Source organism: Ambystoma mexicanum, chromosome 8 (assembly GCF_040938575.1).
Source record: "Ambystoma mexicanum isolate Mex_15411 chromosome 8, UKY_AmexF1_1, whole genome shotgun sequence".
Classification (NCBI taxonomy): domain Eukaryota; kingdom Metazoa; phylum Chordata; class Amphibia; order Caudata; family Ambystomatidae; genus Ambystoma; species Ambystoma mexicanum.
Genome location: NC_090929.1, coordinates 227,316,424 through 227,388,512, shown reverse-complemented (window position 1 = coordinate 227,388,512; position 72,089 = coordinate 227,316,424).

The window sequence follows — 72,089 nt, the reverse complement described above, 5'->3', positions numbered from 1 at the left end:
TAGGGTCGGGTTGGTGCACTTGATAACAGCAGTGCGTCCATGAGTTCTGTGCACTAGGTCTTTTTGAAGGTAGGACACAAGGAGTTTGGACCAATACGTGTAGAGAAGTGGAGGAAATTAGAATGTCACAACTGCACCCTTCGGTGAACTTGTTAGGAGGAGAATGCGAGGTGAACTGGAGCGCTGAGGAGGAATGTGCTGGATGGGAATATTGGAGTAACAGAAGCTGAAATGGCAATTAGTTCAGAGGATTTAGATGAAGTCCAATAAGAATATATGGCTCCCCTGTGGGGTCAACAATGAAGATACGTATGTTAATGTATCGGAAATAATAATGAAAAACAATCCGTTACCAGTCCTGCATTGAAATCAGGCGTTTTCAGTATCACAAGCGTGCAAGCCGTAGTCCAGGAAACAGTTGTAGGAACTTCAGAAAAGGATACAGAGTATTGCGGTGGAACTCGTTTCAAAGGGGTGCTTCAAATGAGATACAATCAGAAACGCCAGTTCCCTGCATAGCGATTGGCTAAATAGATGACACATGACACACAGTGTCCACGTGATCACAGGGGAACGCGTCAATCGTGTTCACCTTGTGACGTGCAATCATACTGCCGCATAGTCGCCATGGCGACCGCACCAACAACCTCCAGCGCGTGTAGAACGTCTTGTACCGTTAGCTTCCGAGGCTCTGAAAGCAGGTAAGACAGGAGGTCAGCGCTTAACACCAGAGGTCCTGGAATTGTTGGCAGACATGACACCCAGGGCTCCAACCTTTCACTCAGGCTGTTTAACATCTATCCTGCTCCACTTGCACACCTAAATTCCACTTTCTCCCCTTTCTTCCAGTATTATGCAGATGACACACACATCTTCTTCAAACTTCCCTCTGATCCTCTCCTTACTTCCTCCATCATTCCTGACTGCTTATCTGCCATCCAGTTCTGGTATGCCTCCAATGATCTCTGCCTCAACGCCAGCAAGACACAGATGCTTCCCATTGGGACTCCTGCTCCCTCTTCCCCCCTTCACCCTGGCCATCCTCTATGGGTTTTCCCCTTCTCCTTCATCTGAAACCAGAAACCTTGGATTCATCTTCGACTCCTCTCTCTCTCCTTCCTTCCTCACATCCAGGGGCTAGCCAAGAAGGCCCACTTTCAACTGCACCTCCTCAAAGGAATCCTTCCTTTCCCCCAGAAGCTCAATGTCTCGAGAGCTCTGTTACTCTCTAAGATGGACTACTACAACAGCCTCTTCCTTAATCTACCCTCTTGCTTTCTATATCCCCTACAGCACATTCAGAATAGGGCTGTGAGACTTATTCTTGGCCTCAAGCCCAGAGAATGCATCGCTCCAGCTCTAAAATCTCTCCACTGGCTCCCGGTTGCTGAAAGAATCAAATTCAAACCCCTCTACATCATCCATAAGGCTGTCTGGGGCCGGGGACCACACTATCTACAGCTGGCTGTCACCAAATACTCTCCCTCCAGATCTTTACGCTCCTCCGGTGCCAACTCTCTGCGTGTCAAGTGCTTCTCTAAACAGCGAGCTGGCGGACGATTTCTTTCCTTCAGCTAGCTCCGCTAACTAGAATAGCCTCCCCCTTCCTCTCCGTCTTGAGCTGAAGCTCCTCAAGACTTTCATTTTCACCTTCTCCTTCCCCCTCTCCCTCCCTTGCTAAACCCCACAGTTGCTGAGATTGCTGACCAGGGCCCTTATGTGTCCCTTTGGATCCTGCCCCCATCACCTTCCCCCTCTCCCTCCCTTGCTAAACCCCACAGTCACTGAGATTGATGACCAGGGCCCTTATATATCCTTCTGGGTCCTCGCCTTCCCCCCAATCGCTGTCAGCCTGCACCCACTCCAGGCGCTTGCCTTCTTGCGCCCACTGGCCTGTGCTGTCTCACAGGCCTTCACATATTGTATTGGCAGTTGGCCACTCTTACCTAGAGATCTCTGTAAGGCACTTGACAGCTGCTTGCAGTCTACTCACTTGCACTTCCCTCTGTGGGACTCTAAGCACTTACCATCTCCCTCGTCCCTTTTCTCTCTGCACTTGCACAATTTGAATGCTCACAAGGCCTAGTAGGACGGCCTCTTTCTTTCTCTTCATTGCTATTAAATATGCTTTTCAATCCCATGTTCCCTCCACTCTGCACTGTGGGCGCTTTGAAACACAATGTACTTGATGTATAAATGCCTTACACATGCACAATAAATAAATTAAATAAACCAAAAGGATACCGGACCGTGGATGCAGCAGATTTCACCTTCTTGTTCTGAGAAGGTCCTTTCCCCCCCAAACTCTGAAGTGCAGAGGCTGCGCAACGGAAGGCATGCAGGATGCCTGCCTTTCCCCATGTGAGCCTCCGTGCAAGAAAAGTGTCGGAGAGCAAATGCTGCACAGGCTGTGCAATAGCACCTGGAGCGTTCCAAGTGACCAATGGGATTACCACAATAAATGATCTCAGGCCCAAATAACCAGACAGACTCAAGGAATATGGCAAGATACTACTTTTTTATCAGTTCAATAACACAGGGAAACCTGGTGAACACATTGAGGTCATACACTCTCAATGCATTTCAGTTACACAAAAGGTTTATACCTCAACATTTGTCAGCTATGACGTCATCCTATGTGGCTAACAGTAAAAACCTACTGGGTGGAGGGTTCGGTTAAGGAAAACATATACATATAGTTTGTATGAATGTTAGTATCATCATTGCGTGCCCCTTATATGATGGCCACGCCTTGAATCACCTTTAACTACGCAAAAAATGGATAATAGCATGACAGCAGCAGTGGATAGGCCTGTGCAACATGATTGGTTGGCACCCTCTTAACAACCTTGGACATTCAGCTCATTAGCAGCTGGTAAGCAACAAAACCCAGGTGCAAGGGTACAATGTCAGACAACTGCCTTTATTACCTAATTAGCCTACCATCTCTCATCAGTTGGGCCCTAAGCCGAGGCATCGTCTTTGCAGTTGACCGTATGGACTGTTCTCTTTCTCTGAACTTTAAAGGTAGTGAAGGTACATTGCTATCTTCGGCTGGAGCTTTATGAATAGGCCTTGTTTTCCGGTCTTGAATCACGTGCGAGGAGACCAGGATTTGGTCAATTTTGCCCTTCTCTTTAGTGCTATTTGATTCACTTAGATTGGGTGTTACTACTCTTCTTGGCCTATGGAGATGTGGTTGCTCCATTCTGCATGTGCTTCCTGCATCTTTAAAAGACTCATACTTCGCACTTGCAAATGTTCACTCCTTTACTTAATCTAAGAGAAATATGTCCTGCATACATAGCTTATCCTCTTCGATTCCTTTTGAGGTATATTGTTGCTCTTGCTGCAGCATCCTTGATTCTGAGCCAAGCAAATTTCCTTTGTTCTTGTACAAATTTGTATTCCAATGCTTGTCAGCATTGCAGCCTTGGTTTCCCTTCTCCAGGCTTCTTGTTTACTATTATACGATGCCGATGTCCATTTTATCAACATGGCTGTTCTACTTGCATTCTATTTCCTACTTTAGCAAGCTTCTATGTTGTCTTATCTACTTTACACTTCTGTGTATGTACATCTACTACATCTCTTGTCACTTTTCTACTTTACTGTATACGTTTTTCTTCATATTTGCATATGTTTACTTTGTAACTTTAATCACATCTTCATTCTTCAGATAGCCATACATCGATTTCATTGCGTCCACTTATCTACTCTCTTTAATTGCATCACTTTACATCTGTCAGACTTTACTTATAGTTCTTCTATGTCCAGTGGTGTGTGCAGGCTCATGTCTACAGCATCAGTTTGAGGATACATTTGATATGGTTGTCTGAGCACATAACGTCTCTCATACCTTCGATGTGGTATTGGAATGATACCAGGTGTCAAACACAGTGCTTTCTAGCTGTTCTTCCAATATGACAGAGGTGAGGTTGTGGGCTCTATAAATGGTGTGTACATCTGCCTCTCTACATTCCCCCTTCTGGTCGAGTCCTCAACCACCTCCTCTATTTTCTTCACCTTTTCTTCACACTGTGGTTTCTTCAGAATCCCTATCTTTGTCATCCCCCTCAGGTCACCTGCATTCTTTATGTGTTCATCCACACTCTAGGTCATATGGGAGCACACCCCAGTCGGTGAACAGAACACCCAACGTCCCACATACTTATTAGGATAGTAACACTTTGTTTCTATGGGTGTAAGATGACTTTCTTTGCGTCATTACATGTTAGCTGGTCTGGATTTAATGGTGCTGGTAAAACCTTACCGCCACTGTTTTCCGGACTGGCTAACTACGACGTCTGTGGCCGTGTGGTGTTACACCCGCCAGGCCTGACCTGGCGGGCATAACCCCACCGGCCGCAGATGGACGTGGAAACACTGGCACCTTTACCGCATGGTGCCAGTGTTTCCACGGCCCCCATTTCCGTGGAGTCCTATCGGACTCCAGGGAAATGGAGAGTAACGGAATGCCGGCTGCGGAATTACCGAACAACCTTGGCTGTAATACCCCGGTAAGTGTGGCAAGTCCAGAGCCGGTAAATCCCTACGGGTCTGGCAGCAGCCTACTGGTTTTACCAGCACGGCTACTGCCGGACTTGTAATGTGGTCCTTTTTCTCTTTTCTGTTGGATGAGGTTAAGCAACCTCTTTTACCTTTGATGTGCATCCATTTCAATGTCTATGCAAAGGTCACTTTGAGGAACCACTAACACCGGAATATATATTACCACCATAGAACATATTCCTCCCCTATTCATGTAAACTCTGGATGGATCCACATACATAACAGTGGTCCATCAGCAGAGCATTTCCTCCTTTCATTCCTGGTATATCGATTATGTGCCTAGATCCTTTATTTTCTCCAACTTTGGTCTGACCACTATTTTGGATAGCGTTTCATTCTTCATTGGCAATATGGATAGGGGTCCTGCTTCATCTTCAACCGATGTTAATAACTTTGAATACTTGGCCCATTCCTTAAGACATTCGTCATTCACTACTTGCACTATCTTCACTGGTGCTGTCATCAATAAATGTTCAATGCATCCAATCATTCCTTCTTCCCATCCTGTACTGGTGGCTGCTTATCCATATACCAATAGCTGAGGTCTCTCCCAGCATCCTAGCACTCCTGGTGTTTCCCATGTATCTGCACAGTCCAGTCTCTTTTGTTCAGCAATCTTCACCTCTCCTCTATTTGGACCATTCACTGTGTACTGTATCATTTTGCTCTTTGAGTTCCGGTTTTTTATCATCTTGTGTGTTTTTATGTAATTATCTTCATATGGGAACGTTCTTTTGGACATCCATCGTAGGGTTGCCCACTTCCCTTCAAAGTGTCCTCTTGTCATACATGCTGATAAATGGCTGAGAAGCTTTGCATCATGTGTAGGTATTTGTCTTGCTAGAAATGGCTTGGCTGTGCTCATGGCATAAGGGATGAGAGAACACACATAGCAGCTCTCATCTGGTGTTCCTCTCCACACCTCATTCATGTACTGCTACGATAGGTTATTTTTTAACCTATCGTAGCAGTACATGTATTTATATCTTGATAATCTTCTCCAACAACCCACTGCTGCGGTTGTTTGGAAATATCAGGGGAAATGTCACCCATGCTTTTGTTAGTGATAGAAACAGATGTCTCATTATTGATAGCAATATTGTAAAACATCATTCTATGGAATGCTATAAGAATAAGGAAATAAAGATAACACATTGTACAAAACGTAGCTACAAGTACTATTGCAAAAGAATTCATGACCCTTACTGCATTTTGCACATTAGGCAGCCTTCTTGTTAACAAGGTTTATCTTACTAAATGGAAGATTCCCATTCTCCTTTATCAATGTTTAGTTCTGGTTACTTTTATAATAACCACACCTTTCTATTGCAGAAATTGTAATAATATTGCAATTCTGATCCTGTGGAAAATAGGGGCTGTCTTAGGATTTTCAAAAAAGGGGACAATATAATATTGTCACCTTTTGACAATATTATATTGTCCAATATTCATCTCACTAGAGCTGGATACGATCAAAGTATTTATGTAAAAAAAGCAACGTTATAGGCAACATAAAGTGGTGTGTGCTCTTCTTTTTTTTTAATTATTTGTTTCCCTTTAAACTTGGGAATGATTCAAAGTCCGAATTGTTTTTATTTTTATGACTTCTGTTGGCTCTTGCTAGCCGATCTGGTCTGCATACGCAGAACATTTTCTCTTCAACAGAGGGGTAGAGGGTCTCTCCTTTGTAGAGCTTTACGTCATTCGGATGCAGCCAAGCTTCCCTTCCATGTACTTTAACAGCTGTGGGGGTGACATCCTCTATCGGGTACGGTCCTTCAAAACAAGGCTTATGCCAAGTGCAGACAAAACATTTGATGAGCACTTGATCTCCAGCATACAAACTAAGTGGCTTCAAAAGTTCAGTATGATTGATCATTTAGCTGTCTTTGTCAATCGTCTTTGACCCTTCCCTCCGATGCTTGATCTGTTAGGAAATACAAGAAACACTAGCAGTCATAATTGTCAAATGATCATGCATCTCATCCCCTAATGAGTTTGCTACACTATGGGCATCATTTTTCATTAGAGTGGAAGGAGCAAGGGGTATTCTTATGCAGCATCCAGTCATCAACTCATGAAGAGTCATGTGGTTATCTGAGCCAGACTGGTTTCTCAATGCAAGTAGAGCAAGGGGTGGAAATATAGCCATCCCTTCTTCAAAGTCATCTTTATCTTCGCTATCCTCCCTTTGAGGAGTCCGTTTCAATGCTCACAAATACCATTCGCATGTGGGTGATAAGCAAATGAAAACCTGCTTTATGGGTAATAGAAGGGTTATTTGTTGAAACATCTCGATTACAAAATGCAGCCCATTATCAGACCGTAGGACCTCACATACACCCCCTCTAGGAAACACCTCACATACGAGAAACTTGGCAACACATGTGGCATCGGGGTGTGTGTATGGACCTGCCTCAAACCATTGGGAAAAGGGACATACTATATCTGTAGCCACTACATGTTTGCAACATATCCACATAATCTATATGCGGAAGCTCAAAGGGACCACTGGGACAGGGTATTGCTTTTCTCACTGTTCGTAAGGTATGCCCTGCTGTGAATTTCTGACAAATAATGCAGTTTACAATAAATTGGGCAACGTGTTCTAACACATGTGGCAACAATCTGTCTTCTGTGATCATGGCTGCAAGACTCTCTCTGGTTATATGCATAGGATGGTGAAGTTGATCCAGCGCAACTTTCAATAATGCTAGGGGCATAACCGGCTTTCCAGTACTATTTTGTCTCCATATAGCCTCTATGGGGATAAAGAACACCCCCGTCTTTTCCATAAATCTTGTTCTTCCTGTGGTTCTCGACCTTGCAGCTGAATTAACTGTACAATGCACAACATATTAAAATCGTCCTTCTGCATCATACATAATTCTGACAATTGCTTAACACTTTCTACTTCAAAATTAGAAATATTAGGAAAATATGCTGCTCTTTTTGCTTCAATGTCTGCAACTTTTTTACAGCGAGAAATCATGTCTGCCCTTCTAGTATGGGCTGCACAGCTCACCACAGCGATAGCATATGGGAGCTTTAATACCTTAATAAGTTTGTCCAATAACAATGCATGTTGCACTTTTGTGCCGTCTGCGCGGAGAAAGCCCCTCCTTTTCCAGCATCACAATCCTGTATTTACAGTTGATGTCACATAGGTGGAGTCAGAGTGCACTGTCACTTCCTCATCCTCATATCTCTGGAGTGCAGTGATAAGCGTCACTAATTCTGCAGCTTGTGCTGAAAAATGTGAAGGCAGTCTTGCACTTATCACTATTTCTAATTCACCATTCTGTTTAAACTTCACTACTGCCGACCCTGTATGTCTTTCTCCTGTCGTTTGATCAATCTTCAAGGAACCATCAATGAATACAATCCCCCCAGAGTGTTTTCTTTACTGTGGGGAATATAGTCATAAACCTCAGTATACGTTGTGCAATCATGTATGCAATCTCCCTTCTCTACTGGTTCTGCTATAAATGTTGCTGGATTTACTACTCTAAATCTGACAACTTTAATCGCTGCATTTGAAATGATCACCTCATATCATGATGCTCTTTGTGTAGTCAACATGCTTTTAGGTTTCTCCAAAATGGTGAATAAGGCATGCTCTACGTATAACGTCCTGGAGCACCCCATTGTAATACTTTAAGCATTTTCAATTGCGAAAATAGCAGCAGCTAATGCTTGTTCACAGGGGTAATGCCCTCTCATTCCTGGGTCTAAAATCCCACTGTAATAAGCTAATGGTTTATGTACATGTACTAATGTTGTCTTCTGTGTAAAGACTGCTGTCATCAATGCAAGAATAAATAAAACTCCTCATTATAGTCTGGAATCCCTAACACAGGAGCTGTACAAATCTCCCTTTTCAACTCTTCAAATCCTTCGGGCATCTTGTCTCTCCATATTATCCAACCTTTACCTGTCTGCGCTTCTTTGAGCCCTTTTAAAAGTGGTCTAATATATGTACTGTATTCAAACACCCATGCCCTACAATAATTAAATAGGTCTAGAAACTGCTGCATTTCCCTCACTGTCTCAGGTCTTAGAGTGTTCATGATTGCTTCTGCTCTCTCAGGTATCACTTTTCTCCCTTCATAGGAAATTAGCTGTCTTATATACAGGACCTCTTCCTGACAATACTGTAGTTTCTCCTTGTCCACTTTGTATCCTTGTTCTGCCAAAACTGTCATTAACTGGACTAAATCTTTGCACTTTTCGTCTGTCCCACTGCATACTAATATGTCATCTACTTACTGAATTATTGTACTCTCAAGTTTTATGCTACCTAGGTCCATCTGAAGGACCTTATTAAAGATTGATGGGGACTCACAGTGCCCCTGTGGTAATCTTGTATGTTTCCACCGCTGATTTCTATATGCAAATGAGGTTAAGTCTTGGGAGTCCTCATGAAGGGGAATTGAAAAGAAGGCATTCTTTAAATCTACTATTGCAAAACATTTGGCTGTAGCTGGGATGTTACATAATGTTGTAGCTGGGTTCAGAACCAATTGAAACTCTGCTTTAACAATATTGTTTAGGGGGTGTAGATCCTGAATACATCTCCTCAACCCCCTGAAGTTGATTTCTTAACTGGACACACAGCCATGTTACATGGGGAATCTGATGGCACCAATATGCCCTGCTGTATCAAAGCGGAAACGGAAATGGTTTCGAAATATACCTTTGTCTGCTTCTCTGGACATGGGGTACTGTTTTGCTAGTGGTAAAATTGCTCCTGCGTTAAGCTTTATTTTAACTGCTCCTGCTCCACTCAATAGACCCCCGTCATATGGACTATTGGTCCATAAAATGCTTGGCACCCTTTCTAGAGCTGTCTGGAAAAATGAAGGCTTCTTTCTTACCAGTGCCATTCTCTGTGGTATTTCCTTGTTCTCTATTTTAATCCAATAAGTAAGACTTATGAAAAATACTAATTCATAGTCTGAATTCTCATTTCTGAGCAACTCCCCGTCTGTCAAGTCTGTTAGTCTATACACTTCATCACGAGCTATCACTGTTCTCCGTGCTCTTCCTTTGTCATCTTTCCCATGAATAATCACCCTTTCCTCTCTCACTATCACTTCCTCCAATTCTATGGCAATAACCTGTCCTCCTTCATCATACATAGGTACTTCAGGTCTAAACAAAAACTCGTCAGGTATCCTCAGCAATGTAACTATCAATCCAGGAAGCCATGTCAACAAAATATTTACTTCATACAAAAATACTTTGGGGTCTAAAGGGACACCTCGTAATGCTTTTTGGACTGAAGATGCTAATATAAATGATCTTACATTCATGTTATGTATCCCTGGAGTGGAACATATTATCCCTTTGTAAGTAAAAGATATTGTCGTGTTAAGTTTTGTCATCAAGTCACGTCCTTATATACTAACTGGTGTCTGTCGAGAATACAACAATGGCATAGACACGTCATGTTCTGCTATTGAAATTGGTAATTCATCAGTAAACAGAACCAAACTCATAGCCCCAGAGAATTGCTGCACATTCATGGCATTCTTCTTCTTCTCCCCATTTTTTCTCTCTCTCCTATACCTACTCTTCGTACCATCTTCAGGCTTCCCCGTCTTTTTCCTTCTCATCTTTGTATGCCCTTTCTCATTCCTTTTCCTTTCTTTCTCCTCTCTTTCTTTAACATCATCAATACCCTTTCCGTCTAATTTAAGTAGTATCTGTCCTCCCATCCACTAATTCTGTACAATTGTCACTTCACTGGCTCTATCGTTCCCTCCTTTTTGTCTCTTCTTATATCTCTATCAATCTATCCCTTCTTTTACTACGTTCTTCATATTTACTACGTCCGGACATATATTTACGTTCTTTAATCTTACTTTCTTCTGTACTATCTTCACTACCATAAGCAGGGGGTGCATATGTCGGATTAATAAACCCCACTGCTGCTTTGAGCTCCTTTAGAGGATACAATCCATGTTTCTCATTGGTCATACTATTGTCCTCAGAAGGAGAAAGAGGAGCTCAGGGCATTGTGCCCTCCACTTCATGCTGATTAAGCATCCACTCCTTCTCGGGCGGGTCTTCTTTCTCGCTCTGATACATTTTCATGTTCTTGATGGGGAACCTTATTGAGGCCATGGCATGCACATTTTATCAGCAGTACCTTTTACTCATTCAGCAACATATTTCCTAATGTTAGGTGTGTACCTTGGTAATGTTTCGCACAAGTGTAGAAGGGGAGTGTCCCCCCCATAGTGACAGGTTGTTTTTAACTGTCAATATCTACCAGATTTTTATTCTGCTACTAGTTTAATCTTACATCTCAACCATTAGTAAGGAAGTTCAACCATTAGAAAAGAAGTTCACTGGCTCCCTATCCGTGACTGAATCAAGTCACGATCACTCGTCATCACACACAAATGCCTCTCCCAGACAGCCCCTCGCTATTTATCTGATAAATTCACCAGACAAAGCTCTTCCAGACCCACCAGATCCCCATATATGCACCAACTTAACATTCCAAAGTTCAACTTGAAAACAGTAGAAGGAACAACCTTCTCAGTGTTAGCAGCGAAATGTTGGAATGCACTGCCCATGGTAATTAGAGCCAACACCTCGTTTTGGTCGTTCAGAGCCAAGGTGAAGGAGTTGCTCACGAATAAGCAATAGCCGGCTATCTGACATCAGCAAATCCACTCAACCTTTAACACTGCGTTATCCATAGTTACAAACCACTTTGTAACTCAGTCCTCAGTGAACTCTCGCACTCTACAACTCTATGTTACCTATAGTGGCGGACCACTCTGTAACCCAGTCCGCTTTGTAACTATTTATGCTCTCTACTCTCGGGACCATCATGTAACACTCATGATATTTATTGTATTATCCTATGCCATCCTTCTTATGTGCAACTGTCTGTAACCTTTACTGCCTCCCAATTCTAATGCGCCCAGTTACCCCAGGGTTTGGCTGCGCTATACAAATAAACAAACTAAACTAAACCAAACTAAACTAATAAATTAGTATTATATACACGTTATTCTTTCCATCTTTCACAATACTTCATATACCACAACAATCAATTTGGGCAAGCACTATCGATAACCACCCATTTCTCAAACAATAGTCTCCAACAACCTTTCCAAGCCTACACAATAATATTCTCTTTGCTTCTTTGTTACAGTTCTATCGATTCTCACTATCCTGTTGTTTTATTATTGACAATCTAAGAACCTTATCTTGCTATTTTCTTTCTAAACTGTTACCCTCCCATGATTGGCACCAATCGCTTTATTTTTTAGGGTCTGGTAAACAATCAAATTATTACTGCCGACCGTCTTGATTTACACGTGTGATTCTTCTGTTCTCCACAGGAAATATATTCCGGCTGATGGTCTAAGACGTAAAAAATCGGAGAGTCTGGATCTGAACCATCCGCACAGCTACCAAATGTGCAATAGCACCTGTAGCGTTCCAAGTGCCGAATGGGATTACCACAATAAATGATCTCGGGCTCAAATAACAGACTCAAGGAAGATGGCAAAATACTCCTTTATCTGTTCAATAAAGTAGGGAGACCTGGTTAACAAACAAATTGCAGCTCAGACACTCTCAGTGTATTTCAGTTACACAAAAGGTTTTATACCTCAACATATATAAGCATCACCACTGTAAACTCACTATAATTGCATTCAGAAACTCAGTCCTTTACATGTGGAAATTACACCCAGTTGCATTTAGAAAGTGTGCCCAATAGACCCTCTATGAATTTAGAAGTGTGCCCAATAGCCTCTCTGTGAAAAATTGAATTTAGAAGTGCATTTAGAAATGTGCCCAATAGCCTCTCTGTAGAAAGTTGAATTTAGAAGCTGCGTTTAGAAATGTGCCCTATTGCCTCTCTGTGACTCTAGAAGTGTGCCCAATTACCTCTCTGTGAAAAGTTGAATTTAGAAGTGCATTTGAAGCTGCTTTTAGAAGTGTGCCCAATTGCCTCTCTGTGACTCTAGAAGTGTGCCCATTTGCCTCTCTGTGAAAAGTTGAATTCAGAAGTGCATTTGAAGCTGCTTTTAGAAGTGTGCCCAATTGCCTCTCTGTGACTCTCGAAGTGTGCCCAATTGCCTCTCTGTGACTCTAGAAGTGTGCCCAATTGCCTCTCTATGAAAAGCTGAATTTAGAAGCTGCATTTAAAAGTGTGCCCAATTGCCTCTCTGTGATTTTAGAACTGTGTTTGAAGCTGCATTTAGAAGTGTGTCCAATGGCCTCTCAGTAAAGTTGAATTTAGAAGTGCATTTAGAAGCTGCATTTAGAAGTGTGCCCAATTGCCTCTCTGTGACTCTAGAAGTGTGCCCAGTTGCCTCTCTGTGAAAAGTGAAATTCAGAAGTGCATTTAGAAGCTGCATTTAAAAGTGTGCCCAATTGCCTCTTTGTGATTTTAGAACTGCATTTGAAGCTGCATTTAGAAGTGTGCCCAATAGCCTCTCTGTAGAAAGTTGAATTCAGAAGTGCATTTAGAAATGTGCCCAATAGCCTCTCTGTAGAAAGTTGAATGTAGAAGCTGCATTTAGAAATGTGCCCAATTGCCTCTCTGTGATTTTAGAACTGCATTTGAAGCTGCATTTAGAAGTGTGCCCAAATTGCCTCTCTGTGACTCTAGAAGTGTGCCCAATTGCCTCTCTGTGAAAAGTTGAATTTAGAAGTGCATTTGAAGCTGCTTTTAGAAGTGTGCCCAATTGCCTCTCTGTGACTCTAGCAGTGTGCCCAATTGTCTCTCTGTGACTCTAGAAGTGTGCCCATTTGCCTCTCTGTGAAAAGTTGAATTCAGAAGTGCATTTGAAGCTGCTTTTAGAAGTGTGCCCAATTGCCTCTCTGCGACTCTAGAAGTGTGCCCAATTGCCTCCCTGTGACTCCAGAAGTGTGCCCAATTGCCTCTCTGTGAAAAGTTGAATTTAGAAGTGCATTTGAAGCTGCTTTTAGAAGTGTGCCCAATTGCCTCTCTGTGACTCTAGCAGTGTGCCCAATTGTCTCTCTGTGACTCTAGAAGTGTGCCCATTTGCCTCTCTGTGAAAAGTTGAATTCAGAAGTGCATTTGAAGCTGCTTTTAGAAGTGTGCCCAATTGCCTCTCTGCGACTCTAGAAGTGTGCCCAATTGCCTCCCTGTGACTCCAGAAGTGTGCCCAATTGCCTCTCTGTGAAAAGTTGAATTTAGAAGTGCATTTAGAAGCTGCATTTAGAAGTGTGCCCAATTGCCTCTCTGTGACTCTAGAAGTGTGCCCAATTGCCTCTCTGTGAAAAGTTGAATTTAGAAGTGCATTTAGAAGCTGCATTTAAAAGTGTGCCCAATTGCCTCTCTGTGATTTTAGAACTACGTTTGAAGCTGCATTTAGAAGTGTGCCCAATAGCCTCTCAGTAAAGTTGAATTTAGAAGTGTATTTAGAAGTGTGCCCAATTGCCTCTCTGTGACTCTAGAAGTGTGCCCAGTTGCCTCTCTGAGAAAAGTTGAATTCATAAGTGCATTTAGAAGCTGCATTTAGAAGTGTGCCCAATTGCCTCTCTGTGATTTTAGAACTACATATGAAGCTGCATTTAGAAGTGTGCCCAATAGCCTCTCTGTTGAAAGTTGAATTCAGAAGTGCATTTAGAAGCTGCATTTAGAAAGTGGACCCAATAGCCCCTCTGTGAATTTAGAAGTGTGCCCAATTGCCTCTCTGTGGTAAGTTGAATCTAGAAGTGCATTTAGAAGTGTGCCCAATAGCCTCTCAGAAAAGTTGAATTTAGAAGTGCATTTAGAAGTGTGCCCAATAACCTCTCAGAAAAGTTCAATTTAGAATTACATTTAGAAGTTGCATTAGAAGTATGCCCAATAGTCTTCCTGTGGAAAATTGAATTAAGAAGTGCATCTAGAAGTTGCATTCAGAAGTGTGCCCAATAGACTCTCGGTGAAAAGTTAAAATTAGAAATGTACCCAATAGGCTAATTGTAAATTTAGAAGTGTGCTCAACAGCCTCTCTGTGAAACTCAGATTTAGAAATAACTAACAGTATGGCTGTGTAATGTAGAACCTAAAACGGTGACTAATAATCTACAAAGTTGATTGCCTAACACCCCCCCTATATAAAGGTGAATTGAAAGAAGTCCACCACTACGTGCCCTATTCAATCCTATTAGTATAACTAACAGTATAGCTGTGTAACATAGAATCTAAAACCGTGACTAATAATTCTAATACCCCCTCTAAGCAAATTGAATCTAGAGGCTGACCGAATATCTTCCCCGTGTACAGGTGAACTTAGAAGTGTACCCAATAAACTAAAATCATCTCTGTCTACAATTCTAACTAGGAAAACACCAATAATCTAGTATCATCTTTGAGCAGTTGGACCTTGAAGTGTGCCTAAAAGCGTGTCACCACCGATCTTAGAACTATAATCAGAAAGCCCTCCTAAATCAACCTAAAAGCTCGCACCAATCATGAGTGCACCCACTCCACCAGAGTCAGTCAGAAACAACCCCTGTGGACCACTCCCACTCTCCGATCTGCCTTCACCCCCGTCCCCCTCCTCCCAAACCTCCCCACCCTCCTTCGCACTCCCTGCCACTCTCCTCTCCAAACACCAAGCCATGGGGGCACGATGGCGAGCCACTCACCCTAAGACCACTCATCCCCTGAACCCCACCCCGACCCACCAGCATTACCCATACCCGCTCCCCTCACTATCATACCTGGCACACCCCACCCTGCAATCACCCCCCTCCCGCCCTCCCCTAATACCCCTTCCACCGCCCCCAACCACACCCTTTCCCCTCCCTAAAAACTGCACGCCTAGCCCTAGCAAGAACCGAAGCTACCTCCCTCTCACCCTCCGACCCCCCTACACTCTCTCACACACCAGTCGCAGCAAAGAAACTAAAGAGGAAACATTCCTGGTCCCCCTCAATCTCTCAGCACTCCTCGCCTCCCCTGTCTCGACCCACCACCTCTATCCCGCAATCCCCTCCTTCCCCCGTAGTTTCTCCCTGCCTGAAACCCCTCTCCCTCGATTTCTCATCAACTGCAACTGAAACTCCTAACCGCCAACACCCCACCTTCAAATCCCCAACCCAAAATCGATCATCCTATCATACGCAGCCTCCCAACCCCACCCGAAGCCTGCCAATCTCTCTGCTCGCCCACTATTCCCTTCTATCATCACCCTCCCTACCCCCCTCCCCCCACTCTCTCCACCACCGCCCCGCTCCAGCACCGAGACCATCCTTGGCTGCCGATGTGAACTGCATCCTATTTAACGCCCGATCTGTAGCAAAAAACAGACATTCCATCTTTGACCTCCTCGCCTCTACCAAACCAGACCTAGTTTTCATCACTGAAACCTGATTCTCTGACGACTTCGGCCCAATCGCTAATGAAGCCTTTCCCCCTGACTACTCCCTCATCCCACTGAACCCTCCGTCCAGGGGAGGAGGGGTAGCACTCGTCTTCAAATCTCTCTTCCGCGCCTCAATCATTGACAACCAACCCTCCATTCCATCCTGCGAATCTCTCCTCGTTAAACTATCCCCATCCCCGTCGCTCTCACATAGCTTCCTAATAATCTACAGGTCCCCTGGCTACGATAGACACTTCGCAAACAACCTTTGCGATTCTATTGCCGCCCTCCAACTAAACCATCCCAACCTCACCCTTCTCGGAGACTTCAACATATGGCTCGACATCCCCACCAACCCTATGACATACTCCCTGGTTGACGGTTTAGATGCAATTAATCTCCAACCCCACATAAACGGCCAGACTCACTATAAAGGACACACTCTTGATGCCATCTTTAGCTCCAACACCCATATTCATCTAATGCCGCCCACCCCTATCATCTGGTCCGATCACTTCATTCTCTCGTTCACCATCCACTCGCCTGAACCTCTTCCCGTACTCGTATTTGAACCTCCGAATATACGCAAATGCTGGAAGAAACTAATAATCACCCCGGACCTAGCCGAGGCACTCCTCCAGTCTCCACCACCTACCTGCCGTCTCAACCACCAACTAACCCCTGAGGCCTTTGATTCATGGCTCAACACATCTCTGATGCGGCTCACCCCCTCGTGCAAACCATCAACCCGCCGTGGCCTTTTCCCCAGATGGTTCACTCCCGAGTTGAAGACCACTAAACGACAATACAAATGCCTAGAACGCAAATGGAATAAAGTGAAAACCCATGAGAGCAGGACCACCTTGGCTCGACACCTGTATCGGTACAAAGCCGAAATCCGGAAAGTTAAAAAAGCCCACTACAACTCCCAAATCCTAAACTGCAAAAACCCAAGCAAAGAACTTCACAAAATTATCCCTGAATTCACCAATCCGGCTTGTAACACAACCATCCCGACCGCGTCGCAATCACTGTGTGACTCACTCTCCCTCCACTTTTACTCCACGGCTATTGAAAGGACAAAAACTCTAACCACCGATCTGGCTCTCCTACAGCCACCAGGCAATCCTCAGCCCGTACCGGCCAGCCCATCAGCTGCGGCCTCTACGCAACCAACATTCGAATCCTTCAGTCCAATATCACCAGAACAATTTCTCAAACTCCTATCTGCCCACAAACCATCGGGATCACCATTAGACCCTTGCCCAGCCACAACCCTTAAAGAAATCTTTGCCTCCACCTGCACAGGAGAACACGCAAGATCTATCATAAATTCCTCCCTTTCTTCCGGTATCTTTCCAGACGCATTCAAATTGGTGCACGTCAAACCTCTAATTAAAAAACCTTCGCTCGACCCTCTCGAGCCCAAAAACTACCGCCCCATCTCAAACACCAGTTTCCTTGCCAAACTCATTGACCGAACCTCCTACTCCCAACTAAATGCCTTTGTTGAAGCCAGCAATCTCCTAGACCCCGCCCAATCAGGATTCAGAACTCGTCATGGAACTGAAACCACCCTAACCTCGATCTGGGATGACCTTAAAATGACTGCTGACTCCGCAGGATGCGCCGCACTAATCCTTCTCGACCTGTCGGCCGCCTTTGACACAATCAATCACTCAACACTCCTTGACCGCCTCCACTCCCTAGGAATACGTGGAACCGCCCTTAAATGGATAGCTTCATTCCTCAAAAACAGGCACCAAATAACGACACTCTCCAACTTTTCCTCCCAAGCCTGACCAGACGACACAGGAGTCCCACAAGGTGCATGTCTATCCGCCCTCCTGTTCAATCTCTACCTGATCACCCTCCCACCAATAATTTGTGCACACAACATCCTGTGTTACAATTACGCCGACGACACTCAACTAATTCTAAAATTCTTGAACGCGAAACCCAACTCCCGACCTGACCTGGCATCCTGCCTTCTTAACATAGAACGCTGGATGACTCAAAGCCACCTCTTGTTAAACCCCTCCAAAACAGAAATCATGGTTTGCGGCAACTCAGATCTTCTTCCACACCCACTACCCTGGCCACCCGTCATGGGCAACTGTCCGACACCCTCCAACACAGTGAAAAATCTTGGATGCACCCTAGACTCTGACCTAACACTCTTGCGCCAAGTCAACAACGTCTCAAAGTCCTGCCACTACCACCTCAAAAACCTTAGGCGCATCTTTCCATATCTCTCATTTCCCTCATTTCCAATCAATCGTCATATCACGACTGGACTACGGTACCCCCTATACCTCGGAATTCATGCCTACCAACTGAATAAACTACAAAGAGCACAAAACACGGCGGCCAAAGTGCTACTTGCGCTCGGTCCAAGAGACCACGTATCCCCAGCCCTCAAGACACTGCACTGGCTTCCAGTAGCCCGTAGGGTGGCTTTCAAAATCTTATGCCTCACCCATCGAGCACTACATAAAACTGGACCGCAATATCTTCAAGAAAAGCTAATACCTTATCACCCCACTCACACCCTTAGATCAAGCTCAGCCAGCCTCCTAGTAATTCCTAAGACAAACTCAGTCAGGTTAGGCAGAGCATCATTCTCAGCCCTTGCCCCAACCCTGTGGAACTCGCTCCCACCCCACATCCGCCTAACTGAGGACTTAACGGCCTTCCGCAAACTACTGAAAACCTGGCTCTTTCCCTAAAACCAACCGGTTCCAAACTAGCATCATCACAATAACACCGACCCAGCAAACCACCTAAAGAAAAAAAAAAAAGTATAAATAAATAAATTTACAATTAAACTAACCAGATTGTAACCTACAATGACAAATAGAACTAAAACGAGTAATGTAGATCTAAACAGTGAAGTGGACAATAGGAATTAATCACTAGATAATAGGAATGTAGAGAGTGTGGAGAGCGGATAAGCGTGAAAAGCGGATGAGCGTGGAGAGCGGATGAGTGTGGAGACCATGACCGGATGAGTGGGAAGAGCGAATGAGTAAGGATGAGTGTGGATGAGTATTGATGAGTGTAGATGTGTGGAGGATGAATGCTGTTTGGCGGATGAGTCTGGAGGACGGTTGAGTGTGGAGAGCGGTTGAATAATAAGAGCAAATGAATGTGGAGGACGGATGAGTGTGGAGAGCAGCTGAATGTAGAGAGCGGTTGAGTATGGAGAGCAGCTGTGTGTAAAGAGCGGAAGAACGTGGAGAATGGAAGAGCGTCCAGAGCGGACGAGCATACAGAGCGGAAGAGCGCTGAGAGCGGAGAAGCGTGGAGAGCAGAGGCGCGTGGAGAGCGGAGAAATGTGAGAGCGTCTGAGTGTGGAGAGCAGATGAATGTGGAGAGAGGACGAATATGGAGAGTGGATGAGTCGAGAGCGGATGAGTCTGGAGAGCGGATGAGTGTAGACCGCGGATGAATGTAGAGAGCGGATGAGTGGAGAGCATATGAGTATGAAGGGCGTATGAGTGTCGAGAGCGGATGAGTGTCGAGAGCGGATGAGTGTCGAGAGCGAATGAGTGTCGAGAGCGGATGAGTGTCGAGAGCGGATGAGTGTCGAGAGCGGATGAGTGTCGAGAGCAGATGAATGAGGAGGGCGGAAGATTGTGGAGGGCGAGAGGGCGGAGGGGGGAGACCGATTGAGTATAGCTGACTGGGGGGGAGCGTGGAGGATGAACGCTGCTGGCGGTTGAGTTTGGAGGGCGGATGGGTGTGGAGGTCGGTTGAGTGTGAAGAGCGTACGAATATGAAGAGCAATTAAACGTAGAAGACGGATGAATGTGGAGAGCACATAAGTGTAGAGAACGGTTGAGTGCAGAGAGGGGAGGAGCGTGGAGAGCGGAAGAGCGTGCAGATCAGAGGATCATGGAGAGTGGAGGAGCGTGACGCGCGGAGGAGTTTGGAGAGCGGAGGAGAGTGGGGAGCGGCTGAGTGAGGAGAGTGGCTGAGTGTGGAGAGCGGACGAGTGTACGCGGACGAGTGCGGGGAAAGGATGATTGCGGAACTGACGAGTGGCAGATGAGCCTGTCGAGCCTGTGGAGCGGTTGAGTGCGTAGCTGATGAGTGGCAGATGAGTCTGTGGAGCGGATGAGCGCATGGAACAAATGAGTGTATGGGCTGGATGGATATATAGAGCGGATGAGTATGCTGTACGGATGAGAACGCTGAGTGGATGAATAGTGCATAGAGCAGATGAGAGACATCTCAGAATTGCGTGACGTGCTTATTTTGCTATGGAATGCAAGCAACCTTTGAAAAGAACATACCTCATATCACACCCCACGCTTACTCTCTCCTTACACCACCATTCAACTAGAACACAGAGATACTATGACACCATTCGGTATAACTGTTCTCATATCAACATCTGCCGCTCTCCCCCATCACTCTAAGTAAACATCGCTGGTTTCACACCCCCAGCCAGGCGTTCTCCTCAGGCGTAACGCCGCCACACTCGGTCTGGATAATTCCGGCCAGACCAAACACATACTCCTGATCCCTCAACCACCACACCTACCGCTAAGAAGCAGCTACCACAGGAATTCCGCACCAGCTGCACACATACCTGGTGCGCACACGCACTTTTGGACTCTCTCTAATCTCTCCACTGACCCGAACTTCGGTTCCCAAGGGCGTTCAACCTACCAGCGCCTTCAGACCATACCAATGGTATATAAGGCGCTATACAAATGCAAAATAACAATAACAATAACAATATATCCACTATGATATTATCCTACGTGGCTAACAGTAAAAACCTACTGGGTGGAGTAATTGGTTAAGGGAAACATATACATATAGAGCCCAAGTCATGGAATCATTTGCGTGGCAAATATGGACTTTGTGCGGCAAACTGCATGCAAAATCCCATTTGTTGATTCATGGAATCGACTGCGCAGCACTTTTTTGTACTTTGCAGGGACTTCTTGCAGGCTCAGCACATCTCTGTGAGCGGTCGCGTGCCTTGCCTGAGACACCACCCAGAGTGTGGCCGTGGCTTCCGCAGAGGGCAGGGAAGGGGGCGCCACTTGTAAAATGAGGAAGAACAAGGGAAAATGTGCGCGTTACAAGGGACAGCCTGCAGGCAGTCCATTGCACAACCACTATTGCATGGAACAACACGTATTCATGGATCCGACCATGCAACCTCTCAGCAGGGAAATGGCCACGTGAAGCCCTCAGTCCATCTGGCACCAAAAGGCAGGCGTGCAGACCCTTACGCATACGATTCACGGTGCAGAGATAAGATCGGGAGTCAGATTTAGGGGTGCGTGTACGCAGCCGGTGTTCCGTTCTAACTTTGGGGTGCATTTACACAGTGTAGCAGGGTGCAGGAACAGTTTACGGGGGTTTGCACACAGATTTTCAGAGTTTTACCCGAGTTACCATAAATCGTACACATGTTGTCAGAGTGCCATGACAGTTACGGGGTACCAAACACAGGATCCCCGAGATGCAGGCATGCTTGCGAGGGACCCCACGCACTGTTTTAAGGTTGCATGTATTCGCGCCCGGTGAGCACGCAAAGGTAGCTGTTTCTGGCTTTTATTCCTTTGAGTGGGGGGTGTGTCGGGGGCGTTCCAGTCGAAATTTGCATATTCGGTTACTTTGCGTGAACAATTACATGAATTTGTGCAGTAAAACTTCGGCACGCATGCTTTGCAGGATCTCTGTGCACTATTCCATGAATCGGGCACATAGTTTGTATAAATGTTAGTATTATCATTGGATGCCCCTTATCTGGTAGGCACACCTTGAATCATCTCTTAACTACGTAAAAAAAATAGCACAACAGCAGCGAATAGGTCGTGCAGCAATGTACGATCCATGATTACGTAGACCCTCACAATTGGTTGCCACTCTCTTACCAACCTTGGACATTCGGCTCCTTTACAACTCGTAAACAATGAAACTGGGGTGCAAGGGAACATCAGACAACTGCCTTTCTTAGCTAATTAGCCTACCACCTCTCATCAGATAAGCCCTAAGCCAAGGCTGCTTCTTTGTAGTAGACCTTGTGGACTGTTCTCTTCCTCTAAACTTTAAAGGGTGTGAAGGTACATTGTATCTTCATCTGGTGCTTTATGAATAAGCCTTGTTTTCCGGTATTGAATCACATGTGAGCAGACCATGATTTTGTACATTTTGCCCTTCTATTTAATGCTATTTGATTCAATTAGATTGGGTGTTATTACTCTCCTTGGCCTCTGGAGACTTGGTTGCTCTGTTCTGCATATGCTTCCTCCATCTTTAATTGACCCATACTTGGCACTCGCAAATGTTCACTTCTTTACTTAATCTAAGAGAAATATGTCCTGCATACATAGTTTATCCTCTTCGACTCCTTTCGTGCCATTAATTGCTCTTGCTGCAGCATCCTTGATTCTGAGCCAAGCAAATACCCTTAGTTCTTGCACAAATTTGTATTCCAGTCCCTGTTAGCATTGCAGCCTTGGTTTACCTTCTCAAGGCTTTTTGCTTAGTATTATACGATGCTGGCATCCATTTTGTGAACATGGCTGCTTTACTTGCGGTCTATTTCCTACTTTAGCAAGCTTCTATTTTTCTTTGTTACTTTTTTTGGCATTTGTAAATTATGCATTACAGAATGTTCAGCAGTAGTTAACATTGCAGTGCTGTTACCTATTTTTGTGGTAAAGTTCAAACATGTAACAAAGAATGAACATTAACTGTCTTCATTCGCTTTAGCAGGTTTTGTAGCCTGCCTTGACAATATGAGGGTATGTTTTTAGTCCATCAATACACAAGTTAAGGGTGGTGGTATGGGCGGGCCATTGCCCTTTAACGTGTTAATTATGTTTTTCCATTGCATCCGCTTATTTAGGGGGGAATGTCTTCAGATAGGAGGAACATGTCTCTGATCAAGGCTTTCCATGCTTCGGATGTGGCATTGACCTCCTCAGCGTTCCCAACAGTTCCTGCACCCCAATCCTCTGTTTCTGTTGCAGCCCATTGCTCCATTCCCACCGTGCATATTGCGGGCCCGCCTTTGATTTCCATGCTATTGCGATTGCTCTTTTCGCTAATATGTAACATGCATACCATGCCCATAAGCTTCCCAATGTGCTTGATTTTACTCAGCCTGGGATATGTGCCTAAGAGACAAATTTTTTCGGGGACCAGTCATATCTATTTACACTAGCTTTATTACACACCTGCTCAATTTTTGCTCAGAAACGTTGTACTTTCAGGCACCCCCAAAACATGTGCATCAAGCCAGCCTCTCCATTGCCACACCACGGGCATGCCGACCATGTCTGTTTATTGAAACTTGCCATCTTCATTGGGGTCATATATGATGTGTATAGGACATTCATCTGTATTAATCTGAACCTAGCGTTCCTTGGCACTGCATTAGGGTGCATCAATGCCCTCTCCCATTCCATCTCTGTGATAGCTTCTCCTAGGTCTTTACCCCATTTAGCTTTCAGTGTGGTGCTACGGGGATTAGGCCTGTCATTTAATTGGACATACAGCCTTGACACTGGCCTCCATCCGTCGCTAAGGTTATAGATTTCTGTCACCAGGGGGTTTATTGTTGGTTCCTCCGGCCACTTGTCCCATTTCACTCTGGCCACATGCCTGATTTTCTGATACCACATAAATTGTCGTCTTGGTAGCCCCTCCTTTTCGTACAGTGATTCCAGTTCTCTAAACGATCCCTCCTCATACATGTCCCCCCAGGTATACACGCCCAGCCTTTCCCAGTGGCTCATGGTGTGGAGGTCAGTGTTTGCCATTCCTATCTCTGCCATTATCGGCATTTCAGGCAAGTAGGGGTGCACCAGGTGTAAGACAGATTATCACTAGAATGGGGGTGTCTCATGTGGTGTTGCGGGATCCATAGCATTTCTTTCAAGTGTGCCAGGGCGGTCAAGTCTTGTAAAAGACTTGTCGCAGTAGTGACATCATCTGACAGCCATCTGGTTATGTGGCTGAGTTGTGCCGCCAATAGTACCTCTCGCAATTGGGGCGTTGTATACCCCCTTATTTGTAAGGTACAGTTAGCATGGTCAGTGCTAATTTGTGGCGTGTCGTCCCCTACAGAAAATCTCTGATCAGGGCCTCTAAGGTTCGGTAGAATGTTGGTCTGACATAGTAGCAGATGTTTTGGAAATAGTATAAAAACCTTGGCAGGATAATCATTTTGGCGATCAATGCCCTGCCCATCATAGATAGTGGTAGTTTGGACCAGATCTTCATTGAGTTACGTAGGCCCTGTATCACAGCCACTGTGTTATGATCATGTGCGAGTTCTGGTGTATGTCTGATCTTAACCCCCAGGTACCTGAACATATCCGGTTGACACTGTATTCCCACCTCCAGTAGGTTCCCAATTTCTGTCTCCCTCAGGCCTGCCAGCGGGAACATACAAGACTTTTGCTTACTAAAGCGTATCCCAGAATAGCGTGCAAAGTTGTCCAGTACTTCCAGGACCACTGGGGCATTGGTTTGTGGATCCCGCAAGTAGAGCAGAACATTGTCAGCGTAGAGTGAAATTATGTGATATTTCCCTCCCATTCTTATCCCAGCATCGCAAAATTGTTCCTGATGTATATCGCAATTGGTTCCAGCCCCAGAATATAAAGCATGGGCAATAGTGGGCATCCCTGTCTAGTACCCCTCTGTATATCCCAGGTCTTTGACACCATTTTTCCTGTTTTTACTCTCTCCGTGGGGTCTTTATATAGTACTTTTTTCCACCTCACAAAGCTTTCCCCAAACCCAAATTCCCTCAGCATCTCTATCATCATTCCCAATATATGGAGTCAAAAGCCTTAATGGCATCTAGCGACAACACTGCCAGGTGTTCCCCTTCCTGCTTTGTTTGTGCCATAATATGCTGTAGCCTGCGTAAGTTGCCAGTCGTGTTACGACCAGGCACAAAGCCTCTTTGGTCTTCATGTATAAGGCTCCCTATCACTCCAGACAGACGTTTGGCCAGTATGGTGGGCAATATTTTGACATTATAATTTAGCATTGCCAATGGGCGATACGAGTCGCAGTCGTCTGTCGGCTTATTCGGTTTGGGTATTGGGACTATTAGTGTTTCCCTCATACTTTTTGGCAGGGTTCCGACTTCATATGCTTCCTGGATTACCTAATGGAGTACCGGGGTCAGTGTTGATTCATATGCTTTTTAAAACTCTGGGGTGGAGTCCATCACTTCCCGGGGATTTGCAGGTGGCCAATGATCTAATTGCTTCTGTCACATCTTCCAGAGTGATTACCTCATCTAAAACCTCCCGTTGCGACTTTCCCAGTTTAGGGAGTTCAATCTCTTCTAGTGTGTCACGAATGTCTGTCAGCGACACTGGGGTGTCATGGGCATACAGCTTGGTGTAGAAGGCTGCAAAAGTGTCATTGATTGATTGATTTTTGTGTCTTATGTAATACCCCGTCCTCACCTCCTAGCGTGGTTGTTGGGTGTCTTGGGTGCTCCCGCTTGCACAACCATGCTAACAATCTACTGGGTTTATCCCCTTCTTTGTGTGTTCTGGCGGAGCATGTTATGTAGTCAAACATAGATAGTCGCCCCCACGCCGCCTGACAATTGGTCCTAGCCTCAGCTAGCTTCGCGTCCTCCGCCCTGGTCCCCAGGCTGGCAGATTCCATCTTTTTTATTTCTTCTTCCCGCTTTTCTAGTTCCCCCTTCAGCATTTTCCTGATACCCCCACACCCGCTATGATCTCTCCTCGCATTACTACTTTCAGGGCTTCCCATACTGTACTCCAGTGATCTACACTGCCTTGGTTAATCGTGATATATTCTTCTAGTTTGTCCCCAAGTTCCCCTTTAAAAACCTGATCAGTGAGTGCTTCCATGGGAATTCGCCATAATGGTATGGGGGGCCTGGGACCTGTCGTCGCCCATTGCATGAGTAAGGGTGAGTGATCGGAGATTGATCTGCCCATGTATTGTATTGAATTCCACTTGTGCTAAATGTGTCTTGTCAATGAAAATATAATCTATTCTTGTATATACGCCATGTGGTGAGGAATAATGCGAGTAAGCTCCATCTGCGGGGTGATGTTCTCTCCAGGCATCCACCATACCCAATTGATCCAGCATAGGCATTCAGCGCCAATGGGGCTAATTCTGCCCGATTTTATGGCAGTTCGAATCTATCCACGTCTAGATCTTTTACGCAATTGAAATCTCTGCCCCAAATGTAGAAGCCTTCTCGGTGTGGAGTTATTTTAGTATAGAGCTTTTTGAGGTGTGCAGATATGCCACTTTGTTCGTGGACCATCCCCAACCGCCTCTTCTCAGCTTGAAGACATTGAAACAGTAGAGAACAATAACAACAACAAACGCGAACCAAACAATTGCACCCAGCGACTGCATTACAACTGCTTTGCTCCTGCACTGTCCTGTCCCTTCCAGGGCATCCAGCGCGAGTGTTCACGTGCCGGCAACAGGCCTGCACTGGTCATTTTGTGGGTTACGGCTCAGTTAGGGCTCAGTGCACAGGCTCGGTGGCCTTGCTTTTCTCCCAGCCGTGTGCGAAAAATGGTCATTTCATTGAAATAACTTGTTTCGCTAATAGTAACTCAGGATAGTCACACTCCCCTGTGACTGTACGTTTCTCGGTGTCAGTGTGCTTCAGGTGACACTTTATTTTCCGTCCGCCAGGTTATTATGTTCCAACCACATGTTGGCTGCCGCTGGTGTCGCCAGGAATATAGCTTGCCCTTTATGGATCACCTACAGTCTGGAGGGGTACAGTAACATGTATTTCAGGTTCAGTTGTCTGAGCCTTGCTTTGATCGGAACATAGGAGTACCTTGCTCTTTGTACAGCTGGCGTGTAATCAGGGTATATGGTTATCTTGGAGTCACCTCGTTCTATCACCCCACCATCTCTCGAGTGTTTAAGTATGATATCTCTGTCTTGGAAATTAAAGATCTTCGCAATCATTGGGCGAGGATGTGAACCAGGTGGTGGTTTCTTTTGGAGGGATCTGTGGGCTCTTTCTGTGGGCTCTTTCCACCGCGAAGCCCTGCGAGAGCCTACCAGCACCGATCTCCTGTTTTAGTAGGGACTCCACATACCCAGTCTGATTTGGGCCCTCCATTCCTTCCGGGATCCCAAGCACCCTAATGTTGCTGCCTCTTCAGCACTGGCTTCCAGTGTCGCAACCTTCCTTTCCAGCTCAGCTACTCTGGATTTCAAGTCCGTCATGGTCTCTGTTGTTTCCAGTAGCCCAGCTTCGGCAGTGGTTACACTCCTCGTTATGTTTCTCGCATCTTGTCTCATTAGTTTTAGGTCCGTTTTGACCCCGTCGATTTTTTGTATCGATGAAGGACCTCAGAGCTTCTATGGCCTCCGGTACTTGCCCATCTTGATTATCTGCTCCTTCTGTTGACCTTTGGGCTTCTAGTGTAGCTTTCCCTTCCTGCGGCAAGGGCTGCGTTTTTGTCGTCGCAAATGAGTCCATTATTGTCTTCTTTGCTTTGTCTTTATCCTTGGTGGGTGGCAAAATTGTTTGGGTGTTGTGCAGTGGGCTGTTCGATTGTACCAAACGGCTTCAAGTGACCAAGCGGAGTCGCTCCTCGGTGGTGCAGGAAGCGGGGCTAGGGGTTTGTGCTTGTCGGGTTCCCTCCGGTTGCAGCAGCTCTGTTCAGCTCAGTTGCGCTTTAGTCACCTACCTCGTATCCCCTTTGTGTGCCCGACTGCCAGGACTTGTCTTGACCCACTGTCAATCACTGCTTCATTGCGCCCAGTCCACTCCTTCGCTGCTCCTGGGCCAAGTTGTCAGGTTGCGCCTTTGTCACTCCCTGTTTGCTTGTGTTACCGGGCAGTCGCGCTGGTTAGCAAGGTTCTCGTGCGTTCCCTATGACCAGGTCCAGGTGCCAGGAGTGCCGTGCGACGCACCTCTCACAGACCCACACCCTATATTTGTTGGTATAGCTACATGTCCCTTCAATGCTTTATTTTGATCTATTGTGGGGCTCAGCTCTGTTCGTTTTTGTTCCGGATGCTGCGTAGCGCTTTGTTGGCCTATAGGGCTACCCAGTACAGCAGGCCTCCTGTCCGGACTTTTCGGGCAGCGTATTGTACCACGCAGTGGTTCAATACCACTTCCTGACTTTATAGACTTCTTGCGCCACACTTAATTTGTTCAGTCACTGCTGTTCGGGTCATGGGCCATTAATCAAGGTTGACCCATGTGCCGCGCTCATACGGGGTCCCCAATTCCCATGGCGCCTCCAGTAATGTTCAGGGAGTGCTATATATTAGGTATCTTCGTGCTTGTTGCCTGCTTCAGCACGTTGTTGCCCACCTATTTATTGAACCTCTCACCTTATGTGTGGCGTAGTTCAGCGTGGGCTCCCTCTGTACAGCGAGTCGGCCCGAATCCTTTCCCTTAACTCTTCTGCCTCAGTCAGCGCATTGCCGTTGTCACAAGGCTCATTAATCTGCCTTAGGCGAGCAATCTGCCCGCAGCCTTCAAGGTCCACTGTGCACTTCACACTGCGCGCCACCTGAGGGCGCTGAGCCAGTCCCACCTTCCACCTACAGATTGTCCGTCACAGGTCCACTGGCTTCCCCTCATTCCACGCCGCTTTGTTTGTGTCCGATTCACCCTAGTTCATCCTCCGTTATCTGTCGCAGCCACTACAGCTCACTTTCCGGCGACTTGTGCCCTTCTTTGCTAGACAGCCCTTCTGCTACTATGGTGTGCGGCGCCCGCTTTGCTGCGTGCCGTGTCTTCGTGGTAGAGCCCCAGCTGCTCAGAGTCGGTCGCCTCCCACTTGTGACGCGTCTCTATCTGCACGCCTCTAGTTCCGTGTCATAGGTCCCCCCGTGCTTCTGCAGGCCCTTTTGTCGCCCGTTACGGGGTTTGCTCTTTTCCACTGCAGATTGCTGCACTGCCAGGGGAGCCGCAGTGTTGCTTGGCCCTTCCCCCACCTCAGCTTTAATGCACGCCCGTGTCCGCCATCTTGGTCCACTTCGGGGGAGTGCTTACGGAGGCTTTTACTTGTGATTCCCAGCAGCGATGTGTTCCGTTTTTATTACCCAGGTGTGGGGGAAGTGTTTCAACCGCCTCTGGGTGTGCTTTGTGTTCCTTATCATGCGATTGTGCCGTCATAGTAGGATCTTCAATGAGGATCTCGGCTGGCGCTCAGCACTGCAGCCACCTCACACCATGCGCGCCAGGCCATGCCCCCTTAGCAAGCTTCTATGTGTGTTATCCACCTTGCGTTTCTGCGTATGTACACCGACTGTCACTTATCTTCTTTAGTGTATATGGTTTTCTTCATATTTGCATATATGTTTACTTCGTCACTTTAATCACATCTTCATTCTTCATATATTGAGTTCAGTGCGTCACATATCTTCTCTCTTTAGTGGCATCACTTTACATCCGTCAGACTTTACTTATAGTTCTTCTATGTCCAGTGGTGTCTGCAGGCTCATGTCTACCGCATCAGTTTGAGGATATATTCAATATGGTTGTCTGAGCCCATAATGTCTCTCATACTTTGGATGTGGTATTGGAATGCTACCAGGTGTCAAATACAGTGCTTTCTTGCTGTTCTTCCAGTATGACATAAGTGAGGGGATGGCTCTATAAATGACGTGTACAGCTGCCTCTCTACAAGGCCTTTGTGTAACCCTTAAAACCTACAAACCTTATGAAGAAGTGGTCGCAGGTCTCTCATTACGCAGAATAAACATTGCGAAAGACATTGTTGAACATATAACCTTTGTAAAACGTATTAAGAAGTGGTTGCGTGTGCCTAATTCGGTTTCTCAAAGGAAGACTGAACTCTCTCTCTTTATTCATGCAAACGTAACTCAAAAAAGAAGCTAAAGTGGTTAAACATTGTACCTGCAGTTGGAGAGAGAGCAAGCCTTGCCCAAGCCAAGAGTATTCTCCTACTAAGACTGAAAGCAGCTTTTCTCAGAGCCAGAAAGCAATCTAATCAATACTGTGAGCCCAATAGAAGTTAAGCCGTGCCCAAGATGCTATTGTGTAAGCATTGGCATCAATGCTTGCCAAGAGAGTGGCACCAAGGCTTCTGGGCAATTACTTTGGCTAAGAGGTGAAGACAAAGTTGGGGAAGGGGAACTTGCTGCTTATAAAGATTATTTAAAGGTTGACACAACCTGTATTGTCAAAGACTGTGAGAGGAAGAGAGAAGTGGGTCATAAAGGCACACTTGGGTTGTTATTGTGGCAGACAGACAAGAGAGGCAAAGAGGCTGCTCCTTTTGAAAAGAGATATTAAGAGGAAGAGTGCCTTGCCTGTTTGAAGATGTTGAAGTACCTTAAAGGGAATCTTGTCAGAACCTGTCTTGAGTGATGAATTACGGAAGCTGTGGTGGTATCACAAAGTACCGAAGCAGTGGTGCTATATCAGATTGTCCGTGGATGGAAGACTTCAGTGGTAGAAGTGAAGTGTTGTTAAAATAGTAGTAGTAGCAGCAATGTGAAGTCTTCCTGACAAATGTACCTATTGTGAAGCCTAATCTGAATAGTAATTATTCTTCTGTTAACCAAAACTTGTGTTCTACTAACATTCTAGAGGTTGCATGTCTTTTGAACCGTATCAAATATTCTTGGAAAACTGGAAGTGGTGAAAAAGCATTGTGGCTGGCAATAACACTGATGCTATTCTGAGTAAGTGGAAATTCCTTATTTTACTAAGAACAACAAGAGTTGTTTGAACTTTGGTTAACAAAACGTTATCTTACAATTGGAACTTCAAGAACTGAATTAAGACTTTGCTACCTATGTCGATTTCCTTCTTTTCTTTGATGAATAGTTTAGTTGAATTAACCTTGAATCCTGGGCAAGGGAGTTCACCCAGGTTACTAAAAAAGGTCATCAAGAAACTGTGAATATCATTGTTTATGTTGATTGAATTGCCATGTATATATTTTTCTTTGTATTAAAGATTTAAAGGATAGTTCCGGGACTTTTTTTTTATTGTCCCTACGGTTCGGCCATGTGTTTTTAAGCATAAATCGGTAGATCGTAGAAAACTTTCCTATGGACCTTACCCGACTTTTCGTCCATTAACGCACTCGAAAACATCCGCCATTTTATGATAATCCTATCATTTCCCCCCATCGCCCTGGCTCACCTGCTTTTGCGGCACTAAATCAATTCCCCCGCCCCTGAAACAGACTTGATCAAAACATTCATATTCCCCGCCTCTATCCGTGACGTGACTGAGCTGCGTAGGCAAACGCGCCCAGGCGTCTTCTACGCGACTCCACACAGAACCAGGAAATCAACACAGATGAGCTCACACAACACAGCGCGCCACAATTGGGAATATGAAACTGTACTTTTAAATTAAACCGCAAGATTGTAAATTTGGTAAAGTACATTTATTTGACATCAAATGTTTTGAGAATATTCAGCGATTTGCATTTTTATTTGCTCACGTTCCAAAAAGTTTGTTTCGAGGCACACGATGTTCCTTTGCTGTACACAGGGTCTTAGATCAATGAATTTTTATTTGCTCTCGATCCAAAATATTTCGTCTTGAGGCAAGCGATGTTCGTGTGCAGTAGACAGGGTGTTGGTTTACGATAAAATAAGCTCTTCGGTCGCACTGATAATCGCATGGCTGTTCCAACAACGAGGCACTAGGCCACCACAACGGTCTGTATGTTGCATCTAGCCGTTAGTACCGCGTAAGGGCATACTTGTACTTGTCGATCGTCCCACAAAATGGTCAGGGTGCTAACGTTGTTCACGCGGAGAAGCAATTGGCGATTATAGAAGCCATCCGCCGGTGTCTGGTACTCGTGACACAGACAATAATGGACGATGTATCTATTTGAAAAACATAAAAAAAGGAAATTAGTCTCACCATCAGATCTTTATTAAAATTATTCATTTTATATATTAGGTCTGGAAATTATTTCATAGCTAGGACAGTGCAACTGGGTTTTATACGTCAAGGGGGGGCTGTAGGATACTGAGACAGTCCCCCAGTGCAGGGGTTGACAGGAAGTGCAGGTGGAGAGTGGAAGGGCCCAGGACCGAGGTCGCAGACAGTGGACCAGTTGTAGCAGGGGAGAGGGAGAGAGAAAGCAGAAGCAAAGAGGAAGGTTTTGAGGTGCTTCCGTAAAAGGAGACGGTTCTCCCCAAGATAGTGCGCGGTACAAAACAATATGCCACATAGAATGAACAAGTACAACTTAACCCGTCTTTAAAGCTACTGTATAGTAATTAAATTGCGGTATAAACTCATCTAAAGAGTTACTTACATTATATTTGCATTTTCCATTGTGTCTGTGCGTAGGGCAGCCCCGAAATACCACTCCTTCTATGCCGACGTTTTATTTCTTCTAATGAACGAACATGAAATGGCTTTCGTTTCTGAAATTATATTCATTATCGTTTCTTACGTGGTCCCGGCCTGTCAAGGTCAAATAACAATAGAACCTTATACTGAGTCGTGGGCCATTCTGGCACCCGAGAAAAAATCAAAGCAGCTGACCTTCACTTTGAACGAACACACATTCCTAGTTAGCTACATTCAGTGTAAGGCCGTCTTACAGGACTTGAAATTTACACTCCATCTTTGCATTTTGTCTGCGTGCTTTGCAGCCCCACAGAACCATAAACACGGAGACATTCTATATTTTTTGAAAAATCATTTATATTACTGTTTGGTTTAATTTAATGCGCAAATGAACAAGGTTGGATAGATAAACATATTCAATGGGCCTGCGACATGAGGAGACTCGAGAGAACAGACAATCAAATTACAATCATTTAAACCGTGATGTGTATTTCTCAATGAGCTCTTCTTTAGGTGGACATGGAACAGAGGCAATGTTGGGTGGCAATGCAGTTGTCACCTGCACAGGTTCGTTCACAACTCCATTTATGTGCCTATCTAGGACGTCAACAATAAGTCTCTCAAACTCATATTTCATATCCTCAAACACTGGTTTGATCACCCATTGTTTACTTCTTTTAGTGAAGGCCTTATTGTAGCGAAGCGTCCCTAAAGTTCCGGTCGTCCTACTTTGTTGACGGCCAACATTATGGTTATGTGCCAAGACCGCTAAAAGAGTCCGATTTATCATGCCCTCCATGCCAAAATGCAATCGTTTTGGCCTGTACTTTAGGCACATATTGTGGAACACCTCCAAATCTCCTGTGTGGCAGAATTCCGTGAGTCCCCTCAAAGCTTTTGTTATAGTTTTATCAAATACAATATTTTCAATGGCTTTGTGAGTGGGTGATGAAGGAATCAACCACTTCTTCTTCCGTGCCTCCTCTGTGGACAAATGGCCATGTTCACAATTGTGGAAATGTTGGTTCGTGTTCCAGCGGTGCACGTTTGTACAGTGTAGCATTACTGACCGCCATTTTTCCAGTAGAATTTCCAACGACCCTCCACATGTTTTTGAGCTCCACCAAAGATGGTTGCTGATTGACTTGGACCACTGTGAAATACCTTGCATATCTTTTTTTTTTACCTGCAGCCGACAATTTTTTATTGATTGTTTTTGCAAGATGCCAAACGTCAAATTGGTGATTTATATTTTTGTACTCTTCTCTCATTGTCTTGGCAATTGAAACGTGTCTGTCCGTGGCTATCAGGTCGATCACCATTCCCCGCGATTGTAGTTCTTGCAATGATGCTACAAAGCCAACTTTCTCCATGGCCACTGAGAATGTACTTTGTGACACCTGCACGACCACCGAACTCACAATTTTCTTACTTTCCATGTCCTGAAAGTGGTAGGTGCAGTACTTGGCTGAAAATCCTGGGCTGTCGTACTGTCCATCACCGGCTAGCCTGAACCGTTTGCCTGCGAATGTACTATCAATAGACATTTTTTCCATTCTCCAAGCTTCGCTAATGGCTGGAAATAGATAATCGGTTTGGTATTTGTAGAACTGAGTTTTCGCAATGAAATGGATTCCCACAAACTGAAAGAAAGACTCTAACTTTTTAAAACTTGAACCACTAAAAAGTGCAGCCGCTGCACAAAGTAGATTGCCTGCTGGCAGTTGTCCCAGCATGGGTTGTGCAGACCATGAGAAAGGATATTTTGTACAGGTGGCATGTATTTTAAGGTTAGTGCCTCGAATTGCACGAGTCACATTAATCAATGGCTCCCCACATACTTCTCCACCAACCGAATGCCCACATTTCATCCGAATAATAATATCAATCAAACAACTATCGAATACAATGAATTTGGCCTCTTTCCTTATACTGTCACTCTGCATCCCAGCTGGTTCGGCCTGTAACGTTGAGGACATGTCACTCACATGAAAGGTAGAATCTCTGATATCGTCTTCCGCTATGTTCAGTGATATTGATGGTGTTTCATTGTCGTCCACTTCATTCTCTTCCATAGCAACATCTGTTCCTTCTCCGGCGATGGGTGAATAAAACAATTTCTTCAACTTTCTCGCGGTCTTAGTTTTTGCGGGTGTGGATTCTGTGAATTGATCTCCGACTGCATCCGAACTACCAGGAGGACATTCACTATCAATGGCTGGTGCTGGTATAGCTCCGTTGTCAATCACTTCATATTCTTCCCATTGGCACGATGCATCTCCAGTCTCAAGTCCCTGCCAAAAGGTTTGACAAGCAACATCTCTCGTTCGCTTCACTGTCTGTGTAGATCTAGTTCGTAGACCCACTCGCAACTAGAGGACAGATTGGAAAAGGGATGTTCAGTTTAAACACAACTTACAGTATTGAACTATTAACAGTGAAAAACAACATAATATAGTGACCAGGACACTAACCTTCTTTTGCTTTCTTTTCTTTGAAACTTTCTTGCCTCGAACTTCAACATCAGGACGCTGTTGCTCCGACTCGTGTGTGCATGTCTCCACTTCCTCTTGCGCTGCAACGACTATATTTTCATGATAAGCACATCCATCATGCACTGACGCTCCATCAACTCCCTGAAACATAGAACTTTCATTAGTATGTATAATAATATCGAAAACACAAAATGTACTTGGGGACCAATACCCACGTACATCTCAATAGCAAAACACGAATGAACGCTTTGTGTAGAACATTCAAACGACAATTATTCACGCTTTGTTGATCTAGTTAGATGGAACTGTCAAGATCCATACCTCGGGCTCCTCATAGACTTCCATTGATGATATTATTGAAGATGATGCTTCAGTGACTCCCTGAAACACAGTAATTGCATTAGTATGGTTTTCTATTTTGATAAAAAGAACAGAAACTTTGTGCAGGCGTGAACGGCTCATCTAAATAGACCTGCACAAATGATCAGTTGTCTAAAATAAATAATGGATATGTAAATATGATTCGATTTGCTTGATCGTTGGAAGTGTCACCACCCAGAGATCTGCATCAACTACTAGGGGTGATGTTCTTGTAGAAGAAGCTCCGTCATCTCCCTGAAACATAGTACTTGCGTTAATAAAGAAGGAAGTATAGCGGATGTAATCACGTCATATGATTTCGCTTGATCGAACTGTCAGTATCCATACCTCGAAATGCATAAGAACATCAAGGGACGATGTAACTGCGGTGCACACTTCTGCAAGCTGTTGCGCCGACCCGTAACTGCATGCTCCCCCTTCTTCTTGGACTAATGCTCCATCGACTCCCTGAAACATAGGACTTTCATTAGTAATGAACACAAAATTGAAAAAAGAAGACACATAGGAGGGCGACGGAACTGTCCTGAAACGTACCTCGAGCATCTGAGTGACATCAACGGTAGTCGTCAATACGTTTGACTCCTCAGCATCTCCCTGAAAGACAGTACTTGCATTATTTTGGATAACAATAATTATAACTGAAAACAAAGACTAGAGGACGAGTACAAGGGTGTACCATTAGGTAACATAATTACACGATAAATTAAAACTATTGATTTACATGCCTAAAACAAGTCAGTGGCAGAATAGCCAAGTAAGATTACCCGATAGGCGCTTGAAGTGGCTGATGACTGCAATAACGACACGGATGGAGAATCTTCCGCCTTCATATTGAGTGGATACATAAATGGGGAAATTATTGTTAGCTAATGCTACACACTACCGCAAGGCCGAGAGATAAATACTTAAACTTGACTCACCAGTGGAGGGATGTGGACGAATAGAGTGGGAATAGCGGTTGAGAGCAATTTTCGCCTCGCTCGCGGTGTGTTCTTCTTTATTAGCAATGATGTGGAGTACATGTCAGAGGTAAAGTGCCTGCTGCAGATGCGGTATCGATCACCCCTCTTGTCCGCAAAGACCTCTAGGACTCTACTTTCAAGCTCAGACGGTGGATATCCGCAATATCGGACCCATTCTCTTATCTGATCTATTGTCTTAGGGAAAACATGCATTATAGTACCTTCAGATTTATTATGGGTCTTCGAAGGGCAACCGCCAATGGAACAGGCAGGCATTGTGGAAAGTTCTGAAAAGTAAAGATCAACAATTCTCTATGAATACCAATGTAAACTCAGAACATGTGACTAGTTCCTTGCATGTACTGTCTTGAACAAAAAGAAATTGGACGCAAAATGATTATGGTACATGGCCTTACCTTGACGAACAAACAGTTAGATGCAGGGATCAGAGTAGTTTCTTGTCGTAGAACAGGGAGCAGTTCACAGGTTGCAAACTGACGAGTTTCCTCGAAGTGGTCACGGAAGTTCACAGAGACGAAGAGCAGATAACCAGCACCTTCACGGGTTGACTAGCAAAGCGCAAAGAAGTGCTCATTAGAAATATGAAGTGGGTTATAAAGAATTCGAAACAGGGGTGTGTTTGTGAATGAATGACGTGTATATGTCGTGGCATTATGTGGATTGCAGGGGGCCGTCCAGCGTGAGGGGGGATGCTTGGCAGGAGACACGGGGTCTGGAGGTAGACATGGGAACAACAACCCATGCTCTATAGACCACTTTGAAGTGTACATGGTCTTTGGCACCTCTTGGCCTTTATCGCTCCCTGACTGCTCCAGTTGCCAGCACAAGTACCCCGGTGCGAACTGCCTTTGATAGGGCGGGGGGTGGATTGGGGCGGTGGTCGTGCAGACAAGACACAGGAAGACTCGTGAATGGAGACACACTTATGTGGATTGCAGGGGGCCGTCCAGCGTGAGGGGGGATGCTTGGCAGGAGACACGGGGTCTGGAGGTAGACATGGGAACAACAACCCATGCTCTATAGACCACTTTGAAGTGTACATGGTCTTTGGCACCTCTTGGCCTTTATCGCTCCCTGACTGCTCCAGTTGCCAGCACAAGTACCCCGGTGCGAACTGCCTTTGATAGGGCGGGGGGTGGATTGGGGCGGTGGTCGTGCAGACAAGACACAGGAAGACTCGTGAATGGAGACACACTTATGTGGATTGCAGGGGGCCGTCCAGCGTGAGGGGGGATGCTTGGCAGGAGACACGGGGTCTGGAGGTAGACATGGGAACAACAACCCATGCTCTATAGACCACTTTGAAGTGTACATGGTCTTTGGCACCTCTTGGCCTTTATCGCTCCCTGACTGCTCCAGTTGCCAGCACAAGTACCCCGGTGCGAACTGCCTTTGATAGGGCGGGGGGTGGATTGGGGCGGTGGTCGTGCAGACAAGACACAGGAAGACTCGTGAATGGAGACACACTTATGTGGATTGCAGGGGGCCGTCCAGCATGAGGGGGGATGCTTGGCAGGAGACACGGGGTCTGGAGGTAGACATGGGAACAACAACCCATGCTCTATAGACCACTTTGAAGTGTACATGGTCTTTGGCACCTCTTGGCCTTTATCGCTCCCTGACTGCTCCAGTTGCCAGCACAAGTACCCCGGTGCGAACTGCCTTTGATAGGGCGGGGGGTGGATTAGGGCGGTGGTCGTGCAGACAAGACTCGTTTGCCGCAGGGCCTCACCAAGGAGAGGCCATCTAACTGCATGTAAGAGGCTGGCTGCATGATCTAGTACATGGAAGGCAGGGGGGTGAGTTTATAAATACCTCACCCTCCCAGGAGAATATATGGGTGCAGTTCACCCTGGAGACCCTGGATGCCTAGGCAGTTAGTCAGCAGCAGGCTGGCCTGTGGTGGCAAGGCGGCACGGGCCAGAGGTGGTCATCTCTGTACCCGGTGCCCAAAAGGATGATTTATTATGATCAACCATATTTACCTATAACCATGTTTTGTATCAATAAAATACAACGGCCTTCCTTTTATTGCCAACGCTTGAACAAATCAAAACCACCATTGTTAAAATATATATGTTGGGTTTTATTTTAGATCTTAATTTCAATTGAACATATATAATAAACATTACACATTGTAAATTTGCGGTTGCAGCACATCCAGGGAAAATCCGTGGTATTGTCCACTGTCGCTGGGGAAATGTTGTCTAATGGCAAGTACCGCACAGGCAGGTATTATTCTCCGAACGCGGTGTCCGAGCCTCCCGTGAAGCCACCAAGTGAAGCAACGATAGGCCACCAGCCTGTACCACCTGTGAAAACGAAAGATGCAAACTGTATTAAAATGACAAAACTTTCTTATCACTGTCGATTCAGGTAAAAAATGTCATTCTGCTTTGAAAAAAATTCTATCTAGAAAATGCACAATATGGAACCAATTTACATGCATTCGAATGATATGTAGATGTAATTTTATATGTGGGAGACGACCATGACATAGTAGTGGCATCACGGACATCACAACCAGAGTATACTTACTCGTTACTCGGATTACGCGGACGAACAGTGCCGCGAAGTTCGTGCATAAGCACCATCATCATCATCCTCAACACGGTCCGTGAGAGGCAGGCTTCCCTGAACTCTGGCAGCTCAGTGATGCATTGCGGACTTGGCTCGCCTTCCGAAATGTAGGCCAGGCATCCCGAGTTTTCTCGGCAGCAGCAGTTCTCCTCCTCAGTTGGCATTAGCTCGCACCGATTGCACGTGCACCAGGTGGAGACGCCGTCCATGCGACATGGTCCAGGCTCTTCATCCGTTGACTGGTCCTCCCAACTGCCGTCCGAATCCCCATCGTTTTCGCGTGCTTGCCTTTCCAGTAGTTCTTCCTCGGTGTACTCGGGCTCGTACATATACGGCATTATTGTAGCCATTGTGTGGTAAAGAAAGTAAAATAATTTATAGCGGTGGTACTGGCATCTGTTCACACGGGCTACAATCAACGAAGGTAGCTGACCAGAGCACAGAAACGAGTCACAGAATACTCAAAGTAACACAGAGAGAGGAATGGATTCGAAAATCTGCTGCTGTGTGTTGTGAAACGGTCTGTTTATACTTATTGAGGAAAGAGGCGTCCTGCCATTTCCATGGCGACACTTCATTAGCTGAGGCGCAGCGATTGTTGACACGAAACGGGAAATGGGCGGTACGCGTCTGCTGATGTCAGGCTCAGGGGCGGGGGATTTGATTTAGTGCCGCAAAAGCAGGTGAGCCAGGGCGATGGGGGGAAATGATAGGATTATCATAAAATGGCGGATGTTTTCGAGTGCGTTAATGGACGAAAAGTCGGGTAAGGTCCATAGGAAAGTTTTCTACGATCTACCGATTTATGCTTAAAAACACATGGCCGAACCGTAGGGACAATCAAAAAAAAGTCCCGGAACTATCCTTTAAGTGAGAGGGCCAGACAACCTGTGTTAGAGTGCTTCCCCTTAGTTTGATTAGGCAGGGAAATCCTCAGTAGAGTAGGGATAGTGAGGCATTTAAATATTATTTGTACATTGATAATTGTTCAAAACATGGCATTTTATTAAACAGTTGTCCGCCTTACATTGCTGACTCCTCACAGTGGGGTAGAGGACAATTTCCTTAAGGTCCATGGAAGTGTTCAGTGTGAAAAGAGTGCTTCGAGTGTGGTTGTCAGCCTGTGACTCAGGGAATTTAAAATCACCAAGCAAGACATTACTAGAATGTGCTAATTTGGCAGAGGAGAGCAAGTTGGAAATGTCTGCAATGAAAGAGTCACTCCTGTGAGGTGGTCTGTAGATGAGCGGGAAGGTGATGGATTTCTTGTGGGAAAGAGGGAACCGGCAAGCAAGTGATTCAAATGAGCTTGTTCTGGGAGAGGGGTTGCTGGAGCATGGCCAATCGCTCCTGTGGATGATTGCCACTCCGCCTCCTGCCCTTCGTAGCCGGTCGGCATGCTGGATGCAGTAACCTTGGGATAGGAGGACATTGAAAACATGTGGGGAGGATGGGGTAAACCATCTTTCAGTGATGAACAGGACATCATGGTTGTTGTACGAGATGAGGTAAATGATCTCTGCAGCCTGAGGGATTGCTGAATGATCAACATGAGAGGGTGTGTGCATGTGTTTCGTGGGTGTTGGATGGGGGCTAGGGCAATATTGATGAGGTTCACTAGGGTAGCTTGCCGGGGCTGCCCAGGGCACTTGGCCTTTTGAATCCTAGTGATAGTGGGGACTGGCTGTGGAGGGAAGAGACACATCGTGATGTCTTTTGGTGAGTAGCAGTAGTAGCGATTAATTTGTAGGTGAAATGCAGTTTAGCAGGCTAAGCCCTTGGACGCATCAGGCGCGAACAGGCACAAAAAGGTGAGGGCTTTGTTGTCGCCCATCCTTTGCTGAGAACGCCTAAAGAGCACTGATTAAATAGGTGCTGGTCAGAGCAACTGAGTGGCAGGACCTGGTCACCTGACAAGCAGCCTACTCAATGCCGTCTGCCTGTAACTGCCCTAGAGTCCTTAGGTAGATGCTTGGAAGGCATGAAAACTGGAGGTGGGGAAAGCAACAGTGTGGCAGGGCCTGGACACATGGCCAGCAGCCTATTCAATGCTGTCTGAGCAAGTCTTAACCATACCTGAATGATTCAGCATTAATAAGCAATTCTAATAGTTTTCCCTTTGTTATATGCTCAGACCAGTTTCTCCTTCTGCTGCGACTAAGGGGACCTTGGTACACTCTTCCACCCAGAACTGTGTATCGGGATGTTTTTGGTTTGGATGATTGGGCATCTGAAGCCAAATTTATTCCAGGTTTGAATTGGTAACTCCCCATGTAGTATGTATAAATATATTTGTGAGCCACGCATTTAAGCAAAGCTGCCTCCTATGGCGGTAACATTAATTGCTGTAAACAAATTAAATTGTTTTCTTGGGGAAAAAAACATAAATTAGCTTATCTCAATTTGATTTTGTGCCCCAAGGGCTGCTCAATATCAGTCATATCAGATGTTTTATCGATTACATTGATTGCCAAATACCCCTTAGGGCAGCTTCCATCAAGCAGCAATGCATATGTCTCATTTGGTACTGCTGTGCAGCTTGTGTCTCTTTTGCTGGCTTTTTACTGTGAGGTCTTAGGGGGTCAGTCATTTTTCTGGATAAACGAAAAGGTCAACCATCTTGGAATGTATTGTTCTTTTACATTACAAAGGAATCGTGGGGAGGTACTACTTTCTCTGTCAATTAAAGTGTAGGCAGCTTAAAGTGGAGACTTGTTTTCAAATGTTTAAAAACACATTTTTGATGTGCAGAATCTGTTCTGATTCCATCATGCTTATTAAACAAGCTTTTGTAAGCTGAATCTAAATTGAAAATTCTGCAGCAAGTGTATAGGATACCCCCCCCCCCCAACCCCAACAGTGTGTATGTGAGCGAGGGTAGCTCATTTACTGGTAGGTAAGGGGAGTCACACTCACTATTCAATTTTCTCACTTAGGCTCTCCAGTTGAGTTCTGATTTTGTAAATCAGTTTTTGTTACCATTGCCCAAGTCTCTGCTTTCCGCTATTGTCCCTCCCGATGTTCATCAAGATGGTCCACATCAAGCTGTTTTCTTCATGCTCCATGGTTTTCAGGGTGTGTCACCAACAGGGCCATATGCGATCTTGTTTACATGCAACTACGATGCTTGATAATGTGTGTCTGTATGGGGCGAGGGATCATCCTTATGAAACGTTTACAATAGGGGCAACCAATCAGGTATACTAGTATTGGTGTATTGCAGCTGGTAAAGTGCATTGGTTGCCATGGAACAGTGAGCCCTATATCCATGTTTTGGTATGAGAGATAACTGGCGCAGTGCAGCACAACACAATCCTCTAATATAGTAAAATTGGGTGTAGTTGGTTGTTTCAGCCATGTTACTTTACTGCTTTTTCCTCAGCATTATTCGGGTCTCAAGCTCGTCACTCTCCCCACTTGGTCCGTTCAAACTGCTGGAATAAGAAAGGCTTGGTAAACGGACATGTTCAGTAGTTTAAGCAGTCCAAGTGTCAATAACAGTTAAAGTACCATGGTTGACTCGATGCAGCTCTATACATTTCGGCAAATTTGGCAGTGGCTACTATCACCAGATGAACAGCTGGAGTCACGCATGCGTACTGGCTGCTCCATTTCCGATCATGTCCACTTCTTCGCTGTAGATGTGGTTTTCACTACACACAGGGCCTCATCACGAGTTTGGCGGTAACCCTTAAATCCGGCAGTAGCGCTATTACCGCCGGATTTAAGGGTCTGCCAAATCAGGGCTTCGGCGGATTTCTCCCCAGCTCTGAGCCGGGGCGGAAATCCGCTGAAAATTCACGCTCATACTGCCGGCGGGAAATCCGGTTGGGACTCCTCACGCTTAGCTCTCGAGCTTTTACTGCGTGTTTCGCGCTTTTTCAGGTGAATTTTCACATTTTTTCGGTTAATCGAGCCTTAAGCTCCACCGTTTCTACTCCCATTAACGGCTACCCGTTGCAGGATTTTCCTACGCCCCTCAAGGGTGAAGATTTCGTCGCATCAACTTCTTGGAGGATTCCAGAAGATTCGCGGCCTACTTCGAGATGGCCCAGGATGCGAGTTCGTCGCCCGGACTCAAGCTGTTTCGCAGCTGCCCCGGATGCGGGCTGCAGAATGTGTTTAAGGAAGACGAACATTCGCGATGCCTCTACTGTCTTCATGGGGACAAGACTCATGTAGAGAAGGACTGTCAGTTCTGCAAGAACTTGTCGGAGCGGACCATGAGGGACCGTGAGGGACCGTCGATCCCGTCTCGCGAGCTGGTTGGAGAAGGGCTTGACGGGTGAGAAGAAGAAGAAAGGGTCCGAGCGGGCTTCTAAGTCCTATGCGGGCGCCCCGGCGACGGGGGCCCCAACACCAGGCCAAGCGCCGCGAGTCCGCTGGCTCCGGGAGCGCCGAAAGGTCGGGCTCTTCGGTCGCCAGGCAGGGCGCACCTTCCCCGGCACCGTTAGGTTTCCATATTGTCTATCCACCCCTTCCTCAGAAGTAGTGTGGGTCAAAGACTTTAGAATTGGAACTGAAATGGTAGAGCATGGTTTGTGCTCCCATTTCCCTAATAGTCTAGATTTTGATTTGCCTTTGTTAGAGGTTGCCCTGCTAACATTAGGACTTACAGTAGGATTCGCTATAGAGGATCCTACTGGTTTAGAGTGGTCTCTTGAAACAGAGACCGTAGCCTTGTCAGAACACCTATCCATCTCTCCTGTAGGAGTAGTTGGAGTCACAGGCTTTTTATTAGAAGGCCTAGTAAGAAAGCTACTCTTAGGTTTCTTATAACTCTTTTTGGTGTTCAGTTTTTCAGGCCTAGAAGTTACATTCTGGGCACTCTGAACTAAAGGAGAAAACTCAATTCCTACCTTGGGGTCAAGGAAACTCCTTGCCCTCTTAGGGTTGTTAAAAACACCTAAGCTTTGTACATCCATCTGGATCACCTCCACTGTAAGTGGGTTTTCAGGTGTATCCATGTTTAGAGTTTTAGGAACCATTTCCACTGTAAGTGGGTTTTCAAATGCTTCAGCCACTACAGGTTTAACTGAAGGGGCCTTTATTCTAAAGGACATACACCACACAGGGTGTGTGACATGAACACTAAGGTTCTTGTCAGGTTCAACAAAGTTTTTACACAGTGTTATAGATTGGACAGGAATATATAAGTTTCTATCCACAGGTTGAACCACTTGCACTCTAGGTGGGTTTTCAAGAGGTTCTTTCAACTCAGTGTTAACTGAAGGTGGGGTCACAGCAGTGACCTGGTTAATGGTATTACACCATATGGGTACTAGGACAGAAGTTTTTAAGTTTCTGGGAACTAGTTGAACCACTTCCACTACATGTGGTTGTTCAAGAGGCTCTATCACCTTAGCAGCAGCTAAAGGTGGGGTCACAGGAGTGACCTCTAGCTTTGTGGGCCTAGGGGCTTTGTCCCTATTTGAAGTTATGGGTGTTACACCCAAGTGCCCTTCAGAGTGGCAGTTAATGCCTTTTATCTCTAAAGAGGGGTCTCCTAAGGGGACCTCTCTTACTTCAAGTTTAAGAGCCTCAGCCTTTTTACAAGGGGGCTCAGCTGAGTCTAAGATCACAGCTTTTCTGCTATACTCAGTATTGACAGATTTCTTAAGGGATGAGGAGACAGCACTTTTTGACCTACATCTATGCTCAGAGTCCCTTAAGGAGTATAGATATGTAGAAGTTTTTTTTCTTATATCTATCTATGAGAGCTGTTTTTACCCTATCCCAGTTACCTATTTCTACTTCAGGTAAATCCAAGAGCACATGGTAGTCCCTCTTGGGAAGTCTAAAAAGAACCCAGGGTATTCTATCACTCTCACACAGACCAAACCTTTTACAAGTGAGGTCAAAAGTTTTTAGCCATACAACAATGTCACACTTCAGATCATACTGACTCACCAATTCTGGAAACCTGGAAGCTGCAGACATAGAAGAACTGGGAAAAGAAGAGGGGTGCAGAAAATGGTCTTCTACAGACCTGTTATACTTTTTCTCATATTCCCACATCTTCATATTGTGTTCCCACAGGAATTGTCTTATATTCAGTGCCTCAGATATCTCAGAGCACATGGTAGGCAGTAAGGTAGAGGCAGGAGAAGGAGAGGGGGGTGAACTAACATCCTCCTCATCAGAACCCTCATATTCCTCCTCTGAGGAGTTTGGACAGCTGTCGGAACCCTCATCATCCTCACTCCCAGCAATATTGTAAGAAGTGGACCCAGGTTCACTGGAACCATACATATGGTCCCATAACCTTTGTTATAATTCAAGCTTACTTCCTTCACAATTGAGGCCCTTCTCTATACACATTGTAACCACAGTTTCTATTGCAACATAAGAGAAGTCCTCAGGCCTAAAGCAGGCCATGGTGTTGGTTCTTGTGTTAAATACAAGAAGTACACTTTACCTTGGCTAAACCAAACCTACTGGATGGTTTCCTTTGGACACAAAGTATATCAATAATCAATGTAATGCAATCCACCTTGATCCCAGCGCATGCCAACAGTGTTAGGACAGTTTTTCTGAAGTCCAGTTAAGGGCCTAGTAAAACCATTCAACTGAGGCAGTACAAGACTCCACTCTTAGTATAAGACTGTACCACCTGAGTACATGGTAGCGTAGGCAGAGCAGCCAGGCTTATCTTAGGAGGGAGAGAGGGCAGTAGATACAGTACAAGTGAAAATTGTAATACAAATGATCCAAAGAAACACTGAAACACTATGTATTATAAAAATAAAGGATTTATTTAAATACAGGTAGGCCCAGATAAATCTAGGGGTTAAGTAAATACTGAAACATTATATGAAATCACAATATAAAACACAACACTATACTTGAAAGTACACAGACCCAAGTATAGACCTTATTTGGAACACCTAACAGTAGTTCTAGGGAAGTCAAAACCTTGTTATACACATTTAGTATAGGCCAAGCCTATTCTTTGGGAGTAAAAGACCAATGGTTACTTTTTAGATTACTTGTGGTAATACAAGGACAGTAGGCCCTTCCAGTTGTACAGTGACTCTTGTAACAAATCACATAAACAGTCAACTGGACAATATACTTTTGGTGAATAGTGAAACACTTATTCTAGGTGCAGTAAAAACCTATAACTACTTTTGTCATAACACACAGTTATACCAGGTAGCTAAACCTAATGGATGTAATATATCATTACAGATGCTTTGGAAATCAGGGAACCCCAGATTGAGGTAAGCAATAACTCTTGTAACTTGTTTTGGATGGCACACAGCTAACACAAGGTAAGTAAAACCCACTTACTTTAACTTCACAATGAGGGGGAAAGTAAAACCCAATGTCGCACTTTACTGAATAGCTAATTCTAGGTAGGCAACAACCTAATGTAGACTTATTAAAGACAGGCTAGCAGCAAGTCAGGGGAAGCAAGACCCAGTTGGGGGACACTCATACAGTTATCCTAACAGGACTAACCTGGTGATACCAACAGTTGGAGGACACTCATACAATTACCCTTCAGGAATAATCTAGTGAAACCAACACATTACTTTTGTAAAGAGGCACAACCTAATCACAGGAGAGTAAAATACCTTCACATCTACTTTCTTTTAGACTGGCAAAACAGTGGCTAAGGAAGGAAAGATGTTAACCATACTTTTAAGAATAGTGCATCATACATCCAAGATCAGTAAGAACTTTTGTAACTGTTCACTCTTAGAATTACAGTTACCAACCAACTCTTTACAAGCAAGTAAAAACACTTGATTTCTTTTCTAGGCAGAAGTCCCAATCCCTTCAAAGTCTTTTCCCTTAGAGCATGAGTGTTCTCAGTGGCAGAAGGGGGGTCACTAGGACTAGTGACCAACAGGCCGTGTTAGAATAAGTTCTTTAGTAGCAAAAGTCAGGGCTTCCTTAGGAAAACTGGCAACCAAGTGAGTACTTTACTTCTAGGGTTAGAAGAGGGTCCATGGGCTTCACAGAAGACACCCCAGCAGGATTCTAGCAGTGGGACTGGGTGTACTGGACGAGGGACCTCCCCATCACAGAAAACACCCCAGGACTACACAGAAATCCCAACAGGCTTAAGGTAAGTATGTACCCAAGCCAACACAGTACCTCAGCAATGAAGAAGAGATTGCAGCAGGAGAACTTCAGGGACTGCAGCCAAATACCCGGTCACTGGATTCCTTGTCCTGGAGACTGAACACAAGACCTCAGAAGGGACTTTGCAGCAGGGATCGATGAAGAAGGCTCTAGGCAAGATTTCTCTCGCGGCTGAATGCGGTTCTGCAGGTTTGGCGCCTTTTCAAGGAGCACAGAAGAAGACAGAAAATCGCGGTTGAATTCTCGTCGTTTAAAAGGTCCAGCACTCTTGTGAGGGGACTTTTTGGACTCGATTCGTGTCTCTGGAGATAGACCAAGATGCCCACGAAGTTTCAGCAAGATTCGGAATTCGGAAGACCGTGCACCGCACAGTGGCTGGAGGTCCCAGGGTATTGGGGTATTGCAAGAACGCAAGGTCGCAGAAACCCGTGGGATGGCTCAAAATGCAGGTCGTCTCGAGTCTAGTGGGTCTCACCAGGCTCTGGGTTCGGGTCGTCGTTTTCGGAGTCCCCAGGTCGATCGGAAGGAAGGGCTGCAGCAGGCTCCGGTTACAAAGCAGGCTCTCCGGCCGCTGGAAATCATTCCCGCCGCTTTTCCTTCGTCATCCTCTTCGGTTTTCTGTTCCAGTGGTCGACATGACTTCAGCCTCCAGGTTTCCAGTATTTATCAGGAACTGCAACACAACCTCTGCATTCTCTCCCCGCATTTTACAAGAAAGGGGCGTTTGGCTGTCCAATCAGGACAGCCAACCCCCCACTGGGATTTGGCCCAGTTGAAGGAAGACCTAAGACAAAGGAGGGGGAAGTTTGGGACCCCTCCCCCACTTCCTGTGCTTACAGACTGACTGGAGCCTGGGCGGGGTGTCCAGGGGACTCCCGCCAAAGGCAAAACTCAAACAAAGGAATTTCCCGCCCTGGATGTCAGGGGAAGGAACAAGAAACGACAAGAAACACTAAAATGGCAGAAAAAGAAGACAGGGGCCATTTTGGTAAAAATGAGCACCCTTAGGTGCCTTTACTGCAGCTGTGATTACAGCACGCGGTAAAGGTGCACCAAATTAGTAAAAGGTATCACTGCCACCAGCCATTAAAGGTAAGCTTGTCACTGTAACAGAATTGTTACAGTTTAAATGTGAAAGGGGATACATTGTATCTCCCCAGCACTCCACATAAGGTGGGGTGTGCTGGTTTCACAGAAGTAAATGTAAAAGGGATCCAAAGATCCTTTCTACCCTTGGGAACTGTAGTTCACTCAAGGTTAGCACAAGAAAGTTAAATGGGGAGCCCCTAGGGCAACCCAGCAACAACAGGCACTTATTGCCAATAAGTTGTTAGACATGATAACTTTAAAAAGACACTATGGAGAGTCTTAAAAATGACACCCATAAAAAGAGTTAAAGACAGGTGAGTGTGGAAAAAGGTTCCCACTCACTGAGGTATTAATGGAAAATATCTCACTAGAAAAGCAAAAAGTTCTGGAGTTGAACCAGGCAAGGAAGATTTACCAGCCCTGTGGAAATCTTACCTAACAGCGACGGAACGGGTCTCCCGTCGCACGGGCCTCGCCGCCCGACGAGATTGGCTCATTCCACGCCATGATCACCAGGGCGTCCGAATTGTTCCAGCTCTGCCCGGAGGAGCAGAAAAAGGAAGGTTTCCTCTATCAGCGCCGGGAGGCCAAGAGGCAGACGAGCATCGCGGTGCCCCTAATCGATGACATCTGGGAGGAGGGCCTGTCGGTTCTCAAAAACCCCTCCACGGCACCAGCCAAACGGGACCGGTACGAGAAGAAGTACCGGGTCCCCGAAACCGCTCCCCTGTGCCTCAGGGCCCAGCCAACGCCAGACTCGGTCGTCTCGGCGGCGGCGAAGAAGAAAGCGGCGGGGTCAGGAGCCTCGATGTCGAATTCCCCGCCGGACGGCGAGGGAAAGAAGTTGGACGCCATGGGGCGGCGGGTCATTTCGTCGGCGGCGACGACGATCAAAGCGGCCAACGCCCTGGCGATCGTGGCCAGTTACGACAGGGAGCACTGGTTTAAACTGGCCCCCATATTGGACTTCCTGCCGGACAAGAGGTCCGAGGCCCTGGAGATACTTCAAGAGGGCGAGGTGGCGTCGGACCATGCCATAACGGTGGCAACCGATATTGCCGATACCGGCAACGGTGTTTGCCTATGACGACGGGGTTGGCTCTGGGCGACCGACTTCCGTCAGGACGTCCAGACCAGGGTGTTGGACATGCCGTTCGACGGCAGCAACTTGTTCGGGAAGGCGGTGGACGAGTCCCTCCAAGCCATAAAAATGGACACGGAGACGGCCCGCGCCCTAGGAGCCCTTCAGCAACGACAGCCCTTTCGGAGCTCCGGAGGCAGACAGGGTGCCTCCAAGGGATCCAGCGGTGGCTCGTCGTCCTACCGCCAGGCGGCACGCTCCTCGTCTCAGGAGGCTTACAGGGGTCGCGGCAAGCAGGGAGTCCCTCGCCGCCATCGGCAAGGTGGCCAGGGCGGCAAGGGCACCACCTCCAAGCAGGACTGAACCGGCCGTGGTCTCGGGCCCCCACCGAAGCACCCCGGTGGGAGGCCGGCTGACGAATTTCGTCGGCGTGTGGAAGTCCATCTCCACCGACCGTAGGGTGCTGGATACCCTGGCAAGAGGACACTATCGAATTCCTGAAGAAGTGCCCTCACGTTCCACCCGTGGCCAGGAAGGAAAATCACGTCCCGCAACTGCTGTTGGAAGTACGGGCGATACTCAGGAAAGGCGCCATCAAGCTTGTCCCGAAGAGGCTCCGGGGTGTACTCAAGATACTTCCTCGTCAGGAAGAAGACGGGCGGCTGGCGCCCCATCCTGGACCTTCGTCGTTTGAACAAATACATCAGATCACAAAAGTTCAGGATGGTCACCCTCCAGCACGTACTGGGACAGCTGGAGGAAGGCGACTTTATATCGTCGTTGGACCTGGAGGATGCTTACTTCCACGTTCCCTTCCTCAAAAGTCACCGAAAGTTCCTCAGGTTCGTCGTCCAGGGATGCCACTACCAATTCAGAGCACTGCCGTTCGGATTTCAGTCGGACCTCAGGGTCTTTATCAAGTGCCTAGCACCAGTGGCGGCGCGGCTGCGCCTGCAGGGGATTCACGTCTACCCCTACCTGGACGACTGGCTCATCCGCTCAAGGACGAGGGAACTCGCCATCGAACACACTGCGAGGACCGTCCAGCTACTCACAGACCTGGGATTCGCCATAAACTACCCAAAGTCCCACCTGGTGCCGTCGCAGGTGGCCCTGTTTCTGGGAGCGGAGCTCGATACAGTGAGGTGCCTGACGGCCCCGTCGGAAGAACGAACGAAGACCATTCTGGGCAAAGTGCAGCACCTGCTGACCACGGACGTGGCCAGGGTGAGGTCCATCAAGTCCCTCCTGGGGATGATGTCCTCGTGCATCTACCTGGTGCGCCTCTGCAGGCTACGGAGGCGCCCCCTTCAAGAATTTCTCGACGCCCGTTGGATACAGGCGACGGGCACCTTCGAAGACAGGGTCCCCCTCAACGATGTGTTCCGGCGGGCGATTCAGTGGTGGGGCGTTCAAGCGCACCTCACGGCGGGCAAGGACTTTCAGACGCCGGCGTACCAGGAGACGGTGACGACGGACGCCTCCCTGGAAGGTTGGGGCGCCCACACCGGAGAGCTCCATGCAAGAGGCCTCTGGCTCCCGGAGGAGAGGCTCATGCACATCAACGTCCTGGAACTCTGAGCCGTGTTCTGGGCTCTCAAATCGTTCCTCCTGTCGCTCAAGGGCAAGGTGGTGCGGATCTTCACGGACAACACCACGACAATGTTTTACATACGGAAGCAGGGAGGCACCAGATCCCCAGCCCTATCCAAGGAGGCACAGGATCTGTGGCACTGGGCGGTCGCCCAGGGGATGTTCCTGGCAGGAGAAAGCAACACCATCGCCGACTCGCTCAGCAGGGAGCTGCGCGCGTGTCACGAGTGGGAACTGCGCCAGGATCAGGTGGATCAACTCTTCCGACGATGGGGCAAACCCCAAATCGACCTGTTCGCAACAGCGACGAACTTGAAGTGCAAGAGGTTCGCCAGCAGGTTTCCCCAGCCGAGAAGCATGGGCGATGCGTTCTCGTTCCCCTGGGACGGCCTATACCTGTATGCGTTCCCTCCGTTGCCGTTGCTGCTTCGACTCATCAGTCAGCTCAAGAGGTCCCGGTGCAGGATGATCCTCGTCGCACCGGCGTGGCCGAGGCAGATCTGGTTCCCGGACCTTCTGGACTTGTCAACGTCCCCTCCCATCAAGCTGTCGGCGGACGCGGACCTTCTCTCCAGAGAAGGAGGCGCCATCTTCCACCACGACCCGGCGTAGCTGAACCTGCAGGCTTGGCTCCTGCAGCGCTAGAGTTTGGAGGCTACGATATACCGGCCGATTGCAGAGAGGTTCTTGCAAAGGCCAGGGCGTCCTCGACTCTCAAATGCTACGGTCATAAGTGGAAGAGGTTCTCTATCTGGTGCCGGGCACAGAAGATCAACCCCCTATGGATTACGGCCCCTCAAGTTCTGCCGTACCTGCTAATCGCTGGCAAAGGCTGGGCTAGCCCATGCCTCCATTAAGATTCATCTGGCGGCGATCTCCAGATATACCAGAACCACAAGACGGACGTCCCTGTGGTCCCATCGACTGGTAAAAGTTTATGAAAGGACTGTTCCGGTCGTTCCCGCCAGCGAAGGCCCCGGCGTGGGAACTTAACGTGGTGCTGACCAGGCTCATGGGGCCCCCATTCAAGCCGATGCACTCCGCACCTATGAAGTTTGTGTCGTGGAAGACGGCGTTCCTGGTGGCCATTACCTCCGCACGACGAGTGGGAGAGATCCAGGCCCTATCCTGCAAAGCACCGTACTTGACTTTCCATGCCTCGAGGGTGGTGCTTAGGACGCACCCCTCCTTTATGCCCAAGGTGCCGTCGGACTTCCATCTTAACCAGCCCTTGGTGTTACCTGTTTTCTTCCCGTCTCCTTCGTCGCCGGCCGAGAGGACTTTGCACTCGCTGGATGTGGCTAGAGCGCTGAAGTTCTACGTGGACCGCACGAAGAGTTTCCGGAGGACATCACAGCTGTTCGTGCACTTTGGACCTGTGAATCAAGGGAAGGCTCTCTCGAAGTCTTCTATTTCCAGATGGCTCCCCGGCTGCATCATGCACTGTCACCGGTTGGCTAACCGACCGCTGCCAGGCCGTCCGAGAGCCCATTCGACCAGAGCGATCGCTGCTACTACGGCGTTCTTATCTGGTGTGCCCCTGCTGGACATCTACAGGGCTGCTACGTGGAGGTCGACGCACACCTTCACGAGATTCTACTGCATCGATCGGGATTCCAGGGAGGAGTCCAGGGTCGGCCAAGCAGTGCTGCGCAACCTGTTCGCTTAAGGTGAGCCTGGTGAGGAGGTAAGAGATGCTTAATGTTGAGTTTTGTATTGCTTAATGTTGAGCCTTTTACCACCCCCCGTGGTTGTGCATGTGTGTACTGCTATTTAATCTTATATTCATGAGCATGTGAATCCATGCCAGACCCCATGCTGGAGACGGAACATGTTACTTACCTGTAACTGTTGTTCTCCAGCATGGGTCTGGCATGGATTCACATGCGAACCCTCCCGCCTACCCCTCTGCGGCTCTTCACTTGGTCATACTGCCACTTCACGTGCTACCAAATCTGAAGATGGCTGCCAGAGGCGGGGCTTAGGTAGAGGGCAGTCATTGGCTGTGGTCAGTATGACGCAGAGATCAGTGATTGGTTACTACTAGGAAAGACAGATCAGAAACGAAACTGATACTGATTTTTTCTTTACCGAGGATTCCCAGCCTGACGACGGGGAATATTCATGAGCATGTGAATCCATGCCAGACCCATGCTGGAGAACAACAGTTACAGGTAAGTAACTTGTTCCTTACTTGCTCCAATTTATGTCAGCTTCTGCTTCAGTATTTGTAAAGTATCAAATGGATTCCTTAAAGAGAGTTGTATAGTGCTTCCACCTAAGCCTTATAAGTATTTTAATAGGGGACGTGGCCAAGCGCCGTAGCAGATGGCCACCTAATTCTTGAGCTCCCGGGCCGGCACAAATACAAAATATTTTCCGTGTGGCAACCTGATGATTTATTTTAAAAATAACTCACAAAGGAGATTGCATGTCACAGCAGAAGGTTTGTGAGGCTCAGTGTTTGTCAATGAACACCGTTTGAGAAGTTCCAGGAAGCTGCCTGGATGAGGAGGTGAGGCCTATCAATCAGTGGAGGTCGCGCTGATAAGAAGCTGTCAAGTCCTGTCAGCTGTTCGGCTAGTGGAACAGCAAGACTGGCGTCGTTGGGAAGCATGTTTGCTTCAAGACACAGTTCAGTTTCCTCACTCAAGTAAAATCCAAGCAAATAACACAAGTTTTAATACATACGCTTGTGACAGCCAATGACTTTACAAATGAATATCCATATTTTTTTAAGGCTCAGAAAGAGAAAAAGAAGAAATGTAATGCTTTAAATTATATTTTTATCAGTGTATGCTTAACAGGACCTCTATGATTATAACGAACTCTTTTTGAGTAAAAGCATTCCCAAAGAATTAACAAGAATATTTAATACTGAGGGATTTTGGCACATGGGCAATATATCTTAGAACAAAACCGTTAATCCTTCTACTTGATAGCTGTAAAAATAATCAAGTCCTACAGTGCATATTATTTGAAATGAGATTAACAAACCCTGAGTGCCTCTGGTTTATCATTATTGGTGCATATAATATAATGCCTCATTCTGCTTGCCTTTGCCAAATTTATGAGAAATTAAAGTGACCGCTAAACTATAAGAGACACCCAGTACTACTAACATGAAAATCTAAAACAACCTTATTTCGTGCACATCATATTAAAACTATAGAGAGGAGCGGCACATTGAAAATAAGCACGCACAACTGGGCACATTGGAAAAGAAGTCCACACAACTGAGCACATTGTAAAATAAATGCGCACAACTGAGCACATTGTAAAATAAATGCGCACAACTGAGCATTTTGGAAAATAAGTGTGTACGACTAGGCTTTTGGCTATAATATCTATTGTGAAGCACTTTCCCATCCAGTGATGCTTAGCCTGTTTTAACAGGTCTTCAAAAAAGGGACAACCCAAAGAAATATCTTCCACACCCATCAGTAACGCCCCCAAGAGACAAAAAAGTGACTCTCCTACACCTAAGGAAGATATGCAAGATCCAGTCATGCATGCTATCCTAATAGAGATTAAGTCTCTTAAACCATTTATGGAAGCCACAACTGCCAAATTGCAGATGCTCGATGATAGGTGGTCCACATTTGAAACTAGGATAACGGAAGTGGAAAGACGGGTGAGTGATGCGGAGGATGTTGTGCGTAGAGTACAATCGTTGGAAAATACAGTCATATGTCTATAGAAGCAGACAGAGAATTTAGAAAACAGCAACAGAAGGAGAATTGTATGTATTGTTGGTTTTCCTAAGAACATTGAAAACGGCATCCCTATTCAATTCCTTTTTCACATGCTCTTCACACTATTGGATCTTACCACACCACCACTATTCAATATTCAAAGGGCCCACCAGACAGGGCTTAGAAATCGCTCCCGTAATGCTCCAAGAACTATGATCTTCGCTCTACTGAATTATACTCACATTATGCTCATTTTCGATAAGGCAAAACAGAAGACAACTCTTGTATGGGAAGGCTCCAGAAGCTTCATAACTCCAGACATCTCCAACATCACAGCAGTAAGAAGTAAAGAACTATTGGCATTTAGACCTGCACTGAGACAGCTTAATGATATATATGGGATCATACATCCAGCATACCTAAAAGGGTTACCAGACATTTGGTCGAATGCATTTGATCGAATTACAATATGGTTGAATCAATTTGGTAGAAAAAATGGTCTATTTTTTTTTTTTGGGGGGCCCCCCCCCCAAACCCCTGTTTTTGGTGTTAAAACACTTTTTTTTTTAACCTATTTTTACCTATACTAGAGCAAAAAAAAAATATATAATTTAAAAAAATATTCGACCTTTTTTTTTCCGACCAAATTGATTCAACCAATTTGTCATTCGATCAAATATATTCACCATTTAACTGGACAGCCCTAAAAGTCGCTCTTAATGGTCATATGTATACTTTTCAAGACCCAAAAGATCTGCGCAGCTTTATTCAAGGTCACAGAAGAGAAGAAATGGACACATCCAAACCGCACATATGAATTAAATATTAGACACCGAAAGTTGGCATTTTATTAGGATAGTTAGGCAGGTATGGAGCACAGAATAGCCCATCTGCACCGGGCCCTCCACCCCCTACCTATTATTGACTGTACAAGCACATGGTTTGGAGTGGCTGTATCCAGTTAGCCACTACTCCTTTACATACAAGTCTAGTGTTACGTTAACTGCAAAATTCCATGTTCTTTCTGTTTGTACTCCCACCCCCCTTTGTCTCCATACCTTATGTGTACATTACGCTATCAATTTAAACCTTATGAGTACTTATATCTTCTGAATGTCCTCCACGTCATTTAAAATAAATTCGAGGAATGTCAAAGGCCTTCACAATCCGGTTAAGCGGCAAAATATTTTTCCCCATCTTAATAGGACTAAACCAGCCATAGCATGCTTATAAGAACCACATCTCTCTCAATTGGAAGCTGCCAAACTGAAACGGTTATGGGTAGGGAACGTTTTTGCTAGCGCAGCTTGTGGAAAGAGAAACGGAGTAATCAGCCTTATTAGTAAACATCTTCAATGCAAAGTTATATCGAGAGTCTGATGACATAGGCAGATGGGTGTTAAGCTTCTCATTCAATCTGTCGACTATTCCATTGTAAATGTTTAAGGTCTTATAGTATGTGGAGATTGTAGACTCTCTTCTTGATAAAAAAATCTAATGTACGTTTTAAAAACACAAATTTCCATGTACATTCCATCAATTTTGTATCTGAACTATGGCTTATTGATGCCTGGCGTTTAGTTCATCATACAGACCTAGAAGATACTTTCTACTCTCCACCACACAACTCTTTTTCAAGAATTGACTGTTTTTATCTCCAAATCAATGACCAATCGACTGTTAAATGCTACAATAGAACCCATAATTCTGTCTGACCCTGCCCTTGTCCATGTTCAATTATATAATTCACATTACATGCACCAACAAAACAGGTGGAGATTTAACTCAACCCTTTTAAAAGATAGTTTATTCACTGAATTCATCCAACACCACAAACTTCTTTACAGAAAATCTAAATGATGATACCTCCATCCATAACAATTGGGACTGTCATAAAGCTGCATTAAGAGGCCAAATCATATCTTATGTAGCTCAAAAAAAGAAAAGACTTTAACAGGAATCAAATTATATCTTCAAAACTATTAAAGACTTAGAAGCAGAGTATATTCGCACTAATACTAATTCTATTCTCACGCAAATAACCAAGTAAAAAATCCAATATAACAATCTGATTACGCAATACTCCTGTGCCAACCTCCTAAAGTATAAATCAAAAATGTACCAATTCTCCAACAAATCAAGTAAATCATTAGCTTTATACTTTAAATTTAAAAAGGATAGAGCCAAAAGTACGGTCATAAAAGATCAAAATGGAAATAGAGTTTTTAAAGATGAGGACATTCTACAACCCTTCTCCAAATTTGATCAGAAATTATATTCTTTAGAATTATTACCTCATGCTGCTGACTTTCTCAGAAATATGCATTGTGATTCATACACCACCATTAATTTCAAACCTTAAATGAACCGATACAAGTTAATGAAATTTATTAAGCTATAAAAGATCTTAAAAATGGAAAAGCCCCAGGACCAGATGGACTGCCGATAGACTTTTTTGATCACTTCAAAGATCTCCTGACTCCGAAACTCCATGAACTCTATTCCTCCTTCATCTCTAATGAAAAAGCTATGGGCTCTTTTTCTGAAGCAATGTTAATTGTCTTTCCCAAACCAAATAAATACCCTGAATCAGTTCAAAATTATAGACCAATTCCCCTGATCAATACCGATTGTAAAATCCTAGCCAAAATCCTAGCTAATAAATTAAATCCCTTTCTGCCGAACGTAATCAAAAATGACCAGGTAGGATTTGTCAAGGGAAGATTATCTTCCGCGAATATTAGACTTTTCACAAATGTCATCAACATAAATAAGACTTCCACTAATCCTTATGCAGCTATACAATTTGATGCTGAGAACGCTTTTGACAGGGAAGAGTGGGATTTTATGTTCAAAGCTCTTCAATGGCATAATATTCCTGATTCCTTTATTTCAATAGTCAAAAGGTTATATTCCAACCCCAAAACAGCAGTTTTTGTAAATGGAAATATATCCTCCTTTTTTCCTCTTAGCAGAGGAATCCGCCAAGGCTGCCCAATATCCCCTCGTCTCTTCATCCTGGCTATAGAACCATTCCTAGAGGCAATCGGACAAAACAAAAACACCATTGGAATCCAACAGGATCACATCCATGTAAAAACGGCCGCGTACACAGATGTGTTTTACTTTTATTACAGATAACAAACTCTTGTCTTGATCATTTGCTCACTACCATCTCGCCAATTTTCCTTAGCATCTGGCTACAAATTTAATATTGAAAAATCAGAAATCCTACCACTGAACATATATAATGTACCAGACACCACTGCTCCAATCTAGAAATAAAATTGTGTCCCACAGGGATTAAATATTTGGTAATCATAATAAGCTCCTCAATTAAAGATACTATAAAACAAAACACCATGAACATTCTTAATAGAGTCAAAGATCGCACCAACTCACAGTCTACTTTTTAGGTCAAGTGTAGGTGGAATGTATGCTAGGTTAGGTACTTTTTAAAAAACGACTGTAGAAACTTAAAAAATATAATGAAAACATATTAATGTAAAATCCACTAGATGGCACTGTGAGACCATGGATATAAGGCACAGTAAAAAGGGTATATTGATATTATTTCCACCTTTATATGCGTCTTGTAAAAAAGGGATCTCTGGGTTTTCTCACTGAGAAAATCACATTTTTGTAAACTTATTTTTTATTGGCATTTCTTTTTCACATCCAAAGTCCCCCCTCAGCCCTTCCCCTACCGTCCCTACTCTCCTTATCCGCTGTGAATACAGAGCAGAGCAAGTCCAGTTCAAAATACTAGCCATTACGAGACATTCAAGCAATTCCCAATATATGCAATTTTTGGAGATAGTTGATAACATTATAGACTTTTTGTAGAAAGCTCAAAAGTATCTTCCAGCCTTTAGAGAATGTCGATTGATTTCCCTGTATAGCGTACGTTACCCATTCTAATGCCAAACAAGTTCCAAACTTTGGAGAACCAGTCTGTAAGAAGAGGTGGGTCTCCAGCTATCCACTTTTGAGCTATAACCTGCAGAGCAGCTAGTCACAATATAACATACACTTTCAAAACAGGCTTAGAGTTCTGTCCAAAACTTTCCTCAAAAAGTACTAACAAACATGATTGCATAGAACACAGTGTTTGCAAAGCAAACATTTCTACCATACATTTATTTGCATCTTCCCAGTACTGCACCAGACTCGGGCATGCCCACCATATATGATTCCAATCGCCCGATCTGTCCACACTCCCTCCAACATTTGTCCGAGATAAAGGGTTTAATTTTCCTTAATCTACTTACCTGTAACTGTTGTTCTCCAGCATGGGTCTGGCATGGATTCACATGCTCATGAATATTCCCCGTCGTCAGGCTGGGAATCCTCGGTAAAGAAAAATCAGTATCAGTTTTGTTTCTGATCTGTCTTTCGTAGTAGTAACCAATCACTGATCTCTGCGTCATACTGACCACAGCCAATGACTGCCATCTCCCTAAGCCCCGCCTCTGGCAGCCATCTTCAGATTTGGTAGCACGTGAAGTGGCAGTATGACCAAGTGAAGAGCCGCTGAGGGGTAGGCGGGAGGGTTCGCATGTGAATCCATGCCAGACCCATGCTGAAGAACAACAGTTACAGGTAAGTAACTTGTTCCTTCTCCAGCATGGGGTCTGGCATGGATTCACATGCTCATGAATAAAAGAATACATAGCAGTACACACATGCACAACCACGGGAGGTGGCAAAGGCTCAACATTAAGCATTACATCCAAAACTCAACATTAAGCAATTCTTACCTCCTCACCAGGCTCACCTTAGGCAAACAGGTTGCGCAGCACTGCTTGGCCGACCCTGGACTCCTCCCTGGAATCCCGATTGACGCAGTAGAATTTCGTGAAGGTGTGCATCGACCTCCACGTAGCAGCCCTGCAGATGTCCAGCAAGGGCACACCAGATAGGAACGCCGTGGTAGCTGCGATCGCTCTGGTGAAATGGGCTCTCGGACGGCCAGGCAGCGGTCGGTTTGCCAACCGATGACAGTACATGATACAGCTGGAGAGCCATCTGGAAATGGAAGCCTTCGAGAGAGCCTTCCCCTGATTGTGACGTCTTCCGAAAACTCTTCGTGCGGTCCACGTAGAACTTCAGCGCTCTAGCCACATCCAGCGAGTGCAAAGTCCTTTCAGCGGGCGACGAAGGCGACGGGAAGAAAACAGGCAACACCAAGGGTTTGTTGAGGTGGAAGTCCGAAGGTACCTTGGGCATGAAGGAGGGGTGCGTCCTGAGCACTACCCTTGTGTCGTGAAAAGTCAAGTACGGGGGCTTGCAGGAAAGGGCCTGGATCTCTCCCACCCGTCGTGCAGAGGTGATGGCCACAAGAAACGCAGTTTTCCACAACAAGAACTTCAACTGAGCTGAGTGCAGAGGCTCGAACGGAGGTCCCATGAGCTTGGTCAGCACCACGTTGAGCTCCCACGCCGGGGCCAGGGCCTTCACCGGCGGGAACGATCTGAACAGTCCCTTCATGAATTCTTTCACCAGACGATGAGACCACAAAACGTCCGTCCCGTGGTTCTGGTGTATCGGGAGATCGCAGCAAGATGAATCTTGATGGAATCGTGCGCCAGTCCAGCCTTGGCCAGCGTCAGCAGGTACGGCAGTACTTGAGGAGCCGTAATCCGTAGAGGATTAATCTTCTGTGCGTGGCACCAGACAGAGAACCTCTTCCATTTGTGTCCATAGCATTTAAGAGTTGAGGATGCCCTGGCCTTTGTAAGAACCTCTCTGCAGTCGGCCGGTATGTCGTAACCTCCAAACTCTAACGCTGCAGGAGCCAGGACTGCAAGTTCAGCGACTTCGGGTCGTGATGGAGGATGGCGCCTCCTTTCCTGGAGAGAAGATCCGCGTCCACTGGCAGCTTGATTGACGGGGACGCTGACAAGTCCAGAAGGTCCGGGAACCATATCTGCCTCGGCCACGCAGGTGCAACGAGGATCATCCTGCACCGTGACCTCTTGAGCTGGTTGATGAGCCGGATCAGCAGCGGCAATGGAGGGAACGCATATAGGAACAGGCCCTCCCAGGGGAACAAGAAAGCATTGCCCATGCTCCTCGGCTGGGGAAACCTGCTGGCGAACCTCCGGCACTTGGAGTTCGTCGCCGTCGCGAACAGATCGATCTGGCGGTCCACTAGATCCTGTCGTAGGTCCCACTCGTGGCACGAGCGCAGCTCTCTGCTGAGCGAGTCGGCGATGGTGTTTTTATCCCTGCCAGATGAAACGGCACCAGAAACATCCCTTGGGCGACGGCCCAATGCCACAGATCCTGAGCCTCCTTGGACAGGACTGGGGATCTGGTACCGCCCTGCTTCCTGATGTAGAGCATGGTGGTGGTGTTGTCGGTGAAGATCCTCACCACCTTGCCCTTGAGGGACGGAAGAAAGGACCTGAGGGCCCAACACACTGCCCGGAGTTCCAGGACGTTGATATGGAGGGACTTCTCTGTCGGCAGCCAAAGGCCTCTCGCGTGCAGATTTTCGGTGTGCGCTCGCCACCCTTCCAGGGAGGCTTCCGTGGTCACAGGGTCTGGAAGTGCATGCCCGTCGTCAGATGCGCGCGGGTGCCCCACCACCGGATCACTCGTCGGAAGCTCTCGTCGAGTGTGATCCTGTCCTCGAAGCTGCCCGTCGTCTGGATCCAGCGAGCGTCCAGGAACTCCTGCAACGGGCGCATCCGAAGCCTGCACAGGCGGATGAGATAAATGCAAGAAGACATCATTCCGAGGAGGGATTTGATGGACCTCACCCTGGCCGCGTCCGCAACCAGCATCCGCTGCACCTTGCCCAAGATGGCCCTCGTCCTTTCCTCCGACGGAGAGGCCAGAAGCGCCACTGTGTCGAGTTTCGCTCCCAGAAACAGTGCGCCTTGCGTGGGCACCAGGTGGGACTTGGCGTAGTTTATGGAGAATCCCAGGTCCGTGAGTAGTTGGACGGTCCTCGCCGTGTGCTCTGTGGCGAGCTCCTTTGTCTTTGCTCGGATGAGCCAGTCGTCCAGGTAGGGGTAGACGTGGATCCCCTCCAGGCGCAGCCGCGCCGCCACCGGTGCGAGGCACTTGGTGAACACCCTGGGTGCCGACCTCAATCCGAAGGGAAGGGCTCTGAACTGGTAGTGACGCCCTTGGACCATGAATCTGAGAAACATTCGGTGTCCCTTTAGGATGGGGATATGGAAGTAGGCATCCTCCAAATCCAACGACGACAGGAAATAATCGCCCTCCTCCAGTTGACCCAGGACGTGCTGGAGGGTGACCATCCGGAACTTCTGTGCCTTGATGAATTTGTTCAGTCGTCGTAGGTCCAGGATGGGACGCCATCCTCCCGTCTTCTTCTTCACGAGGAAGTATCTTGTGTAAACTCCGGAGCCCCGAAGCCTCTTTGGGACGAGCTCGATGGCGCCTTTCTTGAGCATCGCCTTTACCTCCAAGAGAAGTTGAGGGACGTGATGTTCCTTCCTGGCCACGGAGGGGACGCGCGGGCACTTCTTTAGAAACTCGAGCGCATGACCCTGGGCCAGGGCGTCCAGCACCCAACGGTCGGTGGAGATGGACTCCCACACGCTGACGAAGTTCGCCAGCCGGCCTCCCACCGGGGTGCTTCGGTGGGGGCCCGACCCCACGGCCGGTTCAGTCCTGCTTCGACGAGGCTTTGCCGCCTTGCCCTCCTTGGCGACGAAGGCGGGGTCCGCCCGACTTGCCTCGTCCCCTGTAGGCTTCTTGCGACGACGAACGGGCCGCTTGACGATAGGTGGAAAATCCGCCGCTGGAACCTTTGGAGGCACCCTGCTTGCCTCCGCCGCTCCGAAAGGGTGGCCGTCGTTGCTGGAGAACACCAAGAGCACGGGCCGTCTCCTTGTCCGTCTTGATGGCTTGTAGGGAATCGTCCACTGTTTTCCCAAACAGGTTGTTCCCGTCAAACGGCATGTCCAAGACTCTGGTCTGCACGTCCTGACGGAAGTCAGTTACCTTGAGCCATCCACGCCGTCTAAGGCACACGCCGTTGCCCAACTGGCGAAATCCAGTGTCAGCGATGTCCGTCGCTATCGTAATGGCGTGGTCCGACGCCACTTCTCCTTCCTGCAAGATCTCTAGGGCCTCCGCCCTCTTGTCGTCTGGTAAGAAGTCCAGCAGGGGGGCAATTTTGTACCACAACTCCCTGTCGTAGCGGGCTACGATAGCCAAGGCGTTGGCAGCCTTAATCATCGTCGCTGCCGATGAGATGACTCTGCGTTCCATCGTGTCCAATTTCTTTCCCTCGCCGTCTGGCGGGGAGGTTGACGTAGAGGCCGAGGCCCCCCCCGCTTTCTTCCTGGCCGCCGCGGAGACGACCGAGTCCGGGGTCGGCTGTGCCCGAAGGCACAAGGGAGCCGCGTCCGGGACCCGGTACTTCTTCTTGTACCGGTCCCTTCTCGCAGGCGTTGTGGATGGGTTCTTGAGGAGGGCGAGACCCTCATCCCATATATCGTCCAGTAGAGGTACAGCGAGGACCGTCTTCCTCTTGGTCTCGCGCCATTGATAAAGGAAACCTTCCTCCTTCTCTTCCGGGCAGAGCTGGAAAAGCTTGGATGCCCTGGCGATCATGGCATGAAACGATCCAATCTCGTCGGGCGGGGAAGCCCGGGGAGGAGGTGACGGGAGATCCTCGTCGTAAACCTCGTCGTCTGTGCCCGTCGCGGCCGTGTCAGTCCCCGTATCATCCGCACGGGTCGTGGACGGGGAGGAGGGCTGAGCAGGGCGCGATGGTTGAAAAGGAGGTGGAGGATGAATCCTTCTCTTAGGAGGAGGGCTCCCAGAAGGGCCTGGCTCCGGGTCCCCCGTCGGGAGAGGTTCCTCCGTTGGTGGTAATGGCAATCTCGTCCTTATCTCCAAGCATAAGGACTGTATAGCCAACAAAATGGCCGCCGAGTTGTCTTGCGGCACTGGTTGAGGGGAGTCCGACGGGCGGTCAGGAGCCCCGTCGGCACCCTCGACATTCTCGTCATCTCCTACGTCGGGGTCCCTCCCGACGGGCTGGTCTTCTTCCACGCCAACGCCGTGGCTTAAGACTTCGATCAGCTCCTCCTCAGAGGTTGAGGCCGAATCCACGACGACCTCCTGCCCCCCCTTTTTCTTCTCCGTCGGAGGTTTCACGGGGGTCCTGTCGATGGGCATGAAAGAGGACTCCCTCCGCGGTGGCAGGGAGACTCTGGGCCCCGAGGTCGCCACCACTGGTGTAACCTCCACAGGCTGAGCCAGGCCCGCCGCGACTGCCTCGATAGAGGCCTTGGCCGGATGGATTAAGGCTTTCACCACCTTAGGTGCGCTCACCGCCTTCTCCTTGGGGGTAGGGTCACCGCCTCCCTCCCCCTCCGATGGGGCCTTCAAGCTCGACCGGGGTCTCTCCAGGAGCATCGCCGGGTGCTCGGCCTTCCTCTTACCCGAGCCAGAGCGTTGGCTCGTGGTTGATGGCGCCGGGGAGGATGCGCCCTGCCTGGCGCCCGTAGAGCCCGACCGTTCGGCGCTCCCGGTGCCAGCGGACTCGCGGTGCTTGGCCTTCTGTTGGACCCCCGTCGCCGGGGCGCCCTCAAAGGTCTTAGAAGACCATTTGGACTTCTTCTCGCCTGACGGGCTCTTCCCTTCCAGCCAGTTGGCGAGACGCAGATGGCGGTCCTTCATGGTCCGCTCCGACATATTGCCGCAAAACGCACATTCCTTCTCCACGTGCGTCTTGTCCTCATGCAGGCAGTAGAGGCAGAGGGAGTGTTTGTCCTCCTTAAAGACATTCTGAAGCTGGCATCCAGGGCAGACCCTTAACAGCTTTCCGGGCGTCGAGCTTCCCTTCTCCTGGGCAATGTTCGAGATGGGCCTGAGAAACTTCTGGAGTCCTCCAAAAGCGTGGCTCGACGAAATCTTCACCCTTGAGGGGCGTAGAAGAATCTGATACGGGTCCCCGTTGATCGGATAAAGAAACGGTGGAGCTTGAGGCTCTTTTGACCGAAAAAGAAAATGTTCCAAAGAAAAAGCGCGAAAAAAGCACTAAAGCTCGAGAGCAATAGCATGAGGATCCCAACACTTGAACGTGCGGTAAAAAACCTGAAGATGGCTGCCAGAGGCGGGGCTTAGGGAGATGGCAGTCATTGGCTGTGGTCAGTATGACGCAGAGATCAGTGATTGGTTACTACTACGAAAGACAGATCAGAAACGAAACTGATACTGATTTTTCTTTACCGAGGATTCCCAGCCTGACGACGGGGAATATTCATGAGCATGTGAATCCATGCCAGACCCCATGCTGGAGAAGGGGTATACTACCACTGCACCATTAGTTTGTACCAGAACACACCTATCTGGATCGACCTTGTGAGTTTTGGTATTACTCTCCAAAACGCTTCCCATTCCGTGTCCAATATCTCTTTCCCGAGTGTTAATTGCCATCTGAGCTTATATTTAAAAGGGACCCTTAAAATGTATACCACTCATCTGCTTATATAGGTTTGAAATTAGAGCTTTATTTCCTGGATTTGCTGTTACAAATTTCTCAAACAATGTTAACTCCTGTACTGCTGCTGCCTTTATTGTCGAAGCAATAATCCAATGCCTCACTTGAAAGTATTGAAATCGGCTAGACCCTCGCAATCCCAATTCCTGTTTACATTGTATAAATGATTTGGGAGATATTCCCTGAAACATATCCCTCAGTTTCTCACAGCCAGCTTGTTTCCATTCCCTAAATACCTTAGGATCTAGTCCCGGGGTAAATTGTGGATTGTGAAACAGTGGTGTTTGAAGGGCATGGAAAAGTTGGCATTTGGTGCTTTTTTACCGCCATATCCCAGACTTCCTCCATTATTCCAGTAATTGCACTTGCGTGTATGTTAGCAGGTCTGTTGGTTTTTGGCAGCCACAGAGCATCCCTCAGACGAGGGCCCCCCAACCGCTTGTTCCATCTGTAGCCATCTTTTTCCCCACTCCCCCAAAGACCAACCCTTGATGAACCTTATCTGAGCTGCCTGATAATAGGTAAAAAAGATAGGGAGGCCTAGCCCGCCTTTCTCAGTTGGGCCCATCAACGTGTCAAATGCTAACTGTGGGGTTTTATTGTTCCATATAAATGCGGATATTGCTTTTGGCAGCTTCAGAAAAAATATTTTCGTATCCGTATAGGTAATGCCTGAAACAAAGCGTGACCATTTTGATTGAGTTTATCCTAGCCAACCAGGAAAGAGTGCGAGGGCTCCATTTCAATAGTTGAGTTTCAATTTCTTTTAATAAAGAGGGATAGTTTTCTGACTACAGCCCTTTAATTGTGGGAGTAATATTCACCCCCAGCAGCTTAATCCACTCCTTTGCCCAACTAAATTGTACATGTACCTTTAAAGACTAAATTTCTGCAAGAGATGAGGAAAAATTCAATATTTTGAATTTGGTTTCATTTATTTTTAAGCCTGCCACTTTGCAGAATTCTGTAAATTCCCATGTAAGTGCCCGTAGAGTGTTAATCGGGTCTGTTACCATAATTAACATATCATCAGCATGCACCATGATTTTATGCAAGATACCTCCAGATTTAATCCCCTTGATTCCGTTTGTCTAACCTTTGCAAGGAAAGGGTCTAAGTCTAATGCGTATAGTAGAGGTGAAAGGGGACACCCTTGCTTAGTTCCACGTTGTAGGGACATAGGGGGGGATAGTTGGACATTTATTAATATTCTGGCGCTCGGATGTCTTTAGTTGGCCTTAACCATGTGCATACATTTTGGGCCAAACCCCAATTTTGCTATTGCGGCAAAAAGAAAAAAACATTCTACTCGGTCAAATGCTTTTTCTGCACCTAGAGAGACTAGCGCCTGTTTCTTCTCTACATTCTCTAAGATGTGGCACACCTTGTGGATATTATTGTGCGTTTGCCTTTGTTTTATGAATCCGTTTGATCTGGGTGTATCAATATGGGTAATACATTTTCTAACCTATTAGCCAACACCTTAGTATAAATCTTGGCATATATATTGATTAAAGCAATAGTGTGATACGAGCCACAGTTGGTTAGATCTTTTCATGGCTTTGGGAAGAACACTATTTTAGTTTCTTCCATTGTGGAGGAGATGGTGCCCGAGCCTTCAAAAGAGTTTAAAATCGGGTTAATAGGGGAGCCAAAATTGTGCCATACGTTTTATACAAATTTGTCAGATATCCATCGGGACCTGGGGCTTTATTTATTGGGAGGTTTTGAATTACCCAGAATACCTCTTCTTGCGTTAGCAATCCGTATCAAGTCCTTGGCTTTCAGCCTGCGTAAGCCAGGGGAGGGTAACTGTCTCCAGGTGTTCCTGCTGAAAGCCTATCTCTGGCTTTTGAGACTTGTATAGATCCGAGTAGAATAAGGAACAAGTTACTTACCTGTAACTGTTGTTCTCCAGCATGGGACTGGCATGGATTCACATGCTCAGGAATATTCCCCGTCGTCAGGCCGGGAATCCTTGGTAAAGAAAAAATCAGTATCAGTTTTGTTTCTGATCTGTCTTTCTTAGTAGTAACCAATCACTGATCTCTGGGTCATACTGCCCACAGCCAATGACTGCCCTCACCCTAAGCCCCTCCCCTGGCAGCCACCTCAGATTTGGTAGCACGTAAAGTGGCAGTAAGACCAAGTGAAGAGCCGCAGAGGGGAAAAAGGGACGGTTCACATATGAATCCATGCCAGACCCATGCTGGAGAACAACACTTACAGGTAAGTAACTTGTTCCTTCTCCAGCATGGTGTCTGGCATGGATTCACATGCTAATGAATACAAGAATACATAGCAGTTCACACTTGCACAACCACAGCAGGTGGCAAAAGGCTCAACACTAAGCATTACATAAACTCAACATTAAGCAACTCTTACCTCCTCACCAGGCCCACCTTCAGGCGAACAGGTTGTGCAGCACTGCTTGGCCGACCCTGGACTCCTCCCTGGAGTCCCGATCGACGCAGTATACTCTCATGAAGGTGTGAGTTGACCTCCACGTAGCAGCCCTGCAGATGTCCAGCAGGGGCACACCAGACAGGAACGCTGTAGTAGCAGTGATCGCTCTGGTCGAATGGGCTCTCGGACGGCCAGGCAACGGTCGGTTTGCCAACCGATGACAGTGCATGATGCAGCCGGAGACCCATCTGGAAATGGAAGCCTTCGAGAGAGCCTTCCCTTGGGTCACAGGTCCAAAGTTCACAATTAGCTGTGATGTCTTCCGAAAACTCTTCGTGCGGTCCACGTAGAACTTCAGCGCTCTAGCCACATCCAGCGAGAGTGCAAAGACCTCTCGGCCGGCAACGAAGGCGACGGAAAGAAAACAGGTAACACCAAGGGCTCGTTGAGGTGGAAGTCCAACGGCACCTTGGGCATAAAGGAGGGGTGCGTCCTCAGAACCACCCTCGTATCGTGAAAAGTCAAGTATGGAGGCTTGCAGGATAGGGCCTGGATCTCTCCCACTCGTCGTGCGGAGGTGATGGCCACAAGAAACGCAGTCTTCCACGACAGGAACTTCAACGGTGCCGAATGCAGGGGCTCGAATGGCGCCCCCATGAGCCTGGTCAGCACCACGTTGAGCTCCCACGCCGGGGCAGGGGCCTTCACCGGCGGGAACGATTGGAACAGTCCCTTCATAAATTCCTTCACCAGGCGATGGGACCACAAGGACGCCTGTCCTGTGGTTCTGGTGTATCGGGAGATCGTAGCCAGATGTATCTTGATGGAGGCGTGAGCCAGTCCAGACTTGGCCAGCGACAGTAGGTACGGCAGCACTTGAGGGGCCGTAATCCATAGAGGGTTAATCTTCTGTGCACGGCACCAGACAGAGAACCTCTTCCACTTATGTCCGTAGCACTTGAGAGTTGAGGACGCCCTGGCCTTTGCAAGAACCTCTCTGCAGTCAGCCGGGATATCGTACCCTCCAAACTCTAGTGCTGCAGGAGCTAGGCCTGCAAGTTCAGCGACTCCGGGCCGTGATGAAGTATGGCGCCTCCTTCTCTGGAGAGAAGATCCGCGTACGTCGGCAGCTTGGCTGGTGGGGATGCTGACAAGTCCAGAAGGTCCGAGAACCAGATCTGCCTCGGCCACGCCGGTGCGACAAGGATTATCCTGCACCGGGACCTCTTGAGCTGGTTGACGAGTCGGAGCAGCAACGGCAACAGAGGGAATGCATATAGGAATAGGCCATCCCAGGGGAACGAGAAAGCATCGCCCATGCTCCTCGGCAGGGGAAACCTGCTGGCGAACCTCTGGCACTTGGAGTTCGTCGCCGCCACGAACAGGTCGATCTGCGTTTTCCCCATCGTCGGAAGAGTCGATCCACTTGATCCTGACGTAGTTCCCACTTGTGGCAGGAGCGCAGCTCCCTGCTGAGTGAGTCGGTGATGGTGTTTTTTATCCCTGCCAGATGAAAAGGCACCAGAAACATCCCTTGGGCGACAGCCCAATGCCACAGATCCTGGGCTTCCTTGGAGAGGGCTGGGGATCTGATTCCTCCCTGCTTCCGGATGTAGAACATCGTGGTGGTATTGTCGGTGAAGATTCTCACCACGTTGCCCTTGAGGGACGGGAGAAAGGACCTGAGGGCCCAGAACACTGCACAGAGCTCCAGGATGTTGATGTGGAGCGGCTTCTCCTCCGGGAGCCAAAGGCCTCTTGCGTGAAGTTCTCCGGTGTGCACTCCCCACCCTTCCAGGGAGGTATCCGTCGTTACCGTTATCTGGTGAGATGGGTTCTGAAAGTCTGTGCCCGCCGTCAGATGAGCGCCGGTGCCCCGCCACCGGATCGCTCGCCGGAAGGTCTCATTGAGCGGGATCCTGTCCTCGAAGCTGCCCGTCGCTTGGATCCAGCGGGCGTCGAACTCTTGCAGAGGGCGCATCAGAAGCCTGCACAGGCGCACAAGATATATGCAGGAGGACATCATCCTGAGGAGGGACTTGATGGACCTCACCCTGGCCATGTCCGTGGCCAGCAGACGCTGCACCTTGCCCAGGATGGCCTTCGTCTTTTCCTCCAACGGCGAGGCCAGACGCGCCACTGTGTCGAGCTTGGCTCCCAGAAACAGTGCAACTTGCAACGGGACCAGGTGGAATTTGGGAAAGTTGATGGAGAATCCCAGGTCCGTGTGCAGCTGGACAGTCTTCTCTGTGTGTTCTACGGCGAGCTCCCTTGTCCTTGCTCGGATGAGCCAGTCATCCAGGTAGGGGTAGACGTGGATCCCCACCAGGCGCAGCTGCGCCGCCACCGGTGCGAGGCACTTGGTGAACACCCTGGGTGCCGACTTCAATCTGAACTGGTAGTGCCGTCCTTGGACCACGAACCTGAGGAACGTTCGGTGTCCTTTTAGAATGGGGATGTGGAAGTACACATCCTCCAAATCCAACGACGACAGGAAATCGCCCTCCTCCATCTTTCCCAGCACGTGCTGGAGGGTGACCATCCGGAACTTCTGTGCCTTGATGTACTTGTTCAGTCGTCACAGGTCCAGGATGGGCCGCCATCGTCCTGTGTTGTATTTCACAAGGAAGTACCTTGAGTATACTCCGGAGCCCTGAGCCTCTTCGGGACAAGCTCGATGGCACCTTTTTTGAGCATCGCCCTTACCTCCAATAGCAGTTGAGGGATGTGATTTTCCTTCCTGGCCACGGGTCGAATGCGGGAGCACTTTTTTAGAAATTCGAGGGCGTGCCCCTGGGCCAGGGCGTCCAGCAACCAACGGTCGGTGGAGATGGACTCCCACACGCTGACTAACTTCGCCAGCCGGCCTCCCACCGGGGTGCTTCGGTGGAGGCTCGACACCACGGTCGGTTCAATCTTGCTTGGAGGACGCCTTGCCGCCTTGGCCTCCCTGGCGACGACAGCGGGGTCCACCCGACTTGCCTCGTCCTCTATAGGCTTCCTGCGATGAGGAGCGGGCCGCTTGGTGGTACGTAGAGGAGCCACTGCCGAATCCTTTGGAGGCACCCTGCTTGATGGCTTGGAGGGACTCATCCACTGTTTTCCCCAAACAGATTGTTCCCGTCGAACGGCATGCCCAAAACCTTGGCTTGTACGCCCTGGTGGAAATCCGTCGCCTTGAGCCACCCTCGTCCTCTGAGGCAAACGCTGTTGCCTAGCTAGCGGAAACCGGTGTCGGCAATGTTTGTTGCCACCGTAATGGCGTGGTCCGACGCCACTTTGCAAGATCTCCAGGGCCTCAGCCCTCTTGTCGTCCGGTAGGAAGTCCAACAGTGAGGCGATCTTGTACCATAACTCCCCGTCATAGCGGGCCATGATCGCGAGGGTATTGGCCGCCTTAATCGTTGTTGCCGCCGACGAGATAACTCGTCGTCCCATTGCGTCCAGCTTCTTTCCTTCGCCGTCCGGTGGGGAAGTTGACGTTGAGGCCGATGCCCCCCCGCTTTCTTCTTGGCCACCGCTGAGATGACCGAGTCAGGGGTCGGGTGTGCCCTAAGGCACAAAGGGGCCGCGTCGGGGACCCGGTACTTCTTCTTGTACCGATCCCTCTTGGCAGGCGTCGTAGACGGGTTCTTGAGAAGGGTGAGGCCTTCGTCCCAGATGTCTTACAGCAGAGGCACAGCGAGGACTCTTTTCCTCTTGGCCTCGCGCCGTTGGTAAAGGAAACCTTCCTTCTCTTCGGGGCAGAGCTGAAAAAGCTCGGATGCCCTGGCGATCATTGCATGGAAAGATCCGTCTCGTCGGGCGTGGAGGCCCGGGCTGGCGGCGATGGGAGCTCCGTCCCATCGTCACCGCCATCGTCATCATCGGTACCCGTCGTGGCCGTGTCCGTTCCCGTGTCATCCCCAGGGACGGGGGACGTGGGCAAAGGTTGAGTAGGCCCCGAGGGCTGAGTAGGCCCCGATGGATTAAAAGGCGGGGCTGGATGGATCCATCTTCTCTTGTTTGGGGGGGCTTCCCACCGGGCCTGGCTCTGGCTCCTCCGCCGAGCCTGGTTCCGGTTCCTCCGTCGGTGGCAAGGGCAATCTCGTCCTTATCTCCGAACATAACGATTGTATTGCCAACAAAATGGCCGGCGAGTTGTCCTTCGGCTCCGGAAGCGATGGGTGACTAGGACCCCGCCGGTGCCGCCGTCGCTCTCGTTGTCGCCTTCGTCGGGATCCCTCCCGTGGGAAAGGGCCTCTTTGACGCACTCGTCGAGGCCCTCTAAGACTTCTACCAGCTCCTCCTCGGATGCTGTGTCCGTGTCCACAATGGCCGCTCCCCCCCCCTCTTTTTCTGCCGGGGTCTTCACGGGGGTCTTTTCGATGGGTCTGAAAGAGGCTTCCTTCCGTGGAGGCAGGGAGACTCTGGGCACCGAGGTCGCCTCCACTGGTGTAGCCTCCACATGCTGCGCCAGGGCCGCCGCGACTTCCTCGATAGAGCCCTTGGCCGGGTGAATAAAGGCCTTTGCCACCTTATGTGGGCCTGTGGCCTTCACCTTGGGGGGAGGGTCACTGCCTCGCTCCCCCTCGGCCGGATCCTTCAAGCTCGACCGGGGCCTCTCCAGAAGCTTCGCCGGGTTCTCGGCCTTCCTCTTCCCTGAGCCAGAGCATTGGCTCGTGGTTGATGGCGCTGGGGAGGATGTGCCCTGCCTGGCAGCCGAGGAGCCCGACCGTTCGGCGCTCCCGGTGCCCGCGGACTCGCAGTGCTTTGCCTTCTGTTAGGCCCCCGTCGCTGGGGCACCCTCACAGGACTTAGAAGACCGCTCTGACTTCTTCTCACCTGACCAGCTTTTTCCTTCCAGCCAGTTGGAGAGACGAAGGTGTCGGTCCGTGATGGTCCGTTCCGACATGTTCCTGCAAAACGCACAGTCCTTCTCTACGTGCGTTTTGTCCTCATGAA